The sequence below is a fragment of the Rhopalosiphum maidis genome, chromosome 2 (genome assembly GCF_003676215.2).
Source record: "Rhopalosiphum maidis isolate BTI-1 chromosome 2, ASM367621v3, whole genome shotgun sequence".
NCBI classification, from domain to species: Eukaryota; Metazoa; Arthropoda; class Insecta; order Hemiptera; family Aphididae; genus Rhopalosiphum; species Rhopalosiphum maidis.
Window position 1 is genome coordinate 72,566,564 of NC_040878.1, and position 72,089 is coordinate 72,638,652.

The following is a 72,089-nucleotide window of genomic DNA, read 5'->3' on the forward strand; positions in this document are numbered from 1 at the left end:
TGGTACCTATACTAACCGTATACTTTTAAAGTTAATATTTTTTTTCGCTTATGCACAATGCTTCATAAATATTGTTATGGATTTTTATGAGCATGTGCCGTTTACGCTTCAATACACCCCTGTATCCTATAAACGACGAACGTTGACAAGTGGATGGAACAATGAATCGCGGCAGTATTAACAATAACGTATAACGCGTGTGCAATCGTGTATCACACAAATCTAGTAACACATCTACGTCTTTTGTATTTTTTGCAAGAATTATAATCCAAAATTATTATCGTGTGTAAAAACCAAGATATTGACACGGCAAAATCAAAAAATTCAAAGTTATATATAATATAGGTATAATAGTATTTGTAACTGATTTCACTGTATTCAATTTATTGATTAAAAGTGTCAATCTTATGACTCATAGTATGTTTTGAGTATAATAGCTACGTATATTAGATCATTATTAATTAAAACAATTAGTAAATGTCAATAAAAAACACTTCCATTGTTCTTTAATAAGGAAATACAACTGAGTATTATATGGTTAGTGATATGGTATAACCACATCTGTAAAAATTGTATATTGCTCAATTCTATAGCACCTTTCACAAATCGATCTTATTTAATCGTTTGATCGTATCTAGAGACAATTTATACACTGTATATAAGACAATGCAAACAGTAATGACATTATCCTTTCTTTAATTATACCTCTTAAAAATATTCAAAATAGGTAGTCTTAATTTAGAATTGTTTACTTAAGGCGTTAATTTACAGATTGATTTAATATCAACAATTTTAAATAGAATCAAATTTTTTTTTTGAGTTACTGTAACTAATATATTTTTTTGTCCATAAGATATTTATGTAATTGTTGTACTACATTCTCAAGATTAACCCACCACACATGGTTATGATAACCTCATAACTCGTATCTCCTAAGAATGTAAAAATTGAATTATTTTGATCTATTTAATATAAAAACATATCTATCATCTCTAAATTAATTTTGTACACATTTCCTTATACCTATATATTTATAATTATACTCTAATATTTTCTTATAGATTTTCAGTTGTAGTATTTATTTAAAATTGTTTAAATTGTATTTATAAAGTAGTATAACACCTATACTCATGACTAGTCATAAGAAGGCCATAAAGACGTATTTATTTTTATAATATCATAATAGGCTGTGTACTTGAATATTGTGCACTATAATTACACGTTTATTTTAATAAATAAATAAAATGTTTTTTAAATATAATACATTCGACGTTCACATAAAATGATCCAACTCTAAATTATAACTAATTGTAAAGAATAGAAATAAAAATGACTCGTTATCGTGATTGAAATAATTTATTTTATTAATTACAATAAAACAAAATACACAATAGTTTATGTCCAGCTCTAGATGGTAAGACAAAAGAGCCGTATTCCATAGTAAAAAATTAAAGATTGGCGTAAAAAAAAAAATTAAATTACTGACAATACATTTTTAGTAAGCTTTGTATGCAGCCGGTTTGTAAGCAGGGGCGGCGTAAGAGTGGGCTGGGGTGGCGTACGAGTGAGCTGGGGCGGCGTAAGAGTGAGCTGGGGCGGCGTAAGAGTGAGCTGGGGCAGCGTAAGAGTGAGCTGGGGCGGCATACGAGTGTTTGGCGTATGCGGCAGGTGCAGCATAAGAGTGAGCTGGGGCGGCGTAAGAGTGAGCTGGGGCAGCATATGCTGGTTTGTAGGCCGGGGCAGATTTGTAAGCCGAAGCGGGTGCGCTGTAACCGTGGCTATATCCTTCGATTTTCTTGACTTCAGCGTTGAAACCGCTGTGGTCGGCAGTGTATTCGACGACGCGGGTGGAACCGTCGGATTCCAGAAGGCTGTACGATCCCTTGACGTTGCCGTGTCCGTCGCTGTGTTCGGATTGGCTCTTGACGTCGTAGGAATGTGGGTCGTTTACGCTGTATTCGAAGTTATACGGAGTCGGGGACTCGTACGAGTGCTCTGGGGCGTAAGCGTGGTGTGCTGGGTAAGCTGGGGCGGCGTATTGGGCGAGTGTGGTGGCCACGCAGGCGGCGAATATGATCATCTAAAAGTATAATACAATATGTATATATTAAATACAGAATTTTAACTTAACAAATTTTGAATCGTCTGTTTAAAAAAAAAAAAGCGATTGCAACAACGAAATCAAAAATAGAGTCTATTACATTATTGAACGGAATCCAAATACCTTAATTGCCATTGTTGTTGTTTTTTTTTTGTATTGTGTGTACTTTGATCTGTGGATGGAAACTGATAGCAACTGTCCAGTGATTCTCTGTATTTATGTTGACGTAAATTTATAATTGCCTCCCTACCAAATAATTTAATTTTGTGAAGTTGTATCATTACATTATGTTATAACCGGTTATAATATTTAATGTATATTATTATTTTTTCATATTTTTACTTGTTTAAGACCAATTTTGTTACCTTATTTATGCGTAATGTTCCTTTCCAATAATTTGGACAGACATAAATACACGACGTCGTATCATTTCATTGAGATGCTGAAGGATTTTTATATTTTAAAAATTATTCTCAAACCTAAAATTAAGTTAGTAATTTTGGAAATAAACCACACAACTAATTATTATTTAAATCGATTCAATGCCAATTGCCTATTGATAACTAACTATTGATTATTAGGTTTTAGGTATAATAAATTAAGAATTCATGTATCAAGTCAAACACTCAATTTTTCAAATCACTTAGCTGAAATGATTTAAATTAGAATTAGAATTTTACAATATTCGAAAATATGTGAGATAAAATATCTCCGAAATATTGTCGATCAGTGCTTAAAGAATTTAAATTTTAAATATGGTTATGAACTTAGCAATTTTATTTTATTTTATTTTATCGATCTTATTATCGACTTTGACGGCTAGGTCATAAGCTATGATATAAATAAATATTTTTAATTATTAAGGTTATGTCACCTAAACTTATGTGTATGCTGACCTTATAAGTTGTATCATAAAATCTACTTATAAACTCAAAGATAAAATAAAGATACATATTCATAATATTAATATGAATGGTTTTTTTATGTGATATAATTATAATTGTAGTATAGTAATATTTGGTATATTTAATCGAATATTTTGATTTGATTAAAGAATTTTGTAGTTTTGTTTTAGTTCACTAGATTTAGTCCTAAACATTCTTAAATGAAATAGATAACTTTGTGTTCATTGTATTGTCTGTGTTTTTTGAAAATGTCATTTGTTATTTGCATGTTGTGAAATGATCAACATAATGAAAAGTCATCATTTTTTTTCATTTTAGGTGTTTGTATTTCAATTTTTGTTCCACTTTATTAAATGATGATATTGGGGATAGGGATAAAAATACAAATGAAAAGAATATTAACAAGTAAATGTAGAGAATTAATTAGTTCGCAAAATATAATTATACATATAAATATTTTTTAGAAATTTCTAAATTTTCAAAATGTTATGTGTTATCAATAGATATTTTAATTCTTCTATATTTTTTTCAATTAAATATAAATATATGTACAATGTTTATGAAAAAAACTTAAAAATTGAATGTAAAGTTGGTCACATATTTTTTATAAATATTTGTAGATGTAATTATTTTATTTTATGAGAAAAAGGAAGCATAATTCTTTGATTAAAGTTTAATTTATTATGTGATAAAGTAATATTATATTAGATATTTAAACTAAATAAAACATTTTTTATTTAATATTTTATTATTTAGAAATGTTTAATTATAGAGACTTAAAACTTTTTAGTAACACATTTTATTTACATGATATATTTTTCATTTATATTAATTTAAAGCTATTTTAAGATGAACCTATTCAAGCCTTCAGTACACAATATCTTCATATTATGCTCTATATTGGTGTATTAAGATTTTATGTTTTTAAAATAATAAAATGTTTTTCTCAAACAACATAGTAATTAATTAAACTCTAATCCATATAGTTTTTTAATTAAAATTAAGCGTTGCTTTCAAAAAGTAATAAAATATAGCTTGTACTTTGGCACGTGTGAAGTGAATTGGGTTGTCTGCCGACTATATATCCTGTCCGAACTTTTTGATATACTTTATTACAATGCGACCTATTGTAATTAAAAATCCGTGAAATCAATCTGCAGTATACTAGGTTTTAAATGTACCTCGTAATTGAATAGGTTGGTCTAATGAATCTGTTAAACTTGAATACAGTCATAAATTATTGCATACGAAATAAATTTCTTTTTAAGACCTCTGAAAATTTATATTTTTTAAGGTATTTTATAATTTATTAATTTTACCATTAGTATTTTTTTTTTTTTTATAATTATTATCATTATATTGAACGCATTTTTTTAAACATCATATATTTTATATACAAATAATTATTTGATATATGTTTAGGCTAGGTTTCAAGTTTTTATGATTGATGTTTTTTTAAATAAAAACAAAATAAAAAAAGCCATTTAAGGATAAGTTCTTAAACGTATAGATACTAAATTTATTGTTTAAACATTAATTATTTTACGTAATAACTATTTGTTTTTTTTTTAATTCTAATAAAAATACGTGTATTTTTTTTTTATTGATTTGAAAACTTTCGTGATTTACACTAATTTTGTCAATATTTTAATTTCAAATGTAAAAAGTACGGAATATTATGAACATTTGATATTTTTCAATGGATGAAGATAAATTTTTGAAATATGTTGTATTTAATTTACAGACAAATATTTAATAATTTATCATTATAAATTTAAAACAATGATTATAAATGTAAATATTTTGAATTCTTTATTTGTCAAAAATAGCCTTTTTGTTATGATAATTATATTATAAGCAGCAATTACTTATATAAATATTTAGCAATAACTTTTAACGCTTAATCAATCAATAATTACAACATTAAACAAATTTGATCAAGTATAGGTATGTCTAAAATTGCTGACCAAACAAAAATATACATATGAATTATTCGAATTATTTCCTTAATTTGAATATGAAATTTTTTATACAGCTATAACCATAATGATTATAATATTATGTATAATAAATCCCATAATATATAATATAATTTTTAATTCCTAATAAATATTGAGCTCTAGTTGTAATCCATATAATAAAATTTCAAAAATTTAATGAAACTTAGGAATATAACTTATAACTAAAATTGCTTATTGTATAATTCTTGGCTGGCTTTATATAATACGGTTTTATATTTACATGAATAAAATACTTATATTTTATACTTAATTCAAAACTTGTTTGGTGGTTTTCTTGATTATTCATATGCATCATATTATCAGATTGTGAAGAATTAAGGAATTAAGGAGGTACTAGTTTCTATTTTGAAAAAAAATATATTTTAAAATTCAAATGTTTTATTATTTAATTAACAATTTAATAAATTAGACATGATCAGATATTGGTACAGTAGAATAGATGACTTATATGTCAAGTAGTACAATATTCATTTTAAAAAATTGGAATCCTTAAATAAAAAAAAAATTAATATGTCTTGTATGCGATTGGTTTGTAAGCCGGGGCAGAGTACGAGTGAGCTGGGGCGGCGTAAGAGTGAGCTGGGACAGCGTAAGCGTAAGAGTGGGCTGGGGCTACATAAGAGTGAACTGGGGCAGCGTAGGCGTAAGAGTGAGCTGGAGCAGCGTATGAGTGTGCTGGGGCAGCATATGCTGGTTTGTAGGCCGGGGCAGATTTGTGAGCCGAAGCCGGTGCGCTGTAACCGTGGCTATATCCTTCGATTTTCTTGACTTCGGCGTTGAAACCGCTGTGGTCGGCAGTGTATTCGACGACGCGGGTGGAACCGTCGGATTCCAGAAGGCTGTACGATCCCTTGACGTTGCCGTGTCCGTCGCTGTGTTCGGATTGGCTCTTGACGTCGTATGAGTGTGGGTCGTTTACGCTGTATTCGAAGTTATACGGAGTCGGGGTCTCGTACGAGTGCTCTGGGGCGGCGTATTCAGCGAGTGCGGTGGCCACGCAGGCTGCGAAAATGATCATCTGAAATACGCATTGATATTATAATAATACTGGTTATAATTTAAAACACAATATTTAACCAAAAATATATAAACTGTTAGCAACTCGAGAAATATTGTTCAAAATAAAACTTTGATTCATTGAAACAAAATCTAAATACCTTAACTGCCATTTTTGTTTTTTTGATTTTTTGAACTTTACTGTATTTGCTTGGTTCTTTGGATTGAAACTGATAGAAAAATCACTATTGATCATCCGTATTTAAACAAAATGAATGTCTTGATTACTTCCCTTCCAATTACACATTATAATTACTTAATAGATAAATGCAGATTATGTCTGATTGAAACCGGTTGTGCATTAATGTATTATTATATTTTTAGTATTTTAACACTTTTGTAGCTACCGCCCTCTAAATAATTATATTGTTCAGTCTAATGGTAACACTTATTCATTTTAAGCTCTCCTACTTATTTTAAATGTATTTTAAAATATATTTTTACATTTATTCAGAGAGTTCATTAAAATGGCTTTCGATTTCCCTTTTTCTTAACAGGTACATAGTACTTTACAATATTATATGTATTTACTCATTTGTCAATGAAAATTTAAAAGAACTATTATTAGCATACATAGAGTTGCAAACAAATTTAATTACTGGTTGATTTTTTTTTTTTGTCGTAATATAACTTAAACATAGAACATTTTAATATCACAATGTCAAACTAATTAAATAAAAATTTACCCGTATAACTAGCTTAATTTTTTTTTTTTTAGATATTGTTTTCCGTTAACATATCATATTTTGAACTATACGATTGTTTCTATAACACGATTCTAAATAAAATTAATCTTATTTAATTTATTTTGAATATTATCCATGTTTATTTTTACCTTACCTGTCCAAAATATTTGGTTAAAATCTTCCTTAAACCAATAAAAAATATTTATTCTCAAATTATATAATTACTTACAACAAATTTAATTTAAAGGTATATATCATGGTGAATAAATAAAATTAAATAATAAATAAAAATAAATTTAAGTAAACTATAAATTAAACATAATGAGATTTGAAATTTATATTTGTATTTTTATATCACTTTCAAGTTTTATGTAGCACATAATTATTATGATAGCTTTTGATTGATAAAAGTTTTATTTTGTATCAATTTCATACACCTAGAGTTAAAAAGGATAAAATTTATTGAATAAATTTTGTGTTTATTTTAAATTTGATGTAGAAATCTTAGATGTCAGTTTATAAATTGTTTAAATAGTTGTAGGATATAAAAAAAGCATAATAGTTTAAAATTATAATATTAAAATACATTTTCAAGGAAATATGTATTAAAAAAATGAATATAATTGCTCATTTAAAAATATATTGTATGAATAAATTATATTTTATTTTTATATTAAATATGGACAAATCAAACGAAATTAAAGCTAAAATTAATTAATAAAACTTAACAATATAATACACAATTCAAGTTCGTAGATCGTATGAATGCATTATTTATTTAACATATTTATTAATTATTACATACCTAATATTTATTACCATGAACATATTTCTATTCGTCGTCGATATTGGGTTAAAATTTATATTAATATATATAAATATATTACAACATTATGTAATATATAATTAATAAGTATATTTATTATTACTTGAACATCAATAATTATGTAATACCAACATTTACAATGTACTAGTTTTTCAAGTATTAAACAAATTTAGCTACATTAGAAAATACTTATACAGTTTATAAAAAAATATATAAACTGTTTGTACTGATTAATATATTTTAAGTCACGTGTTTATTATTTGTTGTCGTAATCTATACATTTTTTGTATTGACTTAATATTTAATTTAAGTAACGACTACTTGTTATAACTTGTTTCTGCTTGTTCCAAAAATATGTATTATCGAAATGCTATCAAATATGATAAAATTATTTTCATAATAATATTTTATTTATTAAAAAAATTAGAAATAAATAAAAATATTTTTTCTTTTATTTCGTAAACAAAATTACAATGATACAAAAATACAATAGTAAGCCCTTAATGAGTTTAGACAGTGGAATGGGTACAATTCTGCCTATTCACATACCTATATCATATCCCTAGACTGGAACCAAAGAACTATAATGATGTATGGTGCTTTGTAATGTATATAATATGTGCTTTAATTTTCTTGCCTTTATTGTTAAAAATCACAGCAGTCGTCATTAGTTTATAGTATAACGTGAGTTAAATCTTAGATTTCCAGAAGGATGTAACATTTTTTAACATTGCTGTGTCCATTGCTGTATTCAGACTAGCTGTGAACACCATAAGTGTGTGGGTCATTTACACTGTACTTGAAATGGCAAGGGATTATGTGCTCTGTGGCGTAAGAATGGTAGCTGGGTAAGTTGAGGTGGCGTATTGGGCAAGTGTGTTGGTAACGTAGTCGATGAAAAAAAGAATCAACTGCACTTCAATAACAACAATCAAACATATTTATTTTTCATCTTTTTTATCGACATTTTTCAATTAAAATTGTTAAATAAACATGTTGTGATTATAGTTTTTAGATAATTTATCAAACAAAAATCGTATGTACCTTAATGGCCATCATGTTTTAAGAATACTTAATAATGTTGCAGCTTGTGTGCTTTTTGGTTAAACTTCATTAAACTGATATGTATATTCATTAATAAGAGTTAATATCTATACTACTTTATTGGATATAGTTATCTCATTGTTTCTGATAACTTAATTTTAAACATATATACACATATATTATAGCCAGTTATAAATTATTTTTTTTTCTGTTTCAAACAGTTATATATAACGTATAGTTAGTAGTTACCGTACCTTTTTGCTTTATACCTATTCAGCCTTTTACTCTCAAGTAGAATCTATACAATTTGTGTCATTTTAAATTACAGATTCAGAGCTTATTTACAGATTCAAATAAATTAAATGTTCTTATTTAAGAGCATTTAACTCATAAAAAAGTGTTTTAATTAATAGATTTATAAACATTTCAAAAAATTGTGTATGATTTATCTGTATTAGAACCTGTAATTTGAATCTATACTTATATAATGTCTTGCCGAATGACAAGAAATTGCTACATATTATATTCTATCACTTGATTGAAAGGGAATAATTAACAAACGGGTGTGGTAAATGTATAATTGTTTAAAGTACGAAAATAATTGGTAGATTAGTTAACCGGTCGTAATAGAATATAATAATATGCGTTTAAAATATGCCGTTTTGGAAGAGATGCAATTTTAATGAATAGTTGACATAAATATAAAGAACCAGTAGTAAAGAGATTTCTGTTTTAAGTCATCTTAAAACCAAAAAAAAAAAAAAACCGTTAAAAAAAATTCAAAATGGCCGTTAAGGTGCTCATTTATTTGTTAAATAATGTATCTGAAAACATAAAATTAGAAACATGTTCATTTTTGCATTTTTAATTTTAACGCTTTAATTGCAGATGATCATTTTTGCAGCCTGCGTGGCCATCACACTTGCCCAATACGTGCAACTTCATCTTACCCAGGCACCCGGCACACCATGTATACGTTCTACAGCACACAATCTCTTACAACTTCGAATACATTGAATACAGTGTATACTACCCAAACACAAACGATCTCAAGAGCCAATCTTTCAATGCCGAAGTCAAGAAAATCAAAGAATATAACCACGGTTACAACGCACCACACAACGCCCCAGCTACCGTATATTGTTCTTCCTATTCCGCTCCTATTGCTTACGCAACTTACTCTGCCCCGACTAACAGACGAGTCACGTACAACACATATTAATTATCAAAATGTTCATCCATAACCTTGTTATAAGTACCTTGGTCGACATTGAGAAACACCTAAATCGTCAAAAATACTTAACTGCTTGTTTGTAAAATTATGTTATAATTGGTTTTTTATTTAAATAAATATTAAATCAAATAATTCTGTACATTTATTACTTATTTGTTGTTTAATATGTTACGTTACGTAAAATGATATATAGGTACTATATTATTACGATTAATGTAGGTTATCTGGCATTGTGATACATAACATCATACTCGGCCTGTATATACTTGCAGAAATATTCAAATACCATCTTGCAAAGCATTTTACTTTGACCATATCAATGGCGTAAGCAGAATTGGTTTATAGAAAGGTACTACTTATATATATATAATGTTTATTCCATGTGTAAATGTAATATTCCATCATAAAAGAAATCATTATACGTGTTTTGTTTACGAGGAAGGTGTACCTAACCACCCCTACCGCCGTCGGTAGCCACTGGACCATAGTAAATAGATTATTATAACTTTAAACTATAGAAATTAAAATCAAAATAAAATTGTCATTGTATATTAGCAACATTAAATGGAAATAAAAAGTTTACAATCATTTTAATAAGTTTTGTCTTATTTACTAATGTCGATTATGTATTTTATAAAATAATATTACAAAACATACTAACCAATTATAGGAAAAGTACAATTGGTTATTGTTTTTGTTTACATTGGAAACACATATTTATATTAAATTCTCGATATTATACTTTTAATTACCGCCATGTCAATATTATTTCATAAAAAAAAATGAAAAATGAGTTGTCAGCTTATCAAAATGTTTTTTTTATAGTTAGTATGCGAGTTTTAATATTAGAGTATTTGTGCAGTGGAATCGTGTATAATGTAGTCTTGTAAAAGTTTTTCCCGTGTTCAAATTAAAAGTAAAATGTAAAAGTAATATTTAAAAATTTAAAAATTCTATAAGAATAAACTTAAAGAAGTATATTACGTAATGTCATCTAAATATAATTGCATATACAAGTAATGAATACAAAAAAAAACATTTTAATATACACTTTTCTATCTGGACTCGTGAATTTTATAAACAGCTGGCAACTTATTGTGCGGCGTGAATTATACATACAAATTAAGTATTATACATTGTCCATTTGTCCGATAAACGATAGTCCATTTTTCCTGCAAAATATAATATATAACACCGCAGTTTTTTATTTACGAAATAACAAAACAATTGATTATTATTTTTTAACTTTCTAACTACCAACAACTATCAAGAATTAAATTTATCACTAACTTATTCGTTTTGAATTGAATAAATATTTAAAGTTAAAAGAAATTATTTTCATTTTAACGATTAAATTTTTAAATGTATAATATAGTTTAAAAACGGGTGGAGTTATTTGTGAATTCTCTTATTTCTTGTGTATTTCTTAATGCACGTTTGAAATCGCTAGTAAATTATTTTATTTAAAAATAAGTATGGAATTCATGCCTACTTATTATAAAGTTTGAAAAGTTTAATTAAAAAAAATGATGTCACTCATACAATTAAATAATAATATAAAATATTTTGATTTAACAGTATATACTTGTTAGGTTAGGCTAATAAATTTACTTTAGGCAGTTATATGGTGCTTTTCTGTTAAAATAAATTTTAAATTGTTCTGGCTGCGTAGGTATACATTTTAATTTTTGTTTAAAACTCACTTAACGTACATTAATATTGGTTATGGTATGTAAGTATTGTATAATAGGGGTGGCCAACCAATCGATCGCAAGATGAATTTGAGTCAATCGCGACTTCTTTTCGTATTTTCTTGAATTTTTGAATTTTTTCTGTAAATTTGTATATCTTCATATCAACGAATATAAAAATTTTATTTATAAAATGCAATAAATAACTATGAAAAGCGAGATTATACATAGATATCGAATAAAAGAAGTGTAACATGCATGTACATAATATATATCAAACATATTTTTTTTTTTAGCCTTTTTTTTTTTTAGTCGATTGCGACAGCCTAGAAAATCTCAGAGGTCAATCGCAAGTCTATTAAAGTTGGCCACCCCTATTGTATAATATACTCGTAATTATATTTGATTGTCTTGTTAGGTGAATAAATTAACATTAATGCCATGTCAATCGAATATAGTTGACGGACGAATATTATATTTACTTGTATTAGTGAATTTTTCAATAATAAAACGTTGAAAATCAATAAAAGGCCTTTTTAATTCATTAAAATACACACCAACATCAATTTAAACTCAATATAACAATATTTGTATAATGAAGTTTACTTGTTCACCGTATAAATAAGCATCACTTACAAGTATTTCTAATATGCTAACAGTACATATTATAATATTGCTTGATATAGCTTCAGCAGATTGAGTAGCCCTGTAGTTGCTTAGGTCTATGTCCCACAGAAGGCAACATATATATATATATATATTTGTAGATTATTATAATAATTAATATACAAGAATTATTTTTTAGGCTTATTTTAATGGTGTAACACTCCGGTGCGTTCTAATTATAAACTCATAAAATATCAAGAGTTGCGTTATTTATGTATTATCGTCATTTGTATGGAACATTTTGAAATTTTAGATATTATCAATAATTTTATATCATTGAAATCAGTTTATATATTAGTAGATACAAGTTATTTATACATTTTTCTGATTTCTATCGTATACTGGATTTTAAGATTAAATATAAATAATTTAGATATGTGAAACCCGAAGGATTTTTGATGGATGGTTATCAAAATTAGCATATTTTATAGCAATATCTTTAGATATAAGTAAACCAATCAGCAATTTAAGTTTAATAATAAATATAAGCTCTATAACCTACCTTTGTTTTTACTTTTTTTGCTTTAGCTTTAAAACTAAAGTTACCAAGACCAATAGTATATTCGGCGATACATATTGAACCAGAACAATTCTAAAACCCATAATTAAATTTCTTTAAAAGAAAATTTGAAACATTTGTTTTTTAATAAAATTGTTACAGCATATTATCAAAATTATGTTTTGTTTTTGTGGGTATCAGTTAATAATAAATGATGAAAAAATAAAAAGGCAGATATAATATAGGTACAGTAAATGTATGTATATATTTACAAAATTAATACAGTAGTTATGCTAAATATTTTAAATATGAACGTGATAATGTTTAAAGTGAACGACTATGATTCAGTGTGAACTTTATAGTTGAGAAAGGCACAAAGAAAATATGAAAAATGATGAAAAAAGGTAATATTACTAAAAAAATTAGTATGCTGGCTTGTAGGCCGGAGCTGAGTAAGCAGGAGCTGAGTAAGCAGGTGCAGAGTGTGCGGGTGCTGAGTATGCGGGTGCCGAGTAAGCTGGCTTGTAGGCTGGGGCAGGTGCACTGTAACCATGGTTATGTCCTTCAATTTTCTTAACTTCAGCGTTGAAACCGCTGTGGTCATCGGCGGTGTATTCGACGACGCGGGTGGAACCGTCGGCTTCCAAAAGGCTGTAAGTTCCCTTGACGTAACCGTTGCCGTCGCTGTACTCGGATTGGCTGTGCACGTCGTATGTGTGTGGGTCGTTTACGCTGTATTCGAAGTTGTACGGAGTTGGGGCATACGCGTGTTCAGCTTGAGCGTAAGCGTTTTGAGCTGGATATGCCGGGGCGGCGTATTGGGCAAGTGCGGTGGCCACGCAGGCGGCAAAAATGATCATCTGGAATAAAATAATTTAGTTTAAATAACAATAAATTGTTATATATAGAGATTTATGGTATAGTAAATTTATTGAAAATAATATATTAAGCACCTTAACTGCCATTTTTTATTTATTTTTTTTTTGAACTGTGCTGTGTATGTTCTTGTTAGTTCAGCTGTTTGAAACTGATAGCTATTGACTATTGATTCTCCCTATTTATGTTGAATGACAATTTTTAATTTTACCCTTCCAATCAATATTGGTTTGTAAATATTTCCAAATTTATTATTATTACTTGAACCGGTTGTAGTCAATATATTATTAGTATTATAATTTCAATCACTAAATGGTTACCTCCTATATTTGCAGGAATAGTATAACCCTTTCCAATTCATATTTTTATTTCGTATAGCGTGGTCTAATTATTATGTGATGTGACATAATGTTACTATAGATTTTGTTAACTGTTTATTTATTTGGCATACTTAATATTTACATTCTATACGTGATAATGTTATACACTCGTATGTTACTATTTTAAAATACTTATAATAAGATAATTCTGTAAATTTTATTTTGGGATTTTGGAACAGTTTTAATAAGAGCTACATTTTGAAACAATAATTAAAACACAAAATTATATGTATAAGTTATTACTGCAATATTACTGAATAAAAATTTACATATTATAAATGTTTAATTATTCACTAATGGTTTAATTTAAATTAAATTGATATGTATTAAAATGAGTTTATTTTTGAAATAATTTTAGTATTTTAAAATAATAACAAAATTTGATTCTGATTTCGTTTTTACTTTCAATTTTTTTCAAGTTATATTATTAAAACATTATATATTGCACTTAACACGCATCTCGCTACCTAATATGTCCTCGGAGTAGATAATAATTATGCACTGATAATTATTGGGAACTGTAAATTTAAATTTACCTAATGTATGTTACAAAATCAATATAATGAAATAGTATATAGATCATGTGAAAATTTAACCTTCTTTATATTCATTTACCTGCAAATAAGCGTTTTAAAAGTTGTAGAATTGCATATTTGTACACTCAGGTACAAATAAATTCTAGGTTATTAAATTATACAGTATTTGTATTTTGTATTATGTATGCATAGATATAACATTGTTTTTCACAACTCAACAACGTATAATGATTGATCTAAATATTATAGTAATGTTAGCGATACATTATCAACATCTTGCTCCGTATCATGCTCACATCTATCGAGAGAAGCTGTATCTACAGTTAAATTTAAATGTAAAAACCTGTTTTTGTATTTTAATCGATAAATTGACTCATCAAAACAGGTGTAACTCAATATTTTATTGTTGCTAGATTAATGCTACCCGTGAATTCAAAAAGTTGTTTTTATTATATTTCCTTATTCTCAAACGTATATTACATATTTATTAACAATAATCGAAAATATTATAGTTTTAGTTTTTTTTGTTTATTTAATTATTTACAATATTAGTAATTATTATAATACAATAATATTTATTATAAGAGTAGTGATAAAATATTACTAATATTATCTTCTACTAACGAATGAAAATAATGAGTCCACAATAATTATTTTAAGAGCCACAGCTGATGAAATTAAAAACAAACAATTTTTTTAAATATAATACTGCAGATTAATAACGCAACGATAAAAAGTGGTTACGTCAATACTATGTTAACCTTTATTACAAATGCTTTTAAATATGTATTTACAATATTTTAATTTTGTAATAATTTGTCTGATTTTAATATTGATCTTTGTGTTCAATAGCTATTTATTGTACACTTTTTTAAGTTTTGTAATTTTGTGAATAATATTACAATAGAACATAATCTACGTGCATGAAGGTACGCGAAGGTTGGGATTAACATTTCTTCACCTATGTAATTATATTAATAAGTAATAACGTGAGATACTATTATATCACAGCAATGCTCAAACCGTGGCTTATAGCCTTCAGCATTCATAGTCCTTACGCGTGACCAACGTTATTTCGTTTAAAGTTATAACAAAAATTACAAATTATTTTAATTATATTCAAATATTTTTGAATTTAATATTATAATTTATAACTGTATCTTATTATTCTTATTAGAATTATTATACAATTGTATGACTAATATTATAAATTTAGGAAAAAATTATTGCCATTTTACATATTATAGATATGAAATATGATTTTAAAAGTAATTATGGTTTTCATCTCCTAAAAAGTCTGAAAATATAGTTTTTGCTCACTATATTTTTTCTAAAATTGTCTCATTTTACTACAAATTCAACTGTTTTACTTATTATTAAATTTTAATAAAGCCATAAATAGAGAATAGCATATCAATTTGTTTTATATGGATTTAATGTTTAAATTCTGATAATTTTATTAAAATAATTTTTTAAAAATAATTTTGATTGCTTGTTAGAGCATAAAACAAGATTAATCGTGTGATATCCTAGTAGCCATTATCATATAATATAACAGAATTTATGATATTATATTCAATTTATTACTTTAAAGAGCTTTAATCAAATACTAATTTATTTGATTGAATACACATGAGTTATTCATTAGGTAAGAAAATAAGGGAATGACTAATACCCAGTTTTTATATAATATGTTTCAATATAATTTCAACTAATTAATGTACATACTAATAAATACTACTTATATATAAACCGTATGTATTCAAATTGTACGAGTTACCTCATAATCGTTATTCATACCATTACTACAAGAAGTCTAGAATACAATAATAAATTGCAATATTATAATATAATATATTGTGTTTCATCTTTTTATTTCCGTATTTTTTATTTTTTTATTTTTATTATTATTATAAATAATTTTGAAATATTTATAATATATATATTATAACATATTTTAAGTTGAATTACTAATATTTTATAGTGTTACAAAATAAGACATAATTAGTTCAGTAGTTATGGGTGAGTTCTAAAGTTTAGATAGAGTTAGTGTAATATAGTTGGTGAAGTAGTGAACTACAAACTTCATGGGACACCTCTTGCAACTTTACTTCTCTTTCAAAACTTTAAATGCTTATTAATCGGAAAAAAATCTATCGTCTCAATATTCGAAGTTTAAACACAAGAATCTCTACTTTAGATTATACAGTAACACACTAACACATAAACGCTGTGGTTAAAAAAATCACGATATATAATATATAATATTATAAATAAAATATTGTATAAAAAGAAAATGAGTGTAGCCATTTAAATATATTATAGTTGTCTCTTAAGTAATATAGTTATTAAATATATTCTTAAATTAGAGTACTACCTACTATGCAAGTAATTTCACTTAAAAAGACCTACTAGGTAACTTAATATAGTAAGCTGATCTCCACTCAGAATCGTATTGATGTATCATAATAAAGTTATAGAAAATTATAGTCAAAATATTATAGAATATTGTAATATGTATATTATATTTGAAATAAAGGACAAGTTGATTAGACTACATTGAGTCATATAACTTAAAATCATTAATTATAATATATCAATACGATTGTTGATTATATATTGTATATTCGTATATAATATGTATATTTATCGTTATGGTAGTAGGTAGTATTATTATAATGTAAAAAAATCGTGAAGCATTCACAAAATGCAGTTATAGAAGAATTTTTTTCAAAATACTTTTTAACGACAATACAATTTGGTAACAATATTACTGATACTCAATATTAATGAAGCATTTAATTGTACACAGTTTACTTTAGCTATTTTGCATCAATGATTTATTTTATTTTGGTTTTATAAAAAAAAAAACATATATTTCGTCCATAGAAAAATGGTCATGAAAAATGTGTTATTCTTATAATATACTAGGACACAAAAACGAGAAAAAGAATATAACCCTTATTTAGACAAGGTGTACAAATGGCAATGTCAAATAAAGAAAAACCTTTTATATTTTATTGTTTTTTTTAATTGTAACCAGAAGGATATTCGAGACTATATGCGTGCAGCTCCATGATAAAGACATTAAAACTACCGCAGTAATTATATTACGTTCAAAATACGAACACATTAAGCATTAAGGAACTAAGCACTATTTTACTGCTGCTGTGTAAGAGTAATAAAAATAAATTATTGTAATTCAAATAATTAACTATATGTCTATATTTTTAATAAATTTCAATTAAATACATTTAAAAACTACTGATATTTCTATCTTTCTATTTTGAATATGCAGCTGACCACAAGAGTTAAAATAGATTTAATAGATCGGTGAAAATCATATGTATGCGTTTACGCAAATATTATTATTATGTCACTAGTGCATCTGAATAGCACTTCGGTTATGTTTTAATAAAGGAGTATTATTTTATAAGACTTAGATACCACGAACGATTTGATCTTGCGTTAATATAGTGACCATTTATGACCGCATATATTTTGATGATAGGTTTTGAACCGAACGCTATGATAAATAATAAATAAAAATACACGGAGATATACAATAAATACATATTTGTATGTTTATATTTACACAATAAATACAATAGTCATACTAAGTATTTTACATATTAATATGGTCATGTTTAAGTTTGTAACCATGGTTCAATGTGAACGCAATACAATTGAAATGAGAATGAAGAAAATTAAAAATAAGTTGGAAGATTTGATTAAGAAAATTAGTATGCCGGCTTGTAGGCAGGAGCGGAGTATGCTGGCGCAGAGTAAGCTGGTGCGGAGTAAGCTGGCTTGTAGGCTGGTGCGGAGTATGATGGAGCTTTGTATCCACCTTCGTTCTTGACAACGGCGTTGAAACCGCTGTGGTCATCGGCGGTGTATTCGACGACGCGGGTGGAACCGTCGGCTTCCAAAAGGCTGTAAGTTCCCTTGACGTAACCGTTTCCGTCGCTGTACTCGGATTGGCTGTGCACGTCGTATGTGTGTGGGTCGTTTACGCTGTATTCGAAGTTGTACGGAGTTGGGGCATACGCGTGTTCAGCTTGAGCGTAAGCGTTTTGAGCTGGATATGCCGGGGCGGCGTATTGAGCAAGTGCGGTGGCCACGCAGGCGGCAAAAATGATCATCTGTAATAAAATTAATGTGGTTTTTAAAAAAAAAAAAAAATAATGTGATTGGATTTTTTGATAATCTATTAAAAATAATGTAAGTACCTTAACGGCCATTTTATGTATTTATTTTTGAATTGTACTGTGATGTGTGTTTGTTACGAGTTGCGCTGTTTGAAACTGATAGATGTTCTTTATCGATGCTCCGTATTTATGGACACTGCTGTATGTTCAAAATTCATCCCTTCTAAATCTATCTGTTTAATTAAGCGAATGCGTTGAATTTTATGTGAACCGGTTATAGACAATATTATATTATTTTCTTATTTTTTCATATGCTGGCGTCTAATGCGGTTACCGCCCTTTATTAGTTAAAAAATAATCCTTTCTAATGAGTGATTTGTCACACAACAGTTTAGGTATACTTTTACTGTACTATACAATTTCAGATAAATAATGAGTGTCAAATTTACTAAATAATCGTTAGTTCATCTCAAATTTAACAATTATTACCTAAATCTAATATATGATTTTTTTTATAGATACATAGTAACTATGTTTAATAAAAACCATTGATATAAAGCATTTACTATACTATTTTAAGTTTTCCCTGCAATATACTTATCATTTTATTTACCTATGTTTATTTTTGTCAAACACTGTAAGAATAAAATTAAGAATTATTATTGCATTATAGATTATTTAAAGTCAATTCAAAAGTGATCAATTTATACTAATTAAATATATTTATTTGTTGTTTGAAACAATTTATTTTTGTTTTATTTTACCTATATTATATGAGTTTTTTATATTATAGAACTTTGTTAAACTAAGCTATGTAAAATTATCAAAATTTAAAAAACCTCATCGTTTTGTTTTATTTTTTTGGCAATTCAAGACAAGCTTTTTTCGAAACATGCGCCAAAATTGTCTTATTAAACTTTAAAGTATATAAGCATATTAATATTTTAATACTACTTTAATACTACCTATGAATATTTTTGTGGGGTGATCTCTAACAAATCTAATTTTTTTAAATCAGTTGTGTACTTGTTAGTCTTCAATATTTTAGTTAAACAGAAACAGTCTTGGCTTCGTTCAAAAATATTTTATTTCTTTATTTTTATTTGAAAAAATTAACTGTGAAAATAATTATTACAAATATATGTTGATGCAGACCTTAATCTTATTTAGAAAAAAACAAATTTTTCAGAGTATTAATGAAAGCAGTGAGTTTTAAATGTATAGAATTGGTAACTTTATCCATCAAAAATAATAAAGAATATTTTTCACTATTTTATTTATATTCTAAGTAGAGCAATGAATGTTGATTTTTTTCAGTTTTATTTATTTTTTATTTTTATTGCCTATTAAAGATGGTCATGTAATAAAAAAAAAATGATTAAATTTTCTACTTTTATATCTTTTTTGATAGGAAAGTGAATTTAATTGGTACTTTTTGGATTAAAAGTAAAAGTTATCAGTATTTTTCTTAGTAATTAAAAAAATAATAAAACAAAAAATAAAGTGGAAACGGAAATTTTTTACGTAAAATCAATTTTTGACGAAACGCTGACCGGCGACTGCTCAGAAACGTTTTTCGTATACAATGATATTTTATCATTGAATTAAAATGTAACTCTTAGCAGTAGCTCACTCAGCGACAAGGTACACTTGGCACCTTACGGTATAGTAAGGTAAGCTCATTTTTTTCATTTAATACACGAAATTGAATAAAAACTATTTTGGCGTTTCGTTAAAATTTGGTTCAATGATCGATAGTTTTGCTATATTATACTCGTATACTCGTGTTCTATACATACATATCATAGTAACTACCTATACTACTAAAATAGTTGCATAAATTTACATAAACAGAGAAATTGCGCCGAATAGTAGAAAAATCGAAAGTAACTCGTACTAGGATCCCAGAATGTCGTTACTGTTATTAACAATACGCTCGAGCACACTGCACCGCCAGACACGATCGCAATCATGACTCGCATGAACTCCTGGTATGAGTCTCATTGTTTCCAAGCAAACTGTTCGTACTTGATAGACTGAATCCACTGTTATACAATACATTGATGTTATTTCTATCAATGTAATATTAATATATTACTCATTAATAAATGAATACAGTATAATATTAAAATAACAATAACAATTATGTCGGGGACGTAACCAGAACATTATTAATTTTTATTTTTTTGGAAGGGAGGGGAGCACTTAATTTTTTCTAATTTTTTTGCAATTTTTTTGAATATCTAATTATCACCAGTTACTTTATGACCCCTCTGTTCAAATCAAGAGTCTACATCTACTTTTTATAACTACAATAAATTATGCTAACAACTTACATGTATGGAACCCGTACATTTAACATAACTATGTATTAATATTACTATAAACCATAGATTAATTAATTAAACCAACATATCATGTATTAATGTATTAAACAACCCATATATGTTGGAAATGATCACAACATTTCATTTTTTGTTTGAATATTATAACTGTTTACTAACAATAATACAACATCATAACTTTTAACTTTTATCAGACATATAATATAAAACAAGCCATAGATAGCCTATAGATGGGGTACACAAATGGGATTAATAGTTAAATTAAAAAATAACAAAACCATTAATGTACACACAAATACATTATTACAATATAACATAATTAATTCCCATTAATATAATATTAAAATAACGAATGGGAATATATCAAAATATATTTATGAATATTATAATACTCGGTGTTCAGTATATTTAATGTAAATATAAATATTTACTTATATATTATAATATATATATATACAGAATACAGATCATAAATTAGTATGGCTATTGAATAGTAAACGTAATTTAAAGGAAATATCAAAGCACAAATTATAAAATATATTATAAAACACTTTGCATGACTGATACCATAACAAATTACTAAAAATAATTAGCAATAAAGTATCTTTAAATTTAAACAGTAATAATCAATAGGTAACATGTAACATGTAGTACAGTTAAATCCGTTTAATTGGGACATATCGGATGGTGATATATATGTTCTAATAAACTGATGTATAATGTAACGAGTCCATTTGTTCGGGATGGATTCTGCTTATTTGTCCTCATTAAGCGAGTTCTACTGTATTCAATATTAGATTAATATTATTTCTTCAATAGTAAATCTTTAACGGGTCTGATTGTGTTATTACATAGTTTACATAAATATGCACTCCTGTTATAAATGTAATACATTATAGAATACTTAATTATGAATTAAACATTATTCTTGCCTTTTGACAATTTGTAATGAGATTGGCTGAACAGACCAAATCATGAACCTACTTATTATTTTCATCTACGTCATTATTTACACCATATTATATTTTCTATAAAATAAGTACATAATATTTGGGACATTTAAATCTAAATTCTATTCTAATATTGCTATATTTCATAAATTATTATACTGCAATTCCACACTATATCCTCAGAAGCTTTTGGTATTAAATATATCTAATATTATTATTATTATTTTTTTTTTTTTACTATACGAGTAGTTTGAGAAATTATTTGAGGTCCTTTTCATTAGGATTTATGAATACTAACGTACATTTCAATTTGCAATAAAATAATAGACTAATTAACATATAAACATTATAAAAGAATAACAATAAACATTTGAATTTTGAAAAAAAAAAATGTTTGTAAAATTGAGAGTTTGAGAAGTTTGTGATACCTTGTGACTGTCCACAATCACCGGCAATTTAATATGTATGCCAATTAACTACCACGAAATAATAATGATTATCAAATAATATACCATGAACTATATTACATTTAGTACCTACGTTCATGAGCCTGAAACTATAATATTAATCATTAATTATTGTTCTGTGGTTAGATAATCTTGTTTCATAACATAGTTAAAACTTAAGCATGTACATGATAATCAAACTATAATAAATTGTGTTCACAACAAAAATTGAATCCACTTGTATCTCTTATCTAATGTCCGTGCTTATCATTACTATTTGAAATTTATAAATACAAATTACAAACTATTTATCGTTATCATAGATTTACATTGAATTGTATAAATATGTATATTATAATGATATAAGTTAAAAAAAAATGTTTCACAATATACTAAGGCAGTAAGGCTAACAAAAAAAAAAAAAAAGATTTAAGAAGAATAAGTTAAAGATAATTAATTTGGTGTACCATTTGTTTTTATTCACCAACAAATTAATAATCTCAATTATTTTACTTATGTAAATAAAATAAAATAATGAAACAATAATGTTGTTAAGTATGTGACACGGAAAAAATTTAAAACAAGTATCTACATTATTATATAGACTAGACGTGATGTTATTAGCAAGATACACCAAAATATAATTGTGTTTTACTTTTTAATAATAAGTAATCGTTTATTTATCACACTAAATATCCCCATTATTTATACATAGTATTATACCATTTTATTATGAATATAATAACTATTAGTTAATCAATGATAATATTACATAATTATATCGTGAAAATAAAATAATGCAATACACATAATATAACATCAATATTATTTTTTTTTACTATTTATTAGTTTTTATAAATACTTACATTTCTTATTGTAAACTAATGCTGCAGTAGAAATAAATTAAGTATTTACTGTAAGGAAATTTGAGGGTTATCATATAAAATACATTAACATAAACATAAATTATGAATTGTAAAAATACAATAATATAATCATAAAATTTATATTATAATGTTTAATACACAAGTTATCTCAAAAAAATCGTTGTGCTATAAAGCAAAACTAATTGTGTTATAAAAATAATGTTAAAATACAAGCGTTCAAAAAATGAACACAAATTTCTGATTCAAGATCATATTTACTAATAGCTCTATATTAAATGTCTGTAAATTAATACTACACATTTTATTTGGTGTAAATGTAAAATGTGTTTCAATTTTATTGTATAATGTTCAATAAACTGAATATACCATTTTTTTTTTTTTTTTTTTTTTTATTTAAATAAAATCTTCTCATTTTGATAAGTTATAATATTATAATTTATAATGTTATATTACAATATTATTATATTATATATTTCATAAAATTATAGAAATTTTGTCGTAAAAATGCTCCCAAGCATTAAAATATAGATAAATATTAAATCCATAGCATTGTAGTATGCCAACGCAAAATATTGAGTTATCAATGTAGTTGTATTGGAAAACAACAGCTTGGACTTATTCCAATTCGATAACAGAGTTTTGCCTTGTTTTGTGCATGATTTAAACTCTAAAGTCAGTTGTTAATTATTTTTGGCATAAATATTTTTTTCTTAATCTATTTAAATTGGCTATACTTCTCAAAAACAATATTTATATTTTAAGTTAAATATAATAATTATGTATTTTTATTATAAAAAAACTTATGAAATATCAAAATTATTATATTAAAAGTAATATATTTATTTGTATGTCAATAGCACTTTTAGCCGGGAGATTTTATAAGTTTAAGTGGGATTATTTGCTTAAAGCCATTTATTTTTCAGTGTAACAGAAATGTCAGTGACTCTCAAAAACCATAATCTATGTTCACAGCACCTTTTTACATGAGGATTACACAGTCTTTAACCATAAACTATATTTTCAAACAAATGTTTTTTTTTCTTCAAATTATTAAAAAAAAATTATTTTAAGAAATAAAAAAACATAAATTAATTAAAAAAATAAATACATTATTATATATATTATTTTTACTTGAAACAATTTTTTTATGAATAATTTTAAAAATAGTTTGTGTGAGGATAAAATGTATGATTAAAGACTAATCGTCTTTTAAAATGGTGCTGTGAACATAGATTATAGTTTTCAATAATTACTGATATTTTGTGTTATACGGAAAAATAAATGGTTTTGATAGGGTAATCTCTCTTAAACTTAAAAAATCTTCTGGTTAAAAAGTTCTGTGAACATAACATATTAATACATATTAATAATTAGGTTGTATCAACTATAATTATTCATTAGTTAACTTAAATTGTATTAATTTCAAAAAGTTATATGCTAAATTTTATTTAATATTTTATCTATATCTTAAGGTGAATAATACAAACAAACTTTTCTTAATATTTACACAACATTTTTAAAATGTATTAATATGATAAAATGTATTTATTTTGACAACTTCAAGTTTATTTGTTAAAACTTAAACTTGGTTTTTGTGGTTAATAAAATATTAATATACACAATGCATATTATTAATATAATACGAGAATATAAAACAACAAAATATACATTATAAAAATTGCCAGTAAGTATTAACGGCGAATTATATAGGCAGTTTTAATACTTCCCAATCTTGAAGGTTATAAAATTCTATGTAGTTCTACTTATCACGCTTACTTCAATTCTCAAAAATACTAAAAAGTATTTTATTAATGTTAGTATTTTACATATTGTGTTATAAATAATTTAAAGTACGATGAAACAATGAACAACAATATAAAATATTATACATGAATATTAAATCAAAGTCATGTAACACAAAGATGATATCTAATTTTCAACCACAAATACTTGTGTCGGAAAGAATAATATACGTACAATAAAATATTTACAATAAATTAAAATGTATCACTTTAAGTTAACAATAAAAAATAATAAAAAGTGCTGTAAGTTAAAGAATAAATTATAACTAATAATAACAACACTAAGGCATAAATCATAAACTCAAAACATAACAAATTATAATAAAATTTACAATAAAATACAATTTTATTAAAAATTCATTAATACTTAAGTAAAAAAAAAAAACTGTTTTGGACAGTTTTCAAAGTTAATAATCGTATATAGATAATAAAAACCATGAATATATAACTATCAATATAATTGAATAATATTAATTTGTCTAGTTACCTATATGGTATTATTAGAACAATAGTTCTACAGAAAAAATAAATAATTAAGCTAGTCATAATCATGAAATCATATGTGAACTATATAATACGGTAAAGAAGATAATATTTTCCATGTCATAGTATTGTTTTTTTTTTCAATTTTTCAATACAAAAATAGTTATATTTTTACAATATTTATTTTGTTCAAAATATTTATTTTTTAAAATTCAAATAATTTATTTATATGAACAAAAATAAATAAAAACAATAATAACGACATAGAAATGATTGTTTTTTTTTTTATCGTTTATGGATTTGATTTCTCATCTATAATATATTTTCCTTATAAAGACTTAAGTTTTTACGGTTTTCACAAACATTTTATGATTTTAAATGTCCATGTACTCTTAACGGACAAAATTAGTATTGTAAGTGTATAATAAATGAATTGAGCTTGAGAGTACAGTCAAAGATTAATAAAAATAATAGATATATCGTAAAATAAGTATTTAATAGCTTAAATTTATAGAATAACTAAGTTGAAATGGTATTCTAAAACGACCATCCATTTCTATTTTGTCACAAGCTGTTTAAAAATTAAAAAAAATAATAAATCTATGTTTCACAATATTATTCGTATAAGATTCATATAATGATCACTTATATTGAGTACATATTAATGAGTAAATACAAAATTACAAATATGGAATAAATATATTATATTATATTAATACTAAAGTATTATGAGTATAGGACATTTTATTTAATTTAAATTCAATAGAAACAAATATAATGTATATTTGATGTAAATATATAAGAGCGAGCGAGATAGCGATACTATCAGGAAAATTATTAGATTGGAACTTTTCTCGACATGATAATTTTGGCACTAGAAAGAAATCTTAGTTGAAATTGGTCTGCATTGTTTCTTCGTTTCTCAGTAGTTTTGTATTTAAGTGTGTACGACTGTGCTGTACATTGGGTGTCAAATAGGTCACTATTGTGGGTGTTAGAATTTTAATTTAAATTCCAATTTAATGATGTATCTGAGAGGAAATGATCTCTCAACTTATATACTAAGTAATACTAAATATCTATTTCGTGATATGTTTTTTAAAATATATATATATACAATGCCTTATTTTATTTTTAGTATTACGGTAGGTTGATATATTTTTTTATTGAATATTTAGTATTTAATTTATTAATATAATAATATATATTTATACCATATTTACCTATTCAACATATCATTTAGAATACATTTTCTAGCTGTTGATTGCTGGGTTACATGAAACTTTTGGAATACTTGCTGATCTGCTTAGAAAACATATGTTTTTATATTATTCTTTGAAACATAAAAGGCTTCTGTTGTCAAAAACGATATAACTGTATATAAAAAAATATTATACATGGCTAATAATACAAATATTATATATTCAAAATTGTTTATGTATTTCTGTAAACAATTATTAATATTATCTAAAAATGTTATTTGCATTCATTTAATTCACACCCTTTTTTAGGATTATTATAATATGATGACTAATATTGTATCTTTATATTTTTAAGAGAATGTCACATCTGTATGCGTTTTTTCTGTTTTAAAAAAATAATGTAACTTAGCAAATTGTATGTTTTGAATTCATTTAATATATATTGCGTTGAATTTAGCTATTATCAAGTTTAAAAGTATGAATATTATCTAGTGAATATCATACATTTTTTTTATATTTTAATTTAAAAGCTATTTATGAAAATTTTAATTTATTTAATTGTTTGGACATTATGAATTACTAAACACTCTCTAATAATTTAAATATAAAATAACCTATAATGTTCTCTAGATATTATTCTTACTTTTACGTTTTATAATAAGTAAATGCACTATTATATGCACCATAAAAGAGTTAAATAGCTTCTTCAGAATGTATATTATGTCATGCATTTGTATACAGAGATGACGCTTATGAGTATAGCGCCCTTTTATAAGAAGCCATAATATTACAATATATGCTTTTAATGGGGTTTGATGTAAGCAATTTAAATATTACTTTAAGAAGAATTAAAAATTAATTTGATGTAACTCACTAGTGATCTTGTATTAGAACAATAAACTTATTATAAAATTATGAAATGATATACGAACACAATATTATAAAAATAACTTTTTTTACGACAAAAAATAAAAACTATATAAAAATGTGTAAAATACTCGTAATTATACTGCTCATATCATGGTAAATATTTTGATTTTAACTAGGACTATTTCTAGTACTAATTAACCAACCTATAAATAGTTTTTAAACTTTACGATTTAACTATGTTGCTGTCTAGTTAAGATATTAAAAAAGCTCATGATATTATAATATAAAATAATACTGTGTAACTGTTTAAGATGTTTTGATGATTATTATTATACAAAGGAAAGCGTTTTACTGCATTACTTCATATATAAAATAAAATAAAAATAAAACGAACGCAATTTATAAAACGTATATATAATACGAAAAATAGGTTATGAACTACTCAAAAATAAAATAAACACTCAATGTTTTGTGGAAAACACGAAAAAAATTTATTTACAAAAAACTAAGATGATATTGATGACAATAATGTGTGTACAAAATAAAAAATACACACTTTACCCGCATGAAGTTGCGTGTAGGCATATAGAGTTACGAAAATGTGCTAAGACTTAAAACAGTCTCCGAAGTCGTCAATGGTGATGTCGGCGTATGAGATGCAACGTTCAGTGGTTTGAGACGTTGGCGTTATTAGTACGCGGGCTTGTATGGGGCTGGGGCGGGCTTGTAGGCCGGGGCCGGTGCGGAGTAAGCGGCTGGTGCTGGGTATCCACCTTCCTTCTTGACTTCAGCGTTGAAACCGTTGTAGTCGTCGGCGGTGTATTCCACGGTGCGCTTGCTGCCGTCGGGTTCTACAAGGCTGTAGGAGCCCTTGACGTAACCGTTGGCGTCGGCGTATTCGTTTTGGCTCTTGATGTCACCGGTGTAGGTGTCGTGTACGCTGTAGTCGAAGTTGTATGGTGACGGGGCGGAGTAGGCTGGTTCTGGGGCGTACGGCTTAGGGGCGGAGTACGGGGCTGGCTTGTAGGCCGGTGCCGCTGGGTAGGCTGGTGCAGCTGGGTAGCTGGGCAGCTGGGTATGCTGGGGCAGCTGGGTAGGCTGGTGCTGGGTAAGCTGGGGCGGCCGGGTAGGCTGGGGCTGGGTAAGCCGGGGCAGCTGGGTAAGACGGGTAGGAAGGTTCCTTGTAGACAGCCAGGGCGGTGGCTACGGCGCAAGCCGCGAAGATGATCAACTGAAAAAAAAAAACAAATTATTAAACGACCGTTTATCTGAAAACTGTTTAAGCAGTCTATGGTGTAGTGTTTTTCGCGCCATTAAATCGTAGTATGCGTACGAAAAATAGAGAAATGGTTAGCTATCGGTGGCCCATATAAGGATTGTACAAGCGATCGCCGGAGGCTATAGTGTGCTATCGGTGTTTAACAGTGCGACCTTGTTATAAGAGTGCGTCCGCCGGTCGTTGGCAAGTAAAAGTTATGGAAACCGGTCGGATCGCGGCGGTGGTAATCGTGGTGCGCTCAAGTTTTGTGATTACGTGTGCACGCGATTACGCAAATCGGGTGACGTTGACCGGCAACAGGTGTAGCTACACGCAAACTCCCTTCTATATATTTCCTATTAGATCGAATAACGGTAATACGATCGTTTACAAAATTGTTAGCCGCGTTCGAGTGTTCGTGACGTTGGAAAATATCGGTTTTCACAGAATGGCATTGAAGTGTGTGTGCGCGTAGAAAAGGTGTCTAGGTAAAAATTAGTATGAACGCGTTGTGAAAAAAAGCCCGTAAAACGTACAATGAAATACGATGTCGGTAGCTTAGAGTTAATAATTGTGCAAAATCACTTACTTTGGCGGACATTTTGTATGTGTTTTGTCGAATGATTGTTACTGCAGCACAGTTAATCGTGTTGGTCGTAGATGACTGTGGTTAATCGGTTGGTCCACACTGCTATATATACACGCGATCGAGTGTACAGTTACCGGGCTCGCCCTAACTTGGGGGGGCGATGCCGTTCGCCATTGATGCGTGGTGGGTCAACGCGTCTGTGCACACAACATGCATACCGTATATGCGAGGGCGTATGCACCCAAGAGGGTCACCCGATTGACCGATTTCCCCCTCAGACAAAGGGGACCCGGCATGTTATTACGCCATATCTCGGCGTAACACCGCGTGATAATGTTACAATGTGTGTTATATTATTATATTTTTCGATGCGCAATTAATCCAAACTAAAATCACGAAGAGTTAGTATGACCGTTCCTATGGGCTAGTATTTTTAACTAGGTCATTCTTAGAATATTGTCTAGATGTTCACAAATGATCACCGAAATATGTTCATGCTACCGCACGTGTTTAATAGTTTAATTAAATCAATATCTCATTTATTTGTTACCTACATTATGTTATTTAAATATTTAGTGCTTAACAACAATATTATAATATTATGCACCTATATTTTAACTTAAAATGCGATTTTATGGACGCCATGTAATAACTAGTAAGATTGATAAAAAAAAATATTTTTAAATTTATTGAAAAATATAATACAATTATAACATTCATTTGTTTATATTAAGTTTATACTATATAGTAATACAATGTATAGTGTATGGTGTAATTTAAAGTTTAATACATTTTTGAGTATCAATGAAATTTAAACAAATTTTACTATAAAAACAATTATGGTACTCTAGTGTATTTTAAAACCAACATGATACTTTTTAAAGAGCTGTTTGAAACGTTGATTGTATATTTTATATATTTTTTTATACCAAATATAATATGAATAGTTCATTGCGTTGCCTTAATAAGTATATGTCCTACGTATACAAAACGTATGCACAGTGATATTTTTAGATACACTTCATACCACCTGTATTATAGGTACACTGGTCCCATTAAATTTACAGGAATAGATATAATAGATTAAACTTTGACGAATTGATGATATATTAAATGTATTGTTCTTACTATTTACGTATTTTAATAATACGTTTATACGAGTATAACTTAATAGATGTGTTAAATTCAATTTAAAACCTTGGAAAAATAGTCATATACTGCGTGATATTTTTATAACAATATTAAATACATGTATTCGCATATTATTTTAACGTGCGTATACTACACGAGTAATCAGGGGGACTGAGTACCTCAACTATTTTTTTAGATACAGTAGCGTACCATTTCTTTTTTAAAAAAGAAATGCATTTAACGGGTTTTTATTAAATTTTGCCTATTTTCATACAATTTCTCAACTTAAATTATTGTGCAAAATATATAAATATTAAAAAATGTACTTGAAATTTTGAATTATAATTATACTGATATTTGATATTTAATACGTAGTAATTGATAAGTAAGTATCGGATGAATACCATAGATATTTTATAGTACTATGATGATGTAAGTGATAAACTGATTCATTATCTATATGAATCTTGGTAACCAGTAATCGTTCAAGGTATATGCATAATATCTATAAAACTTGGTAATCACTGATCTATTATTAGGATTATTATTGTACATGTATAATGTACGTTATTTTTTTAAAAAAAGGTACTTGTTATACCTCAAAAATGCGAGGGGCGTTAATTTTTTTTAAAGTAGCTAAATTCTAGAGTATCTCTATTATATTATTTCCAAGTCAAGCATTGCGAATAATATACAATATTTGGGTTTAAGAGTCAAACTTAAAATTTGTGAAGTACCTAATTGCATTATGTATTGCAACTAATTTCAAATGAGTATAAGCATCATATAATATAAAATATAAAGATAAAATACAGTAATTATGCTTTGAAAAATTATATATATATATATATATTTATTTAAAAGTAAATTATTAAAACATTCCAGGTAAAGCATGTACATTATACGTGTCAGTAACTACAATTAATTACAACAAAATATACCATACAAGTTAATTTTACATATTAATTATTTAATTACAAATGAAAAATTCAACAATAGAAAATAAATTATTATTAAACCATTTATTTCAATAACTAATAGCTATTACATAACATAGTAGTTTCTAGTTAGAGTTAGATAATGCGATATAAAATATTATATTTATTAATCCCTTTTCAATAAACGGCAAATAGAATAGGCAATCTTACTACTTCCCTGAGTTTAAGATTATTTACTTCATTATTTGTCTAAAGTAAGACGAGAGTTGATTTTTCCTTATCATCACTAAAGGAGGTATTAAATGCTCACTTTAACAACATTTATATGTAATAATAGGCTTACCAATCAATTTTAATACTATTTTTTAGATTCTTATTGTATGTATTGTTCTATTTATTTTGTAATATTGTTCATTAAACTATCTATACTATTCAGCTTCGGCTCGTTTAATATAATTAAATATATTATTATTATTAAGATATATCTATTTTAACAACCATAAGATACTTATGTAAACAATATTTAAAAGTATAACTTATGTATTTAATACGTATCTAAAATATAAAATAATGCATTCGGTTAACTTGAAAAAATAATAATAACATGATAAAATAAAAAGAATCAATCATAACCATTAATCAGTGTTATGTAAAAATAAATAATATACGTTGTATATATATGTTAATAATTAAATTATTGTAATAATAATCAATGTTTAAACAATTATTAAAAATAACAAGATTCCTTAGTTGAAATTTCAATTATAAGCTATTCATTTATTTGTTGTAAAACACAATAAGCAATAAAATAATATCTATTTTATACTAATTGTTATTACATCATGAATTTTCAGTATTGTTTAATCATCAATAGCTGTTTAAAACCCCATTGTACTAATATGAACTATTTTATTCAATTAATCTTGGTAATTCAAATTTTTTAAATTCATTTTTTATTTTTTGTTCCAAAATTAAAGCATGAAACTTTGATGCAAGATAAATCAGGCTCAATTCCAACATAAATACTCTCAAAATTGTACATGTTATACATTCAAAAACAAGGCAATATGTTCATAAGATTTTAAATTTAATATAATATAATATGTATAGTGGTGAAATAAAAAACACATAGGTAATTTGAAACAATAGAAAATTATTTAAGTAGATATATGCGCATTTTTGTTTATGCAAAAATTATTTGAGAAAAACAATAGTAAATACATAAGCACTGATTTTATTTTCTTCTACCTACTTACTAACTTCGAATACTTTAGAATATATTAAATGCAATATAAACAATTTACGTTGAACATTATTATAATAATTTATATTGCATGAACTTTCATAACCACTCGGGACATGCGTGAAGAATGATTTTATCATAAAACACGTAAGTCTTATGCACGTGCTATTAATAAATATACATTTACTTTACTGTATTGTTTTGTTTTAACATCATCACATGTTTAACGTTCATTATTAGATATACATATATTATATTAATAACTCGTGTATGAACAAATAAAAAAAATAAAACATTCACTTTTCCTTATTTTGTTTATCGTGGTATATATATATATATACCCGATGGTTGCATGTACCGTACTTACGTACTTTTTCAATTTTTTTAACGTATTTTATATTCTTTATTATTAAGAATTCTCTAAACCTTTCGTGTTTTTTATGATGAAAATAGGAAACAAAACCATACATTACGATGTTATTTTTTCTCTCAAAAATACCTCGTGTAATAAATCGCATTATATTAACTTGATAAGTTGATGAATATAACAACATAAAATATTATTGAAATTTACATTTCATAAAGTGAGTACTAGCAGTAAAGCAAAACTTAGATTTGAACTAAATATTAAAATAAATAATGCAATCATATGCGTGTATATTTAAAAAATATGCATATTGAGATTAATATAATTTGACGACCACTAAATAAAAAAGTATAAAATAGTAAAACAAGAAGAATGCCAATGGTTTATAATGATTAATGTATGCTATAAATTAAATAAATAAAAAATGGTCGATATTCCTGAGAAACATAAAGTTAAGAAACTGTACGCCATAAATCATTTACAAAATACACATTTTTATTGTAAGATCATGACGTTTGTTCGTCATGAATTGTACGTGGACTATACTATAAACCATATTGGTACTGCAGTGTAATATAATATGCGTACTACCTATGTATAGTAATCGTATAGGCCGATCGCCTTGAGGAACAAAACACATATTTTGCTCATCAACATGTACGGCGTGGAAAATGGAAAGTAGTAATGAACTTCTCGTCATAAAAGGTATAGTAACAATAATAACATAAATAGTGAACAATTCGTTATCTGTTACGACATGGATGACGTTTATTTACAAAAAAAAACACAAGATGAAACCGATGACAATAGTAAATACATAAATATATATATGAGAAAGCACACGCATGAGGTTGCGTGTATTATACAGTTACGAAAATGTTCTAAGACTTAAAACAGTCTCCGAAGTCGTCAATGGTGATGTCGGCGTATGAGATACAACGTTCAGTGGTTTGAGACGTTGGCGTTATTAGTACGCGGGCTTGTATGGGGCTGGGGCGGGCTTGTAGGCCGGGGCCGGTGCGGAGTAAGCGGCTGGTGCTGGGTATCCACCTTCCTTCTTGACTTCAGCGTTGAAACCGTTGTAGTCGTCGGCGGTGTATTCCACGGTGCGCTTGCTGCCGTCGGGTTCTACAAGGCTGTAGGAGCCCTTGACGTAACCGTTGGCGTCGGCGTATTCGTTTTGGCTCTTGATGTCACCGGTGTAGGTGTCGTGTACGCTGTAGTCGAAGTTGTATGGTGACGGGGCGGAGTAGGCTGGTTCTGGGGCGTACGGCTTAGGGGCGGAGTACGGGGCTGGCTTGTAGGCCGGTGCCGCTGGGTAGGCTGGTGCAGCTGGGTAAGCTGGGGCAGCTGGGTATGCTGGTGCAGCTGGGTATGCTGGGGCAGCTGGGTAGGCTGGTGCTGGGTAAGCTGGGGCGGCCGGGTAGGCTGGGGCTGGGTAAGCCGGGGCAGCTGGGTAAGATGGGTAGGAAGGTTCCTTGTAGACAGCCAGGGAAGTGGCTACGGCGCAAGCCGCGAAGATGATTAACTGAAAAAATATTTAAATTGTTAAACGGCCGTTTGTCTTAAAACTGTTAAAGCGGTATATGGTGTAGTGTTTTCGCGCCGAAATCACGGTGTGTGCGAGAAAAAGAGAGAAAGGGTTAACCATCGGCGATCCGTATAAGGATAGTATAGCTGGATAGATGAGTATTTATCGGAGTTAACGCGTACGACCTTGTTCGAAGAGCTAGTCGTGACGACAATGACGGTACCTATTATTATTATGTGCGGTCCGTTGGTCGGCCGGCGAGTAAAAGTTATGGAAACCGGTCGATAACGGTGCGCCCAAGTGTTGTATTGTTACGTGTGCGCACGATCGCACGGATTGAGTAACATTGGCTGGCTGCCGCTGCACACTACCGTTAATCCGCGTCTATAATTAATCCGAACTAGATCCATTCGTGTTTTACTAATGGTCGCAGATCGCTCGTTACTACCTAATCGTTCGGCGTTTGTACGGTTTCAATACATTTTTATAGCGGCGATCGTAAGACGATTAATGGAAGAAGGTCTTTATGAAATGCAATTTATTCCCGATGTATTTAGACGCATACATTAACTAAAAACTATTGAAAAACTCAAGTCAGTTGAATTATGACGAGAATTAATTCTCAATAAATACTGTGATGGCGACGACGTAGTGTGGAATTTATTCGATATTGTAAATATTGTTACCGTCGAGAATAAAACTTATATTCGAACGATCGTGTGTGCCCGCGCCGTAGTTTAATAATAATATCTAATTTCACTTACTTTGGAGAACATTTTGTGTTGGAGTTGTCGAGCGTCTGTTATAGTACTCGTAGTGTGGATTGTCGGTGACTGTGGTTGATCGGATGGTCTTCGCTGGTATATATACACACGGCCAAGTATTGCGAGATTTGCCCTGTCCAGGGGGGGCAACGACGTGCGCTCGCGCGAGTGGACAAACACGCGAGGGCGTGCGCGCCCAAGGGGGTCACCGGGTCGTCCGGTTTCCCCTCAAGCAATGGGCACCAACATGTTGCTCCACCAAGATAGGTACTGTACGCGCAACACAATTATTTAATCCTCTTTTGGTACCGACGTAATAGACGAAAAAGAAGAAAAAACTATATAATAATTTCGCGAATGAAGACATGGTGTGTTCGCTATAATTTATCCGTCTGTTATAATCTCGGAAACCTGAATAAACGCGGTGAAGGTCTTCGTGCTACAGTTAATCGATCAAATGACCGGTGACATATTATGCTTTTATATCAAAATAATTAAATTTACTGTCATTGTATAACACTATATATTATATATATATTGCATTTTTCACGTTATTAGTAAGTACTAATGATGAAAAATATTTTATTCCACATACTTTTTTCTAAAACATCGATTAAATAGATTCAACCATTATTTCGAGTTTTCTAAGTAATTTTAAACTAGGATTTAAATCCATGTTCGGGTTTCCAAGGTTATCAATTAAATTCACATTTTTCAAAAATGTTTTAAAATCATCTGATTTTACTATTGGGTATTATTTACGTCAACCTCGTATATATTTAAATATTATACTTTAAACGATGAAGTAAAAATTATTATTCTAATATTTTATTATTTTGGATAATATAGAATACAAGACAAGTCATAATGTTGTTGTATAAATTACTGTTAAAGTGCTTAAATTTAAAAAGGACTCAAAATTTTCTACCTTCTTAGAATTTATTAATAAGATAATTTTAATAATTTAAAACAAATGCCATTTTTTATGAAAAAAGATTGCATTTTTTTCGTAAATTAAAGAGTAATATTAGTTAATATGAATTTTTATGGATTGTGAAAACTATTAAATCATGTATTTATTAATAAATAACTGTATAATATGTATAATTATAAGTAATAAATATTATAATATAATATTATAAATTAATATAACTGCATTACAACAATTACGATTAGGTTCATAGTTTATATTTAAATTGAGTTTTCTGATTTCAATAATTTCAATTCGCTTAGTGTTCTTATAATGCTACAATACATTTTTTTTACCAAATTTAAAAACTAATGTCTATGCTTTAACTTCATATTTTGTAGTCATACAATGTGTAATTGGTTGATAGTACTATATTATATTAAATCACATTTAGTACATTTAAAATAATTGCAATTTGATTATAAATTATAATATATATTTTCATGTGTGATCCAATATAAAAATATATATCTATATGTTTTTATTAAAAATGAGTTAATTTTATCGGTGTTATTAGAAGATTATTTATTTTTAAATGTCAATATGTAAGAAATTAATGAGAGCATGTTTTATAATATTCTGTACATACATAATATTTCACTCACTCTCGAAATGTAATCCATTTCTAGATTTAGTATTTAACAGTTATATAACATTATGACACACCCATATTTAAAGTTTCTTAGATTACAATATACTAAATATATATCAACTTTTCAATATTTTTTTACATAAAGAAATTACATTTCTCGCATATAATAACATATTGTAATACAATTTACAATAGAATAATTTTATAGAAAAATATTAAAACAATTTTAGACTTTAGTTGCTATACAGTCAACTATATATTATAAAGAATTCAATTATATTATGTTTTTATATGGCCGTATTTATTGAAAATGAAACATATAATTAATTTTAACTATACAATAAATCGTGGTACATAAAAATTAAAAATAGAAAACAACCATTTTATCATTAAAATGTTATAATAAAAATAGTATATTATAGCTAGTTTTAATATACATGTGATAATCGTACAACTGTACAAAATATAACTGTGAGTACATTTTGACTACAGACCTCTATAAAACTGTGGCATCTACTTTTACGCATATTAAAAATAAATTAAATTTTAATTGATCGCTATAATACACACACGCAGATTTAGTGTACAAACACAATCGTATTTATGTCAATTTGGTTCTACCCGGAGTTCTAACGCTTAGAAAATTAAAAATAAAACTTATATTTTATTAAATTTATAATAAATTCATAAATTGTAATAATTTATTAAAATTCTTATAACTAAAACAATCGAGAGTTATTGTTCATAGAACATTATTTTACAAGGTGCATAAATTAACTGTTTAGTGTTTATAATCATTACTCTAAGGTTTATAAATTTTATAATATAACAAGTCTTATACGTCATGACATGCAAAATATCGAATTAAAAATGAAATACATCGATTGGTAACTGATGAACCTCAACGTGTTCAGGCTTTTTGAATTACAAGGTGTACATGATGAGTTTGAGAGTAAAGGGGTCGAGAGATCAATGATATTGTGGGACGATGTAGACAAGGCCGAATTTAATGAACTTATATTATTATACCTATAGCCATCGCGAGTAAGAAAACTGTTCGGAACTCGTATACCAATTATATACTATGCTGAGAATATTGTAAAGCAGCAGTACTGACGCCAATCCGTCTATTATTAAAATTGATTTCTTCATTAATAAGAATTGATTATTTTGATTTCGTAACGGACGTTTTCTTATTTTAGTTTATTTAACTTGAATGTTATAAAATATATATAATACATTGCAAAGTACTCAAGTACTACACTTAAAAATGTTGCATTTTATTTCTACAACATCTTGTTACAGCTATAGATATCAAATTATTTTAAATAATATACATTGTCAAAGGCACATGTTAACAATTTCCACTGTGTTCATAATAAATTTCTATGTCAATTTTATCGACAGAAAATATTTTTTTTTTAACAAATAGGAAAAACAAATTCTACAAAGAAAAATAATCGTTAAGTATTAATTAAATTCCAACAAGCAATATCGTTCAATACGCAACGGATTTTAATTATGGTTAATTATAATTATTACATAAAAGTGTAAATTAGGAGTTACCCACTTCCCCTAGCACTTATAAAATAAAAACTATAGCAGAAAGCGAGTTTCAGTAGTCAACATTTTATAAAAAGATATAAACACTTTAGGTCCCCTCACATTCAGAAGTATTGATTGGGAGTCCATACCTGAGTATGTGGAATGTTGTTTTTATTTTATTCATTTTTCTATATCTACATTCTAACCCTCTTATTATTTTCACTTTTACCAAAAATAAATAGATAATAATATCACTTCTACTTTTAATGTTTATCCATTGTATAATATTTATATGATGAACAATTGGCAATTATAGTAAAAAACTTATTGAGTTAGAGAAGAACCAGATTTTTGTAATGAAATAAATTAAAAATATTTTGGTTTTCAACCGAAAACTTATATTTTATGATTTTGTTCAATGACGATCAAATCCAGAGCTACGTATTTTTTAATGCTATTATTTGTATCTGTTTAATGATTTTTTACATTGATACATATTGCCTTGCAATAGACCACAGAAATCCATTGAGTTTTCGTTTTCATATAGAATGTAAATCAAATATTGTTATTGGTGATGTACCCGTGTTCAATCTGCAAACGAATTGTGTTGTACCTATCTAGGTCTTTTAATTTTAAAATATGTTGAGTTTAAATTTTATCTATAGGTATATAATTATAGTGTATATGGTATCTATTATTAACCGACTATATAATTATATATATACGATTTCAAATTCTATAAAATTATTATGCATTACCCAATAAAAATGTGTAAATTATTAACGTACCTATATATTTTCAAAAATCTTGTATGAAACAAAAATATATATCTTATTTCAATCACAATATTAAATATCGGTATATTTGTTATCGACTAGCTGCTTTTTTTTTTATGAATCTTTATTTATTAAGTGATGATTTAAACAACCTACACAACGAGTAGGTAAGTTTTTTCAACAACTAATGGACAGGAAGACGATTTACGTTGAATTATATTTACACTGTTGATGAGTTGTTGTTGACGGATGTTGTTATATTACTGCGATGTTCTTTGATTATATATATTTTTAAAACCGATTGACTTCGGTCGGGGTTATACATAAGAACAATAAACGTTTGCTGAAATACGTGTTGACAGTACTTAATAGAGGCATTCAAAGGGATTTCATATTATTTAAAAAAATATATGGAATTTTATAGACAATACAAAATAAAAAACTTTCTGTTTTCAAAAATGTTTGAACATTTTTATTTTTAGTTATTTCGATGATGAAATATTAATAAAATATAAAATGTAGAATTATCACAATTATAATATATGTTATACCAGGTTATGGCTTGTTGCAATTATATTTTTCTAATCAATAATTTTTAATTACGTCAATTTATAAAATGTTTATATGTACAATGTCAAGTTGGCCTAATTAAAAAGTTATTCATTGAGACTCACTTTCTGACAAATAGTAATAAAATATTCACATCATCGGTATACAGTTTACCTTGAAGAAGTATCACTATGATGCAGATATATAAGGTTTAAATAAGTTTTCATAGTACTATAATAGTACTATTTGTAGGGAACACATTTTTAGTTTTGTTAAAATTTTAATTAGTAAGTAAAAGTTGCTTTTATAAATTAAAAATCTGAAAACCTAAAAAATATTTAGACATTTAATTTTTTTATTTATGAATGGAAAATGTGTAGTATATAACTGTAGTACACCACGTTAACAATTTCAAATCAATATTTAACAAATTATTTTGTGTTTTTAAAAAAGTTTATTTCAATGTGAAATTTTTTTTATTGAATACTTTTAAATCGTTATAATTACAAGTGATTAAATAATAGGTCACATGATATTAATAATGTATACAAATATTGGATTTTATTTAATAATTTCAATATTATTTTATAAATATCAAAATAAATGTATAGATAAGAAATTATTATAAAAATTTTTATTCTTATTTCATAAAAAATAATAGCTACGATTGTATGAAGTATTATTTTTTATTAACAATAGTAAACATTACATTTACTAATAAAAATATAATTATAGTTAAAAATAATTGTAAACAAACAATTATTTAAATTTCAAACATCTATAATACATTATTAAATGCAAAAAATAATTCCGTGTTAATCACATTATTAATTTAAAATTAAGTGTCATAATACTCTGCAATAAATTATTCATGCACTTGAAAAGTTAAAAGTTAAATACTTGATTTTAACTTTAAAAATATTAATTAGAACTTTTCTAATTATTTAAAACGTTATTTATTATTATTTCATTTCTGATATACTATGAAATGCACCTGAATATAATACGTATACTATACCTATATATATAGGTATAGTGGTATATATATATATATATACACCACACTACATATTGAAAAGATCAATTACGAAAACCACATAGTATTTCATTTTGGTTCTAAAATTTGAAATAAAAGCAATAAATCGCCAACAGTCCATTAGTTACAATGAAATTCGAATATGTTAACAGTCGAACAAACCATAAGTGCCGTTATCTATTATATAGTTATTTATTTGAACGGTTTTCAACAAAGTAAACTGAAAACGATACTTTATATCCATCAAATAAATAATAATTGACCACAAACTACAACTTGTGTATTATATTATTTTTAAAAGATTAGACCTAAAATAAACTAAATACTAAACACTGTATTAACAACTAACAATAATTTGGAAATTTGAAGTAGATAATTAATATACAAATTGTTTGTTGATTATAGATATCATTACATTTTTATTATAAAATGTATAGTTTTTTTAAAAAAAACGCTAGTATTATAATATTATACAAAACAATTGTAAAATTGTTTGATTTTTTGAAGCATACTTTTTTACTGTGAACTGTAGACCTATAACAAATTGAATAAAATATTTCATAAGCAATAGAATAAAAAGAAAAATTAATATAATTCATTTAGAGATACATATTTTTATAAGTTTAAATGTATAAAAAGACTAAAAGACATTATAAAATTGTATTATTTAAAACGGGAATACTGATTTGACTAGATAAAACTTGATATACTGTATAACTGACTAATTTTTATGTCGTTAATAATATTACAATATTTTAACATTAACGTCTAATAATATTGGAAATAATTATGGAATATTATGTTTTATAGTATGCAAGTGTATCAATGCTATCAGGATTATTAGGAAATAAAAAGCAATAAGTTAGATTAAAACACAGAACTATTGACAAATTGAAATTTTATTTACATAAAAATACAATAATTTATAATAATCATTTCTTAGAACTTATAAGGAATTAGTACTGTTTGTACGGGGAAGGTTTGTATGCTGGGGCGGCGTACGATGGCTTGTAGGCCGGGGCGGCGGTAGAGTAAGCGTAAGCTGGGGCGGGGGTGGAGTATCCGTAAGCTGGAGCGGGGGTGGAGTATCCGTATGCTGGAGCAGCTGGGTAGGACTCAGTTGGGTAAGCTGGAGCAGCTGGGTAAGTTGGGTATGCTGGTGCAGCTGGGTAAGCTGGGGCAGCTGGGTAGGCTGGTTTGTATGCTGGCTTGTAGGCTGGGGCAGCAGAGTAAGCCGGGGCAGCAGAGTAAGCTGGGGCAGCAGAGTATGCTGGGGCAGCAGAGTATGCTGGGGCAGCTGGGTAAGCAGGGGCAGCAGAGTATGCTGGGGCAGCTGGGTAAGCTGGGGCTGATGGGTAAGCTGGAGCAGCTGGGTAAGCTGGAGCCTTGTAGGCTGGTTTGTAGGCTGGGGCAGAGCTGTAGGATGGGGTTCCTTCCTTCTTAACTTCAGCGTTGAATCCGTTAACATCGTCGGCGGTGTATTCAACAATTCTCTTGGTACCGTCGGCTTCGACTAGGCTGTAAGATCCCTTGACGTAACCGTTTCCGTCACTGTATTCGGATTGGCTCTTGATGTCGTAGGTGGAGTCGTCGTGCACGCTGTAGTCGAAGTTGTATGGGGCTGGGGCGTATGCGGCTTCTGGGGCGTATGCCTTAGGTGCTGAGTATGAGGCAGGCTTGTAAGCTGGTGCTGGGTATGCTGATGGTGCTGGGTAAGCTGATGGTGCTGGGTATGCCGATTGTGCTGGGTAGGCAGACGGTGCCGGGTAGGCGGGGGCTACTGGACCGGCAAGTGCGGAAGCCAGCACGCAGGCGAAGACGGCGACAGTCTGTAAAAAAATTGAACAACGAGTTTATAGCAGTTCTAATGAAATGTCACATAAAAAAAAAAACACCAACAGGTATAAGATTAAATTGGTGTTATCATAATTATCTTTATTATCAAATCTATAATATAATATCATTTGTGTAGAATTTTTCGTATAGCAAACTAGATATTAGATCTACATTTTTTTTATTCCTATTGACTTTACTGTCGTTGAGTAATTTATTAGACGATAAATATTAATAATGTGTGAAAAAGACGAAACTAAAAATTCGTGGATTTTTTTAAAAAAATGTGAGAGAACTGGTAAATAAATTTTATAAAACTTATTTCTCAGGTATGTACGTATAAGTAAAGTACAAAACGCATTCCAAGTTTAAATTAAAAGCGTGCTATGCAATTTTCTCATCAAAAAGAAATAAAAATAATCAAATAAATATTTTATCATCGTTAATAACTTTGATTCAATTTGAAATTATACATTGAACAACAACTGATATTAAATATAAGTTATATTTTATTTAAATATTGAGATATAGTATACCTTTATAAAACTGTTAATTTTATAAATTAATGTACAATAATGCACATATTATATATTATCAAATAATAATAACTTTAAGTAAATAATGAAATTAAATTAATCAATTTAAAGAAAAGCACGTGGAATCACCAATGTATATTTTATGAACACTTGAATCTTTAAGTATTGTATAAGGTAATAGTAAGCTCATAATTTTGTGTACACTATGAATTTTTTGAACTAACATTACATTATCAATTTTATTTTCAATAAAAATTATATGATACCGAAGACTCAAAAAAATATTATATTTAACACTGAAACACTATTTTTACTGCAAGGCAAAACTTAACATCTAAAACAAAATATTACTTATACTATGGTACTATATGGTACTTACTTTGAATGCCATTGTAAATAAATAATTTTTTTTTGTTGTTGTTAAGTGTATTAATACTGAACGTTGACTGAGTAATGTTGATTGACAACGATCTGCTTTATATATTAATCTGAATGCCGAGTTTTGCTCCCTCCGGGGCGCACTGTAACCGTTCACAGCGGCAGTAGTGAGGGCGTACCCAGCATCATGAACAGACGGATTACGTGATCCCGGCGGGGCGTTTGGGGGTTCCCCCGAGCGAAATTTTACCGAAATAGCACCAGCTAGCCGGGTTATTACATATTATTGTTATGCTTATCGTTACGGTTTTATTTTTATTTATTTATTTTTGCTACTGGACTGAATCACCAACTGGTTAGCTAATGACCACGTTACAATATTTCACTTTTCTTTTGCCTAAACACTTTCTAAAGTCCAAATGAAATAAAAATTTGAACTACCAGACATAAATTAAAAAAAAAAATGTATTGTTTCGGTTAGTGTTATATATATGGCATTGCAGTAAACGAATAGAGTTCTAAATTCTAATAGGTGGGAGTCACGTTTGGTGTAGGCACAACCTCAAAAATAAAATCGCAACAGACGTCAATGATACGCGGACAAGTCACATGCATTTCGTCTCTTAAATTATATAACTCTAAATAATCAATTCAAAAATACCATTTATTATAAATAATATATAATATACTATTTTATTTATAAGCAGTGATGATACTAAATACCGTGTTTTTACTTTTTGTAAGTTATGTGTTTTATTTTTTAACTTTTTCAGTTTGTATGATAACTTGTTTCGTTTAGTCGTCCAGTATTAGGATTTTACTACGTGTATGCTAATCAGGCTAATTATAATATGGAGAGTATTTTTAAACTTGTTTACACTTTAGAAAACAAATTATTTTCATATTTTTTTAAATCGTATGGAGTTTTAATCCAACATGTTACGTAAAGTAAATAGTTTTAATCCAATCACTTATCAAAACTATCAATGTAGTTGAATATTTATAATTACAACTTATTTTAATACGTAAGACCTTGTGCTAGCTGCCAATGGACTCAACTAGGATATACCAGCTACAGTTTAAGTCGTTTTCTCAATATATGTCTCATAAGAAAATATTCTGATCACGTATGATGTAGTACAAGCCTACTATTATTGACCTTGACTCTCGATAAGCTCAGAAGTAATAAAAACGTGTAATAAATGAAATTGCCGTAAAATTACTTCGATATCATAAATCATCTTAATTCACAAATTTCAAAAAATAAAATACATAATAATATGTAACCGAGGATGCAATTTATTGAAAATCAGGTGACATAAAGTTATTTAATATTTTATGTTCACATCATATTAGATACGTTGGATCACTGACAAATTTTGTAGTTAGATAATACAATTAAATAAATTCAGTTGAAGTCAATTTAACATTTTTACATTTTTGTTATCTTATGTTTAATATAAAAAAATAAATAAGACAACAAACAAATAGCTTATACCTTTTGAGAATAATTTTTACGGTAGAAATGTATTAAAATAAATAGGTAAGTATTTAAATTTAATTATATAAATCAAATTTATAAAAAAGGATTTTAAAACATTTATTTTTTTCTGGTTTACCAAATGATCGATCTCACAATCTATGTGTAATACAAATTAATTAACTTTGTAATAAATTATATACCCATTTCATGATTTTGTAAATATAAAAATTAGTTTGGTTTTTATGTCAAGTAATTACAATTAAGTATATATTTTTAAAGGTAATTAAATTGGTAACCACGTATTCTACTACTACAATGATAATACTATAAAAATAAATAATTAGATGTCTATAAACGTAAATTACTTTCTAGTTTCAAGATATCTAATCATTTAGCGATTTATTAGATCTCACGATTCTGATGTAAAAAATGATTATTTAGCTTAATATCTACTATAATTGTCAGTGATTGTTATTAAAATTTTGTTCTTCTAATTATTATTTAATAAAGTATATTACATAGGTATATTCTCTCGAGTTAGACAGTGAAATACATAATTTGTAAAGTGACAAATGGGAACAAGTTATATTGGTGTGTATTAAGCGATACGCCATTATATAATATTATGTTAAATAATTTATAATATAATGTAACTAAAACGTTTTATATTCATACACGTATTTATAGGCCTGGTATTAAACGACTTTCGATAAATTTATATTTGCAATGACTTGTTATTAGTTAATAATTAAAATATTCGAATTATATTTTTGTTTATAAACTTTTAGTTTTCATGTTTGGTATATAATAATTAGAGATAGAATGTTGATGGTCAAAACAAGAACCATAAATGACCAAAAAAGGAATCAATAACCTAAAACCTAAAAAAATTTAATGATAAAAAATGACTTGTCAAATTTCTACAATTCAATATACAAATATAATATTCAGTAAGCTTATTTTTTGTTAAATTATATGTACTTGTATACGTGATAAAACTATTTCTACAAATGCTGATATTGCCATTATTTTTATTAACAACTTTCAGTATCAAAATCAGAAAACCTTTTATAATCTAATTTATAAATTAAAAATTAAAAACATTAGTTTTAAAACGTAGAAAATGTATATTATCATAAGAATTTATTGTAAAAAGTTATTTGTAAACCAAAATAAGTAACAACATATCATTTAAAAACAGACCATAAAATATTTAGAAAAAATAAAATTTAAAATATTGCATATGTTATAGTTGTAATACGATTTTTAATGGTTTTATTTAAATGTAACTTAAAGAAATAATAATAAAAATATTTAGAACTATAAAAATTATTTTTAATACAACTCAATTAAAAAACGATGTTTTACTCAGAAGTTATAGCTCTATATTTTTTTTCTCAAGTGAACCTGTATAAATAAAAATACTTTTTTGATAGGTAATTTAATTTATAGTAATTTTGTTTTTTTTATCTTATGCTTAAAAATATCAATCAAAATGAAATTTTGACATATTTTACTTTTTTTTTTTTTAGTATTTCCTATTTATTTATTGATGATTATATTATTAGTAAATATAGTAAAATTATTCTATATTACCTTAAATATTTTACAAATGAATGATTATTTAGACATGTAGTGATTGACATTTCTAAGCTTCAAATGTATAATTTGAAATAGGTACAATATTTATTATACTTTAACCCATTCCTAATGTACTGAATTACTGTACAATGTTAAATAAAACCATTTACTTATTAAAAATTTAAAATAATAATGCGAGGTTACTTTAATATTATTCGGCCGATGAGTTAATACTTCAGAAAAGTAATCGGGTTTATACAGTTTATTGAGAGTAATATACTGCACGATGTAAAAAAAAAAGAAATTGGTTTGAATTTGCAATTGTAAATTTAGGTATGGCAATAGCCTTGCTTTATTTAAAAACAAATGTATTTTAGCTCATATCGTATAAAAATGTTTTATGCATTACTGCTTCAGTATTACGCATTAGTTTGATTATTTGAGCAATAAACTGGCTTATATTTTTGACAATAAAATCATAAGTCTTCAGTCAATTATTGTTAGGTACCTACCATTTTATAAAATACTGCAACAAAAATATCTGAACGGAATAAATTAATAATCGTGAGCCAAAGCGTGTATAATGAAAACTTTTTTTAGCTGTATGCAAAAAATATCATTATAAGAATAAGAATAAAACTCTATAAACGGTAAATTTATCATATTTTTTTAGAATTTTTATTTTTGCGGCTGTGTGTTATAGTGTTAGTGTAGGTTTAAAATATAGCGTTCTTTATATTTTTATAATCATACTGTATACCTCTTGAGAAGGTCCACTACAATAATATATGAACTATTTAGGTATATAATAGTATGTCACATCATATTATACAATACATAATACATGTTATATACTTGTATATAAGTACTCTTGTACGTTTACGCGTATTTGTGTATGTATGTACGTTGCGTGTGTGTATGTGTGTGTTTAACATATTTAAGTCTTATTCATTGTTTGAATAAACATTTCGTCGAGAAAGTAGCTTAATAAAAAAATAAGCAAACTTCCATTTTGAAACTCTAGACGAAGCAATATTGTGGACCAACGTACAGCATTAACTAGATACTTCGATGTTGTTTGAATCGCTCACAACCGCAATATACAGTGCACAATAACTCAAAATCGTCTATCAATAATTTAATCGTATTTCCCGAACAGAAATGATATTATTACAGTAATAATTGTATTCTTATTGGGGTACACGGTCAAACGATAATTCGCCGCGAAGACAAACTGCGGCGATGTAGCGTATATAGATCCATGTGGTATCCACAACACGTCTATTCCTGTATAATTAGGCAGAGGCTATCGTAATACGCAGCAAATCATAACAAAATTACAAGATAATAATATGTCCGTCTCATTTTAATATAAATATATATTTTATATACAAACTTTAATAATATACGATAACGTATATTATTATCGGTCGTGCCCTTTGGACCGTGAATAACCAAACCACAGCTACTATACATTTTATGGTATTCATCTATATGGATATAGTATGTATCTATATATGCACATTATATTTCCAAATTAATTAATTTATCGATGCGCCTATTATATCGATACGTGACTGGAAAGAGGACTACGACACGTGTTTCAACAGCTCGACGCTTCAAAATACGCGCACCATATTATTGTTCGAAATGTTACGTGCATATTACATTAATTTACATTAATTTTACTTGATTATTAATATCACCGAGCTTTTACCAATTACTATACACTTTTATAATATTATTATTATTATCGTCATTATTATACGCTTCAGACCGTATTAAGTATAAATGTTTTCAGCAGTTTCACAATAATAATATAATATGATATTGAGGTGCCTACCACCGAATAAACCGTGTTTGATATGAATTCACATCAATCATAATATATCTGTAACATTATTGTGTTGATATCTCATTCATAACAACTGACGTACATAAAAACGATAGGTACAAAAACGGCCGTAAGACGAAAAAAAATAATTGATGAAATATCTTTGCCAACTATTACTGTTATTATTATTTCCAGGGTACATGGGCTCGTTACTTATAATTAATGTTTTATACGAAACGCGTTTTACCATAGGCCAATAGGTCATACGAACCATACGATATATAAAATGGGTGCACGCGCATATACCTACACATAACCAATAGTTAGCAATATCCTCGACGTAGAAACGATCTTACAAACGGTTTGTATTTTCCATTGCTATTTGCTCGTGTACGGGTCCCGTGCGACCTACAAGTCCTTGACCCTTTATAACACAATGATTATTATACTTAGGCCAAGTCGATCCTTTTTAGGTAATGATCGGTCACATATCCTATAAGAATAGTATATACAAACCAGAGCGGCAAGGTTTTTAAGACCGTATGCGACTCCCTTCAGGATTTTTTTTCTTTTACTGTCAAATACGAAACAGGAGCAAATATTTAAACTGCAATCCTATTGCGCTTACATTCATAGAAAAAAGAAGAAAAAACAATCAATCAAATGAATGAAGTAATAATTTAATGACTCTCTTATAAATGCATTTTTTCACTACGATACTTTCATATACATACTAGTGTGTATTTAACATCTTAGTGAAATGGATAACCTGCTAACGTTTAATATGTGATCTACTTTGTATTATATTTGTGTGTTCGTTATGCAATCTAGTTTTTGATAGAAAAATAGTCTGCTCATTTCCAATAAAAACAAAATATATCAATTAAAAATAAAATGTAGAAATAACTATATTTAAAAAAAAATGTACAGTTAAAATAATTTTTGAAAAATAATTTATAAAAACTCAATCAAATACACAGCAAAATCTAGTTTTAATTAAATAATATTTATTTTGCTCGTTCTATTGTAATTGAAATAAATAAATGTATTTAAATTTCTGAATGTAATAATATTCAAAATTGAAATAAAACGTACAACTTCTTAGAATAAGTAAACTTTTATGATGGTATTACTAATATATATATATATATATTTAAATTCGTTAAGTTAAAACTATGTAAATATTGCTTAAATTTACGAATTACAATAACGCTTTATATAGATTTTTTTTAAGTTAAACTTTTTTTAAATAAAGCGTAAGTATTAAAATTATAATTTTTAATACGAGGTTAAGCATAATACCATATTACAACAGCTTTACAAATGCTATGATTGATCATTGCACTCATATTATGTATCATAATATATTACAACACCGTTCTATGTAGATTTAGGACAAAATAAAATGATTGCTTAAAACTTAGTTTCTTTATCTGATATACTATTTATTTGTATGCATATATTTTTACCTGTAGCAAAATATACTTATATTATGTTTGCTTCAATTTTGTTTCGCTTTTCTTTGTGAAGGACATTGGTACGTCGGTACATCAATATTATGAATTCAAAAACTACACTTGCTTAAATGTCTTAATATCAATATTTTTTTATTAAGAAATATATACTTATATGCTACTTAAAAATGTATTCACGTCGTAGTATATAAATATATAACATATTATAATTCATCTTGATAGCAGCCAAAATAAAGCATATTATAAAATATATATATTTATATTTATTATTTTTATATCTTTTGTATATTACGTTTTATTGATTAAACGATAAAAAAAATAGTTTTCCTTAATTAATTTTGCTACAAAAAACATAATCACATAGATAACAATCTAATAACTGGGGTTAAAGGATTTCCGGTATCGTGCTCGGACCTTGAACCTCTACCGCCATTTAAACAGCAATCGAAAACAAATAAATATCGAGCATTCACCCATTGTGCATAAAATACGTTTGTCCTCGAACCGGATTTCAAATAATTTCAACTGTCACCCTATTGTGTTGTTAGCCTGCAGTTTTAACCCATATTAATAATGCCGAAGGAAAGTTGGAAAAAAAATAAAAATCCATATCACGCCTCATTATTACAATAGTATTATGTAGATAATATACGTATATCTAATATTATATTAACAAATAATAATATCTATAATAGTTTTTTAATAATTATCAAACAGTACGATGTTATGCTATTACGATGTAATATTATTATTATAGTATAGTTTACAATAGTTTTTTTGAATGGGACCGTCTACTCAAACGGGCTGCAATTGGAAGTATAATAAATGAATAATATAGTTCAGTTATAACTACGCGTAGGTACGCCACAACGTTGTTGACGAAGGACATTGGCATTCTAGAGTAATATTATATTACATTACATCATACACGTATGCTTACCCTTGCTTTTCGTCGTGGTTCGGGGCTAAAGTCCTTATCCTTGTTTTGGTAATCGCTAATTAATCGTAAATTGATTGTATTATGACCCGACAATAATATACATAGGTACGTTCAATAAAAAACATCATCTTTATAATACAATATATGATATAATAGCACATTATTAAATCTCGTGTACGTGGGATTACGAATCATATTTTTTTTCCACTTTAAACCATTATTTACGATAGCTGCTGTCATTTCAGTTTTATCCCCCCTCATATCCACCCACATCCCATCATCATCTATCACCCGGATCGGGCAGAACCTTGACATTAGCACGTTTAATGCATTCGACGCCACCTCGACTACAACTGAAATACTGTTGTGGTGGCCCAGGAACTTTCCACTATATTTGATTGTAGCGAACGAGATATATCATTTAAACGCTACAACACACATAGTATGCTAATATTATAATAATAAAGTAAATACAATAAATCCCCACAATAGAGGGGCGTTCGTATTGTAATTACAGTTTTTAAAATTGACTCGATTCACAATCGTACACGCCAATAAATTGGTTCGATACGTGTATTTTTCTTTTTACTTCAGGCTATCAAGAACAAGGTCTGGCGTGATTTATTGATGATCACAACGATTCGTTTCAAAAATATGGTAATCAGTTATCATTTAAATAAAGAACACTTTATATTTATTTCATTCTGTCGAAATTGTATTTATTTATAACATTATTTTATTATTACTTATAAATATCAGACACTATGTTTTATCGTCTTATAAATAATATACAAACAAGACATTTATATAAATATATACAATAAATATTTAACATTATATTATTTCATTAGATAATAATATTGTATACAAATACAAACTTAAACATTATGATAATGTATAGACAGGGAATAATATGTTTAAATATATCGTACTAATAAATTTTTGATGATATAAAATTAAAAATTCTTATGTATAAATAAGTACCAATTATTATTATGTTTTATAAAATTTAAATTGTATTACCAATAATTAAACTAAACATAATGTAAACTTAATTTTTATAAAAATAAATAAATTCAGCTAAGTATAGCGATTTTGAAAAAAATTGTCTCTGCTATTAATTTATTTTATACTATATTAATACATCATGTTAAACTGTAATTTACAAAATCACATGGTATATGATATAGATAATTAATGTATAAGCTTTATCTATTATAATATCTTATTGCCATTGACTTTATAAGTCAATTCGTGTACCGTAGAAATATGTGAATAAGTTAGTGATATAAATAGTTTAAAGTTAGTCTAAATATTTTAATGTATAATATAGAGAATAATAATCTAATATAAAATAGAGAAAATTACTTACGATTACTTAATATATTTTTGAAAATTCAAACATATAAAACTGTAAATTTTCTCAAAAAAAATACAAAAAAATCAATACATTCGTTTTTAATGACGAATATTTATTTAATTTTCTAGCAAATTTAACATATTTAATAACTATTTTATATTCGATATTATACATTTATACAATACACCTATTATACCTGCATATTTTATATATTTATTTTGTTTATTAATAATTAATAATATTATTGTTTACGTCCCACATATTATATTCAGACATAAAGTAACTTAATACTTTATTATAGGTAGTGTTTTAATTATATTAGTATTAAAATATCATTGTTTTTCATTGGATATTTAAAATTTTCAAAAGCAAGAATAATTTTTAGTTTATTTATGTATTAGTATTATTTAAAGGTATTACGTTATTTTAAATAAAAAAAAATAAATGATTTTATTTTTAAACTGATATTAAACATTTGTGGCCCAAATAAAAACAAGAAAAATACTTTATATTTTATAAAATATTTTAAATTTTTTTTTCAACATATTATCAAAAACTAATATTGCAATAAAATAATAAATGTAATCCCGATTTGCAATTGCTTACGCGTAGTTTAAATTATATAAATAAGCAATTAATTATTTAAAAATGAATAATTAATAATATTGTTGCGGTACTTTTTTGTTTTCAAAACTTTATCTTTGTAATAGGTACTAAAATCTAATAAACCTTAAAATAAAGATAACTTAAAATTAATATTTAATATTCTCGTTAAAAAAAAATTAATTGCCATTTTATGTTGAAGTTAACATAGAAATGTATTATTTAAAAAGGTATTTCAGGTCTTATATAAAAAAAAAATTATCCTCTGCAAATATATTTTGTAATAAAAAAAAGGATATTTTTAATTACTTTTGAATTAAATGTTAAAAAATATTGTTTTAATAGTAACTGGTTCTCAATAAATTAAAACGCATAAATTATTTGAAGTTTATTATTTTATCTATTTATATACGTTTATACACACACACCTGGCAAAGTGGAAAAACGGTATGTGTGTTGAGTTAGCCACGCAATTGAGTGTGTATAGGATTATATTTTCTTCAATGAATTTCTTCTAATTTTTCTAAAGCTATATCTTACACTTATTTAGCTAATTGTTGAAAAATTCAATTAACTACAGATTTATTTTCTGAAAATAAAAAAAAAATGTTTCAAAACTATATTAATAATATATTTTATTTAATCTAAATTCAACATATTTGTTTTGTTTTGAAATGTTTTGTTATTTAATTTTAATGACTAAAATCCTTTTACATATTACATAGTTCTTAATTCCACTCCAGCGTTTTTGAAGTAATTTAAGTAAATTGACTTACTAAAAAGATAAAACATGCCGATGAAGATAATGGAACGTCAAAGATGATTATTATTTATTACGAGAGGCTATATTTTGTATTATACTTTTTTGACGATACTTTACTTTAGGCATCTTTGGATTCAATTGGAACCCCTTTTTTTTTCGCAATGAATTCAAGTTATTATTTAGTAATAAATTATATTGATAAAAAAAAAACAGGCTATACATGAATAAATATTCGAGAAACTTGTTCTGAAGATATATTTTAAATAATGTAAACTATGTATGTGTAGAATGTATAGAAACTGAAAAATAATAAAAGTTATTTTTTTTTACTTAGATACCTATTATCAATTTTAATACACGCTTTAGTTTTTAATAGTTTGGTTTTTAAAACTATTTTTATTATTTTTATGTTAGATTCTAAGAGCAGCAACGAACATTTTGATTTTACAATAATAACGTGTGTTTTTTTTTTTATAAGTGTAGGTACATGATAAAATAAATATTCGAAAAAATGTTTCAATTTTAACTTTGATTTAGGTAGAATATTGGATCTAGTTTGTACTTTGGAGAGGTTAAAATTAAAAATTCCCAGTCTTTGTTTTTATAAGTAGAAATAAAAAATCACACAACTACCTATGAAGAAATTAAAATGTTTAAAGAAATCCAATATCATTATTAAAATAATATTTTATAACCATGGTTTCAAAAATCTAGGCATTCTTCACTCAAAATAGTTTTTTATCGTATTCATCATCGAAATAAAATTTAATATAATGCATTATAGCGGTTTACTTGATAATCAGTTCCACTCAATACCTAGTGTATAGCAGATACAAATAATACATTAATTGATTTAGATTATTTACATATGCAATTTTTGTTTATTTTTAAATGACAATGTTTTCTATAGTAATTCATACAATTCTGATTTTATCAATATAATTAAATAAGCAATTTCTACAACTATTTAAAACATTATTTTTTACTAAATACAAATTTATGAGTAATATTTTTTTTTTTTTGTTTCTATAGTTGTTTTAACATAAACTGATATACATTTTAAATTCTTTAATTTGAAAATCAGATATTGTTTTATTTGACACTTCTTAAAAAAAATTTAAAAATGTAAATATCATTTTTTTAGGTTATTTAAAATTATTATCATTAACTTAATAGTTAATACATAAAAAAATAAATTTAATAGCTGCGTTTCTTAATTTTATCTTCTTATAAATTTTAACTAAGTATTTGACTTAACGTGATCTGATTCCAAAAAATCTCTTGTTTTAGATGTCAAAAATAGTTAAGAATTATTTATGTTTATTAGCTTTTCTTCTAGTTGTACATTATTAAAAATTGAATTGATCTACCGTATTTTCAATATCTGAATATTTTTTTGGTTAACCTTTTACCTGCTGAATTATTTTTTCCCAGTTCACAGGACTGTGCTGGGATTAAATTTTATTATTAAATGTTTTTTTCGTATTGTGTTAAATATTGTTATAGTTCAAATAATAATTATCAATAAGAAAAAAAAATTTCTAGTAACTTTTTTAGCAGATATTAGTTAATTAAGTTAGTTATTGGTTCCCAAAAATTAGATAATGAACTCAAATAATTTATTTTGCTTATAACTTTTAAAATATTTATCATATATTTTTTATTATTGTAACTTTGGATTCGCTAAATTTTTTACCTTTTAAAATGATAGGATGCGTATGAATGGCGTCCATAGCAGTGAAAGGGTTAAATTCAGTGTATCAACAATATATTTATATATTTCTTCTTGAAAGTTTTTTTTATTTTATCTGAGATTAAGGTACTAATATAGTGCGGACTATATTATAATACTCATTAAAAATGTATAAAATCTTTTAATCTCAGTTTATTTTATGAACACAACATATTATCTAATATTGTGATAGGAAAATTGGATTCACATCAGTGGTGTACCTAAATAGCCTATCTAGGACGCCGTGTGATCAAAACTTTATTTTTTAAATATATAAAAAAAAAATCACAATTATTACAAAACACAACATGATAAAAATAAGGAATTATAAATTTGAATAATATAACGATTAGGAACACTGGATCTGAAAGTCACAATTTGGATAGGCTTAAAGGTATTACACGTTGACGGAAATTGAATTACTAAATTAATAATATTAACATATTCGATTTATAATAAATGGCCTTAATGTTTTCAATAGATTGCCTAATACTTTTACATGCATATTAATAACAATAATACATAACTTTAAATTCAGTGTCAATATTTTCAACATTATGCCATATCGTCGTACCTATAAAGCTACATGTCATATAAATGTATAAACCATGCATAAAAACAAAGTGTTGAAGCAAAATAAAATTATAGAATATAATAATATAAGTGTATAGTATAGTAGGTAGTTTGTATTTATTTATATTTATAAAATTATATCAGCACATCGGAGATGTATTATAATATTTAATTTAAAATATATTACATGAACTTTGACAATTTAAAATTTAAATAATAGGTACCTATTAAATATGTAAGATATGAAAGTTAAATATTTAAATCTATTATGTAAATAATATAAAATTGAAGGTCTTATGATTTTTCATTGAAAAAATTGAACATTTTAAATTATATCCAATACTATGTAATATTTTATTTTAGGTAGTTGCTAATTAAATGTTTTTCTATTATTCAGTAACATAAAAACAATTTTTCAGCTTGAATTGTATTATATCCAAAATTATAATCCAGATTGGAATAAATCAAAAAAAAAAAAAATCCAAAACTGACCACTACTACCTTTACAATCGGCACTATCGTGATTTCGTATACAATGGTTACATTGGGCAAGTTATAATGATAACCATAAGATAAATTCTTATGAATCATTCCATTTAGATAACACAAGTATAATAGCATAATCACTATTACCATTCTGATGGATACATAAAACGGCACCTAACCTAACCGAAAAACAAGATTTATTGTCAAGGGATGAAATGAAATGGTTTTTGCATAATATTGTTCATATCGTACATATCTATAAATTAGGTTAGGTTATTAATATTAAACTATTGTTATGATACATCGATTTGTTAGATTATATTATATAATATCACACTCTATTAATGTAATTATGGCTTGGCGATGACGGAGGTAGGGTCGTTCCTTTTTAGTCCTACGGCCGACGTTACATCGTACCTATAACACAACATAATATATTATAGTAACACTTTTCAGTGATAGGTGCATAATGATTTGTGAGATTAAGCGATACATATTATTCTTGTTATAATGCTTATCGGTGAGATACATATTATTATAAAGGACTTGTACGCGATTAGTTCCTGTAAAACGCATTCTAACGATCATACAAAAACAATGATGAGATGTTGGTTCCATCATAATGCGTTTAATACGTATGTAATGTTGTACAAAGATAACGAAACAAATATATTTTCACATTATCTGTCACAAACTCAGACGAACTTAAACTATTTTTTATTATTAACCGTTGGCAATGTATATAAGATCATCCAACCGTTATACATTTTTCTTTTTGAATAATGACAACATTTTGAAATGATTTTGAATCACCGGGTTCTAAAAATTAAAAAAAAAAATTTATGGAATCCATGAGATAAATGAAAATTGAACTAGACATATCGTTCGTACTCGCATACGCACACAGAATAAAACCTTCATACATCCCCTAAAAACTATCGATGATGGTCTGATGGTCGGGCATGGTTTTGTGCCCTCGTAATGGGACCTACAAGCGACCCTTTTCTTTGAAAATCGGTGGGATCTAATGTAATGTACTCTTCCGAAAACGGCCGAGAGCTAACGACAATAATATAAATATATATTTATGGCATACTTATACCGCGTTTTAATGGCTGCAAATGTTCACGGTATACCTACGAAAGACATTACAAAAACTCTGCACGTCTGTCTATATAGGTGCGCATTACGGTTAAATTGTTGTCATTAATTGTGAATCTAACAAGGTCGGACGGCGAACGGGCATATTATACTATTGGAGCGACCTTTATTTGTTTCTGAATAATAATTGGCCTATGCACTCGAAATCGTAGGTACATTCGCGCATATATCTATTCATACTCTTATGTTTTTAATAAAATCGTATCATTTGAACATTTAGGATGATGACGAAACGAGAATAAAAAACGGTCTGACCTAATGGACGCGAATGTCATTCGTTCACGTCGCTGTACATGATTTTCGAAGCTCAGATTTTTATATTACGTAGTTACTATCTCACTTCGTTAAATTAAAAACGAAATAACAACATTTGAAGGTCATAAACCCATAATGAATAATAATAAATAAATACCTACCACGCCGTGTAATGAGTAATATATTACACGAGAACCGTATAGATACCACATCATACTTTCGTACTATTTATTATAATGGGCCTTTTTTTCTATGGACACCAATGCATCAAGCGCAAAATGGTTCTCCAGCAGTTCTTTATTTTTCAACTCGTTATATTTTTAATTATGATAAATCATATTGTTCACCCATGGTTGTTTTTCTTTTAAACATCAATGCAATTTGGTTCTTTTATCTCAAGTCAATTCGTTCAATAAATTAATTGCTCATATTTTTATTAAACCTCTTCACTGTATAATTATAAATTATAATCAAACCCATAGTATTGCTTGTATTTCACTGACTTTTGTATTCGATATGTATTTTACAACATAATTGATATTATGTACCTACGTTTTTGTAGTTTATTAAAATTTTAAATTTTGTATTCGAACTATAACTATCTAAGTATAATAATATTGAGAAATGTGTATAGTGAAAATCATTCATTTCATTATAGAAACTATAACAATTATGGCTCTAGTTTTTTTGAATTTCGGTGTTTGTTTTTATTTTTTAATGTTATAATCAAATTAAAATCATGAATCAACTAAAAAAAAATAAATAAAATAAATAAATGATTATTAACTTAAACGCTAAATTATAAAATAATATTTATTTATACATTTCAATAATATTACAATAAATGTATTTATATTTTTACTAATCATAGTATAAATTTATTATTGCAAACCAAGGTTTTCGATCATAAATAAATAATGTAAAAAATATATCAATAATGTTATTGACTTTAATTAATATTAATATTATGTTTATTGTACACTTATTTAAATGGTCAAAAGTAGCTCAAGGTAGTGAAACGATTTTAGTATAACTTTATAAAATGTAATATATTTTTAAAATTATTAAATGAACTATCGTTGAATAAATCTTTTATATATAATTATAAAATTGTTATCATTAGAATCTATAGAAATAAAAATATGATATGAAATAATAAATAAATAAATTTTTTTTTTAAATGTATATAAAATTTCAAATAATATTTTACTTTTTTCTACCAATTGATTGCTACTACGTCTTATTCGGTCCATCGAGTTTTAATACGTTAATACGTTTTTGAACTTTTTGACTGCTATCGCGCTATACTGATTACAAACCACAACTGACTTATAGTTCAAGTTAATCGTACTGGAAACATTACGACCTTATGTCCGTTGACATTGTTGGATTTGAAATTTGTTCATCTCAATAAAAATACTTGTTAGTTTTTAATATCATGGATAATAATAAAATATAATATCAAATACATTAAATTAATACAAAAATCGTGTTAACATATAATAAAATGCTGATAACATGTTAAATAAATATTTTTTAAACGATTACTACTATTTTCGTAACATTAATATAAAACTCCCTTTGCCCGTGATTTTATTGTTCTACATATACCGTGGCGTTGAAATAAATATAATAAATTTTACGTTTTTAATTTTAAATAACATAAAATAATATTTAAAAAATACCTACACCATCGAATATACTAAGTATATACTTCAATAGATAGAAAAAAAATCGGTGTAAAAAATTAAAAAAAATTAAAAATTAACGAAAAAGTAGTCCCTAATTAAATATTATAAAATCAAATTTTCAGTATGTTATATTTAATTTGTATAATGCCATTCAGCATTAGTAATAAATAATTAGTGTCATATTTAATTGTCAGTGAAAAGTAATGCATGTTGAGTTATCTGTGGGAACGTAAACGTTAAGAACAATAATGAAGTAGCGCGTAGGTGTTAACTTTAAGAGATATAAACGGATGACAACGTGATTTTCAATGGGATTTTGTACAGAACCGTTTAACGTAATTGAGTAAATCGCAATTTATAACAATATATCGTATGACATGGCATACATACACACAGACGCTGTAAAGATTGTCTTAGGATATATGTACGTATAGTTACGTCATATATTGTCAACCATTACATATCTTTATGTATATCTTGGCCTGATTATAAGGAATACTTTACGTCACGAGAATTTCATGAAAAAAAAAATTATTCTATTTTTAATCGCTATTGCATGAGAAATTATCTAGTATAATTTCATAAAATGTAAATCGTGAGAACGCAGTAAAGTTTTTTTTTGTAGCAATGTAAATTTTTTATAGTTATACATAGCATAACATAGGTACCTATTTTATGTATACGTATTATACAGACTAGTATAACATATTTTAATATTATGTATTAATGTATAGGTAACACTGATAATCCATTTACAGATAAAAAATGTTGTTATGAGTTACTAATTCTTTAATTATTTGGTATTAATTATTGTTTAAATTTAATAAACTGTCTTATCGATTATATTTATTTGTAATAAGTTAAAATTAGGGACCTAATAAATATAATATACAAGAAAACGTTAAGATCGCTGAAATTTATATTTCAGACTATATTTTATAAAAAAGAAAATTACCTCGATAATATTATCTTCTTAAAATCTGATAATAAGCATATCATTTAAAATCACTCAAACTGTAACAAACTAGACGTAATAGACGTTACAATTTTGAACTACCTCAATGGAATATTTCGCCTCGCCATGGATATTGATCATTAGTCAGTCGAGGGAGATGCAACGTGTTACACGTTCTCTCATACAAGAATAGTCAAAATACTTAAAGTGGGTAGGGTACTTACCAACCTATAAAATGACTATAATAAAACTGTTATCGTATACGTATGTATCTTATATAGCTATGCCGTCGTTGGGTTACGGTCACGATCTACGTTTATGATGTATTATTATGTTGTAAAGTAGGTACGCGTAATAAAATTATTATGTTATGTACGCGGACATTTTTTTAAATTTTATTTCCTGCACGGCGAATACGGCGCGCGACGGCGTCGCGATCAATCATTTATTAACGCCCAAGCAGATCGCACGGACCGGAAGCAGCGGGTTGTCGCAGTAATTAATATTGCACCGTCACTGGTGGTAGTTTTAGTATAAATGGCAACAACATGCGGACGATATAATACTTAATACAGTGACGCGTAAACCAGTAGCAGCAGTTAACTGACAGTGACGGTCGTGGCCGTAAGTTTGACTTCACTGATGCAGTTTCAATACACAAAATGCGGGTAATTGCGTTCGCGCCTCACTGATCATGACTGAATTTCAGACACTATTATAATTTATTTATATACCCATGCAGAAAACATACAGAAACGGATCGGACCAACGTTACTTCTTTCTTTTTTCTTGCTTCCTCTATAAATTATATTTTTAAACCTTAATCGCGTCACGCCAATGATTGTATAGGTACATTATTTTACCAATTATTATTATTATTATTATTCATCAGTAATAACTAATAATAATTCAATTCGATCAACTAAAATTCGATTAGCCATAACAAATAAACACGTTATACATGCAATAACCCGCCAACAATAATCGGACACCTACGTTTTAATTTTATATTTTTAATATTATTCAAAAATAATGAAATAACATTGTGTCGGCACATTCTTAAATATTTTCACTCAACCTCGTAATTTTCAACTGACCCCATAGGTCTGAGTCGTTAACTTTTATCACACGAACTGCTATAATTCAGGCTATATCGATGTATTTACTCGACAACGAGTTAAAACATTTTAAACGCATTACAATTTATTGGATTTTACAAACAAATCGAGCACAGTCTATAAACGAGCTTAAGACGTCGTCTGTTGTATATGTCACGTTGCAGTGGTCTGCAGCTCGAATACAATTCCACTGATAGGAAACTGTCTTTAATTTATCATACTTACGAGCTATCAAGTTTTATACTTATTCTCGTACATAGCCTTGATCACGGTTACAATATTAAACTCTCGAGAAGTATTGAATGAAGAACTATAATCTTCATGAGTTGTTTTAAATATTTAATATATAACCTAATAAAATCATTAACAAAATAACCGTCAGGGTTTCACTTTAATTGTATTGTGTATGTTTTCAAATTAAGTGTTCGCGTAATTATCTAACGCGTTGGTGTTTAACTTTTATAAGTTCTATATAACAAAATATTGTTACTTAAAAGAAATACTTACTGATGTATCATAACATAAACTGATAAACAATAATAATTGTATATCAATTGAATTTTAAATATAGTAAAGTTTAAGAAAATATTAAAAAAAATAATAATAATAACAACAATTTATCGTATTAATAACCAAAAGGAGAAAAAATATGTATGGAATAATAGTAAACACTAATAATTGTATAACAAAAAAACCTTATAACGATATTTTAAAGTTTAAATACTTGGGATTAATTTATAATAATATTGATATTTTTCAAATTTAATACCCTAAATACTACTGGCCAATCCAGCAAGTTAACGTAGTAAAGTGTTATGTAATTACTTATTAATCACTATTGTAATATTATTAGTTTGTAACAAATTCCTCGAACAAATAACCATATTTTAATGTGGGCAAATATCATATCTATGTGTTATAATATAAATGATGACTTATGTACACCATTAAGCAACGGTGTGAAACTAACTAGTGCTGCAAGGTACTATCATTTTATGCAAATGGTTCAAAGTTTATTTTCGTTATCAATTTAGATTTTATCAAGTTTTAAGATAATAAATATAATATTATTATCATTTTTATATGATAAAATATATGAATACTTCAGTTTCAATCAATAACTCTTTTCATGAAATATTATTTCGTTTTTGCAAAGTAATATTAAAAAGACTTTCATAAGAAAAAGTCTATTATATAATCTTAATTATAATATCACTGACGAAATGCTTGACTTTATAACACGCCACGCAGTAATATCAATATAATATTCACAAGTACTCACTACTTTAATGGAGTTCTCACGAATCATTAAAAAATTATTTTTCTAACAGCGTTTTTATAATGATTAGAACTCCATAATGCCTCCCGGAAATTCTAAGACCACGTATCGTTCTCACACATAAGTGCATTACTGAATTTAAATTACACAGTTAAATGCAACTGCAATTCAAAGGACGTAATTGCAACGGTTACATCCAAATTTTCCGAAACCATAATCGCGGCCACCGGCTCGATACTCGGAACGGTCTTCGGTAGAACGCCGTCAGCCAAACACGATTCGAATATTTTTCGGCGATAGTGACGAGACATTTTTTCAAACCGCCGTCTCGGCAATCGCACACATATGCGCATGCACTGCGATAACGGTGATTTCGGGAACAGTAAAAAACAAATACCATTTTCCTAACCGGCGCGTAGTTTTTTTTTTTTTAATCTACTACCGCAAATAAATAGACAACGAAAAATAAATCGAAATAAATTAAAAAAAGTCAAAACACATCACGCGAGTAAGCTCATCAGTAAGCTGGTTTGTACAGGGCCGGTGCCCAGTAAGCCGGAGCCGAGCACGACGGGGCCTTGTATCCGCCTTCGTTTTTGACTACGGCGTTGAAACCGTTGTAGTCGTCGGCGGTGTATTCGACGGTGCGGGTGGAACCGTCGGCCTCCAGAAGGCTGTACGAGCCCTTGACGTAACCGTTGCCGTCGCTGTACTCGTGTTGGCTCTTGATGTCACCGGTGTAGGTGTCGTTTACGCTGTACTCGAAGCTGTTAGGGGGCGGGTGCCGAGTAGGCGGCGGGCGCGCGGTAAACGGGTGCCGAGTAAGCGAGTGATGGGTACGCCGGGGATCCGGCGACGGCGGCCAACATGACTGAAGCCGAAATCACAACCTACGACCGCCACGGCACATAATTAGTATAATTATTATTTTCGTACTAATCTATGCATATTATATAGGTGTAACGCACGCGTGCTCGGAACGGTCGCGTATTACCGATAAGTGCACGCGTTTTCGGTATAATGCTATAACCTTTTATAATTTGATTATTTATTTATATTTATTTACGAATTAAAAGCCAATTACATGAAATTGTTGAATTTGTGTTAAATAGCGACTATGAATATAAAATAATTTTACATTTAGTATATCATCATACTATGTAATTAGCATACAATAATAAATAACAAATAAAGACCAAATGAGAGAGTTAAAAAAAAAAATACAAAGCGAGTTTTTTTTTTCGTTTGAATGTATTTAAAGATTAATCGTATGCCTCTCGTATTGTACATCAATAAAATACGTTTCGTAGTATTAATACGTAAGTTCCGTATCAATAATTTTGTTCGTATTGGTCTGTATTCAACAATTATCACTATTAAAAAATGAACGATACAAGAGCAAATGTAAAAATTTAACATCTAAACAAGAATCTATAAAAACAACAAACGCGTAACCACTTTAAACACAAAAACAAAATAGAATCTGGTTGAATAATTAAACTGGACAATAATCAATATTTATATAAATATTATTTATGGACCGTTGCTATTAAATTTGGATGTTTATTTAATGACTGTTTAACTCTAAAACAATCAAAGAATATATTTACTTTAATGTACCAATATAATTACAATACCGCCGATAACAATCTAGAATTCGAAATTAATAAAACTATAATTTTCAAAATGTAGCGTTTAGTTTAAATAAATTATAATATTATTGGTGATCGTTTGAAGTTAAATGAAAAAATAATAATTATTATAAAAACATCGTTTATTTGACATTAACAAAGATCGAGTTGATTAAAAAATTAATTGACTTTTCTAGGAAAATAATTTATTATAACGAATAATAAAATCAAATCAAAATTTCAAAATATCATACCTTAGAAACCAAGTTGTTGGATTTAAGTTGTGCGTGATCTGTTTCGGATAGAATTATATTGATCGAAACCTTGTTGCTACTGTTGTATTTATACCACGCGAGATCTACTCATTATAATATAATAAGTTATGTCCCAGCATTTATCTGTGTGTGTGTGTGTGTTTTTTTTTCTCAGACTAACGACACTAAAACATTGTTAGTTGCAAACGTTGACCTACCCCGAGGAGTATGTTATATTGTAATAATTTTAAAGGATTTAAAAACGGCCACTCCCCACGGATACAGTTGATTATGCCCAGCAGCCAGTTGCAGCCGGTTTTATAGCGCGTGTGACCGGCCAACGATTTTTTATATAAATAACAATGATCTAGCACCAAGGCTGTATGTAACCTCTGGATTAGTGTGTTTTTGGTTACTGTAGAATAATACGTGCCCTAAATTTGTCACTATTAAAAATATAAACGCGTTTCACAATTTTTGCCGATTTATGAATTACGCATACGCATGAGAAAATTCAATAACACATTGCATCTACCAGCATTAAAAAATAAATGTCAAAACCCAACACATAGACATGCATACTAATGGTCAATACGTTTAATAGTGGGAAGGAGATTCATAGAACTTCAATAATTTAATTTGCTTATAAATAAATATTTTACCATGGTCTTAGTTACAAAATGTAGGTACACAAATGGGATTATTTAATCATCAATTATTATAATTCATATAATACAATATAAATACGACTTTTCCATAAATGATAGAAAATCAACATAAAATCTAAACTATAGACACTTGGAATTTGAAAGAACTCTTGTTTTATAATGTAAGTACACACACACACAGAGGATTTTTAAAAATTCGCATTCAAAAAATAGGCTTACACAGCCACGCAGGTAATTTTTAATACACGAAAAACGATTATTTCTTTACATGGTTTCCATAAGTTACAATAAATAAAATGTTTATTATAATTGAATAAATGTTAGACTTGTATTTTATATTTGGTTAAAACCACCCATTTAACGCTGCGGCCAACACATACTTGAATTCGTACATGTATTATCGTATTTGTTTTTTGTTCAATCACAGTTCAGTTATTTAGATATTTTAGCAAGTTATTTTATGAACGTCTTAGTTAACATTATTTGTATTATAATTGAAACTCACCATCATGAGGAATATAATGCCTTACTTTCTTCTGACAACTATAGTTATAAATTAATGTTTTTGATTTATTACTAAACAATCGAGTTTTATTAATTTAATTTCAATTATAAAATGCTCTTTAAGTTTTTTTGATATCAGTACATCGAGTATCAAATAACAGATTTAACAAAGTTTAAATCATATAAGAGGTGACATTTCTAACGGGCCACACAGTGCATGGTGGTATAGTTTGTTATAATAAAATAATTACTTATATACCTATAAGTAATAGCTATACATATAATAAGTCTTTTAAAAAGTAACATTCAAAAGTTTTATAAATATTAATTTTATATAAAAGTAATATTAATTAACAAATTATAGTTACGTTATATTATGATTAATAATATTTATAATAGGTATCGGTATAGTTCTTAAAAACATTAAGAAAGTGTTAACGCAAATATAATACTATAATGTAATATGCGGTTATAACTATTGAGTATTTTTGAGTTTATAAAATGTTTAATTTTTGGCCTTACTTGAAATAATATTATATTCATGGGCTTACATGAGACAACTGATATGGTTTTTTTTTACCTACAATTAATGTGAAAAGTACGTCGATTTTATTCTGGTACATACGTCAGACCATTTTGATATAGAGGACTCTTAAAGGATTACCCTAAGCATTAGGTCAAGTTCCAGACATTAAATAATACTCAAGTTAGCAAGTCTATGATAGAGATTGTTGGTATATTTTCTTAATGCTGAGTACGGCGTATGGCGTCTATTAAAATTTAATTAGTTAATAAGTTATTTATACGTGTCTTACTGTAGTTATTTAATTATTCACTTGCAACTATATGCGTTTAATTTGTGTTTTTTTTTATGCTGTATTCACTGCATACACGTGAGATGCGACAATAAATATAATTTGTTGAGTATGTTCTAACTAAATTGGTCTTTGAAATAATATTTTCAGTTACATAGATTTTACTCGTATTTAATAATGGACGGACGATAGAGTACTAATTAGTATATGACATTCTAGCTACATAAAAATTTAGTTAAAATAGTCGTGTAACTTTGTAAGTAATTACAAATAATTTGGAACAATATTATTTATTTATGCAATTACAGTATATGATATACTTATTATTATGTATGTTAGTATGAGACATGAGTATTACAAAATATAATGTACACAATAGTAAACGGTAACTGAATATTGTCTTTTATCATTCACTAAACAGTTAACACCATAATAATACAGTATACCTACGATTTTTATCGAAGACGAAAATATAATGATTTTATAATGTCGTATTCGTTCATCGTTGTCTCCGGAATAACTATAAAGTTAGTAATAACGTTATCTAATTCCACTTAAAGTTTCATATTGATGACGTATTTTATGTTTGTATATAACTTTAAAATGTATTTCGTTATTATCAAAACGAAATTCTTTACAAAGGAGGAAGAAAGGCATTACATTACAAATTATTTAGTAATAATGTCTTATGTACCTCTTATAAAATGATTTAATGTATTAAAAAGATACAGTATAATAAATATAAGACAAAAAAAATCATTCATTATGGTTACTATGGTTTTAAAACAGTTTTGAAAAATTTATCATAATAATAAAAACAAAAAAAAATGTATACAAACCAATCAGTGAAAAAGACATTGGATCACGAACATGACTTTAAATTTGCGAGAAATTCCAAAACCTACTTCGTTTAGCATAAGTACATAATATAATTTAAGCGTGCATCATAGTAATGAATGTCACTATAGCAACTGGAAATACATGTAGCAAAAAAGATCGCCATAGATCACTAAAATACGCTTAAGTTTTAAAAATATTTATCATCATTTTTTGAATAATGAATAACTAATTCATACTTATCAATTCAACAAAATTAAGTATTTATCGAAAAAAATTTTAATTTTATAAATAGGTACTGTTTGAATAAATAATAAACGTTTGAGATTAAAAGCTGTGTGAACTCGATTGTTTTAAAAAAATATATATAAATTAGTTATTTTATGTTCATTGATATCGAGTCAAATACAATATTTTTTTTTCAATACAATCTACAGTTTACATTTAAATTTCAAATTTTAAAATTTTTAAAATTATTATTTATTTTCATTTTGTATTCAGAATAAAATATTATTTGAAAGTAATGATAACTAATTCAAAATATTATTAATTATTATAATTGCATACTATATTTTAATATTTATAATACTCTTATCGCTAGTGTTTATTATGTTCATGTAAGACTGGTGGCATTTTCTAAACACAATTATAACAGAGTTTATGCGTCTTAATTAGAAAATCTTATTTAACACACAAATTATTCCATAGACTATGTTAATTATTAAAGGTTTAGTAAGAAAACAAAGCAAAATAAAATTAATTCCTTGATATGGGTTATGAAGTATTTTTTTTTAACTCTATAATAATTATTTACCGTCATACTTTTATCTAGGCCATCAACAATTTGTTTTAAGTATAATATAAATATATTATACTTGTGTTGTTAAAGGTAGTAGTGGTATTTTTATTTAGCATCTTAACGAGATTTGGTTTCATTATTTTTAGTGTTTGCAAAAAAAAAATATTAATATTTTATTATACACAATATGTTATAATTCATCATAAAATGTTATTTTGCGATGAATTAATTTTATGAATACCATTTTGTGTACATGTGCAACGTGAATTTTTCAATTATATTTATTGTGTTTATGTTGCGTTCAATAGGTCAGTCATTATTAACTTATAATTCATATTATAGTTATTGTTATCACTTATAATAGAATCTATGGTTCTATACATATAGGTAATATTATAAATGCACAATTTACACATGCATATGTATATATTTGGTATGGTGTATACCATTAGAGGTATACATATGTAACATAACCGTAACACGATCAACATATTTTGGAGTATGCGCATTAATAATTGATGCACCTAGCCAGCATATTGTCCTCGGGGATAAGGTAGTTTCAGAACTAACTAGTCACTTGTGTATAATAAATTGGTCTGAAATACAATATGGTACTCGTAATAGTATAGGTGCTACAAAATATCAAACAATCATTGTTGATTGATTAATAGTTAGTAATTTTAGAGATTATTAAATATTGGTAACATATTCTTTTGTAACCGTTCGAATGTGCAATTGATGACACTATACCCTTTGTTATTGGTGATTATGGAATTTTATAGTAGTATAGTGGTAGTATAATGTTTTAGAATATTGTAATAATAGCATTGATATATTTAAACATACGATATTTTCCCTATAATATATTAAGATGAGTAATATTTTAAAATAAAGATAATATAAATTATAGATAGTGAAGACTTGCCACCTAGATCAATACTGTTAAAAATTTGGTGAATTATATTGTTATTATTGAATATTTGACTAAAATAGATACCTATATAAAAAAACAATGTTAAAATATTCAGATATTATATATCATACAGACAATTTTATCAACAAATAAATATTATCAACATTTTTATGTAATAATATTTTAATCAAATATTCTATACCTATTTACTAATATTTATCTAACTGACTGATACATAAATACGAAATTCATTATTTGATAACTTTATTAAACGAAGTGTATTACCATTGAAAATAGAAAATAAACATTCGACATTTAAAATTTAGCCAACACTACATTGCACCTCCACAATAATTAATATTTTGTATAGTCAAAAATGGTTTTTATTGCTTGTTAAAGTATGAATATAATTGGACCAGCTTTACGTGGATACCTACTTATATAATCAGTCACTTAGAAATTTAGACGAATATATTTTATAATCAGCTTTAAGAATTATCAATGTAGTCCTACTGAATTATCAACGTTTAATAATATACAATGACCATAATATGAAAAATGATTAAATATTTATTTATTTTATATACCTACCCTTTTAATACCGATTAAAATATAATTACTAATAATAACTAACAGTTAATCTGAATGTCAAATTCAATGTAGTAAATGTTTATAACATCACAAGTGTTTTTTGTTGTTATTGTTTAAAATATATTTTCAAAGCAATAACTCGCTTAAATATGCAATGACTTTAAATAGTAAAATTTTGAAATAAACATTTTCTTATAACCTAAGCCTTGAACCTAAGTATAATTACTAATACAAATATATCAGAAATATTGTATTTAATATTTTTTGCAGATAAATGTTTGGATATTTCACACATTTTCTCCTAATCTGATCTTATCTAACCTATTCATACGTAAAAGCGAATAATCTCATATTAAGGTGATCTTATAAGTGTACTGTATATTTGACGTAGATTCATGTAAAATAAATAGTTAGCAAGTTGCTCGCTTAAATCCATTGGATCGAGGACAAATACATTACTCAATTGTTAATAAACTCTCATAGTTCCACATTTGGACAAGGCTCAGTAACCGTAATTCACAAATAATTTTATTTATCCGAGGTCTGTGGCTAATGCTCTTTTATTTACTAAAAATTGCGCAATATGTAATCCAGTTTTAAGCCAATCATTAAAACATTATTATTACAGTAATTTTATTAAATGTAAACCTTAATAGCTACATAAATTCATTCACAACTATTTGACTAATTTATTTAACTTAGAAATTCGATGTTTTAATTTATTAAACGAATTTTACGACCATTTAAATTTATAATAACCTCTTTACAGTCTGTAGTATGATACGAAGCAGCCATTGTATGATTTTAATACAAAAAATAAATACACATTAAGATTTACGGATTTGCAAATATTTAATAATTGTTTATTATATTTACATATAAATAAATAAATAACAATAAATTAGAAATGACATTTTGATTTTGAAAAGTCAAAAAAATTTAGCTTAGTAAGCTGGGGCGGAGTAAGCCGGAGCGGAGTAAGCTGGGGCGGAGTAAGCTGGTGCGGAGTAAGCTGGGGCCTTGTAGGCTGGGGCAGAGTATGAGGGAGCGGAGTAGGGGGCTTTGTAGGCCGGGGCAGAGTAAGATGGGGACTTGTAGGCTGGTGCAGAGTAGGCTGGTGCAGAGTAGGCTGGTGCAGAGTAAGCTGGTGCAGCGTATGCTGGTGCTTTGTAGGCTGGTGCAGAGTAAGCTGGTGCCTTGTAGGCTGGTGCAGAGTAAGCTGGTGCAGCGTATCCACCTTCCTTCTTGACGACGGCGTTGAAACCGTTGTAGTCGTCAGCGGTGTATTCGACAGTGCGGGTGGAACCGTCGGGTTCGACCAGGCTGTAGGATCCCTTGACGTAACCGTTGCCGTCGGCGTATTCGGACTGGCTCTTGACGTCGTAGGTGTGTGGGTCGTTTACGCTGTATTCGAAGTTGTAGGGAGCTGGGGCATCGTAAGATTCGTGTCCGTAAGCTGCTGGTTTGTAAGCGGCAGGTTTGTAAGAAGGAGCAGAGTATGAAGAGGGTGCAGAGTAAGCTGGGGCAGCAGCGTATGAGGGTGCGGAGTAAGCTGCTGGGGCAGCGGAGTAGATTGGTGCTGCTACGGGAGATCCGTAGGCGGTGGCCAAGATGGAGGCGGCGATGACTACGAACTGTAACCAAAATAGAAGTATCATTATTGTTGTGTTATAACTTATAAGTTATAATGTTATATATTATAAAATATCCCATTTTTTAGAACTTATTAAGCAGAAATTGTATTTTTAAATAGAAATAAACATAATACCACATTTTACTTACACCGAGATAATGTGTAAAAATATTTAATCAAAAAAATTATACTTAATATATCTTCTATATCGATATGATTTTAATATATTTATGGAAAATATAATATAAACAAGTGCGTACTTAAAAAGATTTCAAACATTTGTATTAAATATTCAATATATTCGTGTCATAATATAATATACGTATCATAAAAGCATAACATTTTTATTTTTAATAATGCTTTAACTATAACTTTAATTTATTTTATTTACATGAGATGATTTTCATATCTTTGATATATTATAAAATTTAATGATCAACTTCAAAGCATGTTTTTTTTTGA

General features: G+C 27.2%; 4 protein-coding genes and 1 pseudogene across 4 annotated transcripts in view; 1 reads left to right on the forward strand and 4 right to left on the reverse strand.

The window, feature by feature from the left end:
• Positions 1 to 1,361: 1,361 nt before the first annotated feature.
• LOC113554892 (cuticle protein 19.8-like) lies at positions 1,362 to 29,651 on the reverse strand. Its single transcript, XM_026958978.1, is given in 9 exon segments — positions 1,362 to 1,714; positions 5,668 to 5,988; positions 13,161 to 13,250; positions 18,271 to 18,338; positions 27,831 to 27,835; positions 28,355 to 28,409; positions 28,668 to 28,725; positions 28,727 to 28,888; positions 29,505 to 29,651. Coding segments are annotated over 9 exon segments (990 nt in total). The 5' UTR covers positions 29,517 to 29,651; the 3' UTR covers positions 1,362 to 1,495.
• Positions 8,343 to 9,897, forward strand: LOC113554887. The gene is made up of 2 exons (XM_026958973.1): positions 8,343 to 8,443; positions 9,544 to 9,897. Exons 1-2 carry the CDS (start codon positions 8,400 to 8,402, stop codon positions 9,881 to 9,883), a joined length of 384 nt encoding a protein of 127 aa, XP_026814774.1. The 5' UTR covers positions 8,343 to 8,399; the 3' UTR covers positions 9,884 to 9,897.
• Positions 29,652 to 33,926: 4,275 nt separating the features above from the next.
• Positions 33,927 to 43,787, reverse strand: LOC113554890 (adhesive plaque matrix protein-like). The gene is made up of 3 exons (XM_026958976.1): positions 43,695 to 43,787; positions 42,050 to 42,775; positions 33,927 to 34,660 (listed from the first exon to the last, which is right to left on the reverse strand). Exons 1-3 carry the CDS (start codon positions 43,704 to 43,706, stop codon positions 34,151 to 34,153), a joined length of 1,248 nt encoding a protein of 415 aa, XP_026814777.1. The 5' UTR covers positions 43,707 to 43,787; the 3' UTR covers positions 33,927 to 34,150.
• An 18,732-nt stretch (positions 43,788 to 62,519) lies between these two features.
• On the reverse strand, positions 62,520 to 66,046 carry LOC113552580 (annotated as a pseudogene).
• A 4,781-nt stretch (positions 66,047 to 70,827) lies between these two features.
• The window catches only part of LOC113554877 (cuticle protein 19), a 2,564-nt gene continuing 1,302 nt past the window's right edge, over positions 70,828 to 72,089 (reverse strand). The window contains exon 2 of the mRNA XM_026958963.1: positions 70,828 to 71,628. Coding sequence (XP_026814764.1) covers positions 70,939 to 71,628 — 690 coding nt within the window. The 3' untranslated portion in view covers positions 70,828 to 70,938. The remainder of the gene's footprint in view (positions 71,629 to 72,089) is intronic.

Coding starts and splice junctions, on each gene's coding strand:
- LOC113554887 (XM_026958973.1), top strand. CDS start 8,400: ATGGCAAGGGATTATGTGCTCTGTGGCGTAAGAATGGTAGCTGG. Junction 8,444..9,543: donor GGCGTAAGAATGGTAGCTGG/GTAAGTTGAGGT, acceptor TCATTTTTGCAG/CCTGCGTGGCCATCACACTT.
- LOC113554890 (XM_026958976.1), bottom strand. Junction 34,661..42,049: donor CAACTGAGTCCTACCCAGCT/GCTCCAGCATAC, acceptor GCTGTCTACAAG/GAACCTTCCTACCCATCTTA.